A 72,089-nucleotide genomic window follows, 5' to 3' on the forward strand; every position below is an offset into this window, starting at 1 on the left:
CCCAGCCAGTGTCTCTGCTCTAGGACCCTGCAGCTAGGCCCTCCCCAGCCTAAGACTGTCTATGGAACCCTGTGAAGCCAGGGTTCCAAAATAGCTAAGGGATAATAGCAGCAATTTATGGCACCTTCTCTTGTGGGTTCAGCGTGAAGGAGAATCCAATGTCATCGCCCTCCAAACCCATGGAACTGGCCCATGCTAGGTTAACACCTGTGACAGAGGGTGCACTCCAGCTTATGCCCCTGCGTAGACAAAGGCCTACATATGCTACCTCTGTAGAAGCTGTTACTGTGCCTACAGACACTCGGAGTTGAAGTAAGATTGGGGTGGGAGCCTACAATTCAGCACCAATGCACTGAGCCAAGGTTGTCAAGCTCAATGTTTTTTAAATGGAATAAAATTGCTAGGAAGAGACATTTTCAAACTCCTAAAAAAAAAAGTACAGGACACAGTGGATATAGGAAAAGCAGCCGCTTTCAATATTTAATTCTACAGAGTAAAAACGTTTGTCACAAAATTAGGGCATGCATGAAGCAAACAAGTAGGGCCATGACAACGTACCACTTTTATTTACCTTCCACAGCTAATACATTCAACTTTGTAGAGGGAAAAAAATTGGTCTTCTGCACATGAGCTATCGGAGGCATGAGCTGTGTGAAACCATGCCATTTCTTTTTTTAAAAAAGCATTTGAGAATTTGCAAAGGCTCAAGATGTTTTGCATAAACCTTAGAGAATGCAAGTTACAAGGCCCAAGTGCACGTTTGTCATGCCACTTATATTACAGAAGTGCTTTCATAGGACAGCTATTTTCAAAGCACTCTTGTAGGTTTGCTAGCAAGGCTTTTAAATAAAGGTAGAGGGACTGCATCGATTCAGAGGCTCAGTGGTCCTTGAATTCGTTTTTGATCTCTGAAATGTATGGATGATCTTTCCCATGTGCTACTTCCATAATAGCAATTGCCTGTGAAAAGAAAAAATATTCTTAATTGATTCATAGTTAGCATTAGGCTAGAAGTTCTCCTCAGGAGTGTGGAACAGTGACACCTCTTGCTCTTATCCCTTTAAAGTCATCTATTCCATAGGAAACAGTATGAATTTCATTTGATAGAATAAGTTTTACATTCATACTGCACTTTTCATTCTGAAGGCTCTCAAAGCATTTTTCAAAACTATGTACATACAGCACCCCTGGAAATGCTGCCAACTCTAAGACAGAAAGCTGCAAGCTAGGGAATAGAGTAGGGCAGAGGTTCTTAAACTTCATTGCTCCGCCATCCCCTTCTGACAACAAAAACTACTACATGACCCCAGGTGGGGGTACTGTAGCCTGAGCCCTGCGACCCTGGATGGTGTGGGAGGGGGGCAAAGCCTGAGCCCCACCACCACAGGCAGAGGGGGCAGCCAAAGCCCAAGGGCTTCATCCCTGGGCAGGGGACCTATAACCTGAGCCCCACCATGCCAGCCCTGGAGCCCCCATTAAAACAAGGTTGTGACCCACTTTGAGAACCGCTGGAGTAGGGAATATTTTGACAGCTGTTCCAGAGCGATGAGCTCAACTCCTCTCCTATACCTGTAGTCTGACACCTGCAGCCAAGCTCTTCCAGTTTCAATCACATTTCATCTGCATAATGCAAGCCCATGCCATGAGTTAAATATTTTCTTAAATGGCCAATGCCTGCAGTGCAAACCAAACCCTGTTTACCTTAGCATGACACTGGATAGGTCATTGATGTACCACAACCACTTGAAGAAGACATCAGCCAAAGTTAGCCCTTGGAACAACTTGCTCAGAAAACTGGCCAGCTCAACCTGGGGTGTGAGCGCCCAGACGCTTAGAACATCAGCCCTTGTCCTCTGCTATTCAACAGTAGAGTACTGTGCTCTTGTCTGGTGTTGCTTGTTTCAGAAGGCTGCTTGATGTAAAACTTAAAAGCTATGCGCATTGTTACCGGGACTTTACATGCAACTCTGTTGCCATAGCTGCCAATACTTAGTAACATACCACCATCTCATATTCACTGTGGGGGGCTCCTGGCCAAGATCAGTGAGAACAGCAACTTGCCTCTGTACTCAGATCTCTCCAACCGCCTTCAACTCTTTGCACGTCTTATAGACGCCCTTTCTGGTCACTTATGCCACCACAGGACATGACTGTGGAATCTGCTTGGCATAACAAGTGGGCAGTGCTGACTGTCATTAATCACGCTCTTGTCACTGACCCAAGGCACCTGTGGTCATTCCTGAACTGGTTTTGCACAGGACTGGGTAATTGTGCGGCCAATTTCTTCAAATGGTGTTTCTGTAACGACCCGCGATGTGGTCAACTTCAGACTGTCGCGTATCCTTGACGAGTGCCTGCTGACTAACTTTGACTGTGGGCTCCCAGTTCTTCACCAGGCTGGTGACAATGCTATCAAATGGCTAGGTACACTGTGCATGGCCTGAGAGACCATGGAGTAAGAACTCACAACATCTTAGAACCCATTTTACCAAGGGAATATTTACTAGGATTATCCCCTACTGGTTTTGGCTTTAGAAGATTTAAACTTCCACCTGAATAGCACCAACGACCTGTGCTTTCCCATCTCACTCAAAGGATGAAATCTGAAGATCCTGTCTGAGCTATTTCCAAAGAGATGTGAAAAGATAATTGGTTTTTTTTCTAATAAGCCTCAAGATGCAGCACCATTATCTAGGATGCTTTTGCCAGTTTATTCAAGTGTTCCTGTAGGCTATTTTTGGAAATAAGTCTTTAGAAAAAGATATTTATGTTGGGAAACTGACTGCCAACAGATTTTCCTGCACTGTTTGTATTCTGACCAACATTAAATTGTTTAAAAAATACATTTAAAATATGTAATTTATGCAGGCTCTTGTAGGCTGGAGGTCTCCTTTAATACCGGCTCAAGTCTGTCTTACCTAAAAATAAACCTCTACAAAAATCAGGGAATTCCAGACCAAAGTAACAAAAACAAAAAGAGGCTAAGGAAACCAAAAAGGTATTTACTTGTATCAAAGAGAGAGTACTCAGCCAAAAACAACAGGGGGAAGAAAGGATCATGAAACACACTACAGATTAGTAATGGGAGGAGAGGAATCAAAGTAAAATGTCAGATTATAGCGTGCTGTGATAGCAAACCCCTATCATATGCATTAAAAATTCAACCCACCTAATGAAAATTAATCTGCCTGTGTCCTATTCCAGAATGAGTGAGAGCCAGAAACATGTTCAGTTTTTGAACAACTCAACAATATATGAACCACAGAAATAGTGTGTAATGCTTCAGAGGCCAGGACTGGTGGGTGGGTGGGAGGAAGATACATAGCTCATTCAACAAGGATGTAAGTGAAATGCAACTGCACCCACAGTTACTTCTCTAGCTGAAGTGGAACTCTGACTCAATGAAGGGAATAGGCAGGGAACATGACACACATACTGTACTATTTTGATTCTGCAGTATTAAAGTTAATTGTGAAAAGATCAGGAAAGACCTGCTTTGCATAACAGACAGTGAAATGATGTAACAGCAGTTGCATTGCATCTTTATAACAAAACACACAATGAATTAAGGAAAGGATGAAAATCAAGTAAATAAATACAAGCCATGATAAGTTTTCTAGCAAGTCATTCATCGGTTAAGAAATGGTAACACTTCAACAATCACATGCCTAGCTAAAATTGTTACAGTTACTGGGTAAGGGTGGAAATACCTTTTTTAGAGCGGTAACTGCAGCAGTTCTGTTTTCAAGTCCCATATAAAGCCTCCCTAACTTCAGCCACATGGAGGCAACGTTCAGAGAGTATAAAGGATAATGCTTACTGCAAAAGAAAAACTTGGCTTAATCAGATCCTGCAAAAAATGTCCACAATATTTCCCCACAACCCCTCTCCCTGGCTCTAGGTGTGAGAAGCTGGTTCCTTCTTCCTGCCCATTCAATCCTTGCACTCTCTGCTGTGGCTGCCATGAGTTAGTATCTATTGTTTGTGGGATGTGGACACAACTGAGAATTGGACTGAGACCACAACGTTCATTTCACGCACCCCAGGCCTCTGAACAGCAATCAGGTGGCAGTGACTTGCAGTCACTGGATTTAATCTGGCCAACAAAAAGGGTGAAAAAGCTCTGTATCATTACCAATTCCCAGAGCCACCCCCACTCCTAAGCACCAAGGATTCTTTGTATTCCAAAGGCACGCAGTCAGCATTGTGTGTACGTGGGTGACGGAGGGGGTGTACAGAACCCGTATTTGGAAGGCAGCTCTACAGTTGCAGCAAACTAAACTGCAGGAGCTGGGTTCAGCCACTGACCTGGAATGCCAGTCTCTGAGCCAGTGGAAGCTGGGCAAGTCACAAGGATGATAAATACTATTCAGCCCCCGGGGAGAAAGAGAGAGAGCCAGCACAATCAAAGCTCCCTGCCAGCTGATCTAGGACTTTACACTGGCATCCAAAGGGAAAGGTTCACTTGCACTCCCTCAGCTGGAGAGCAAATTACACCTTTCGATGAGAATTTCCTGGGGAGACCTGTGGCAGGGTCAGACCCATGCATAACGTACTATCTGTAACAAACTAGGGAAGCATGGCCCAGAAAAGAAATCAAACAAGGGAGATTCTTTGTTTTCCTCTCAAAGGTAACATCTGGGTGGCTCTAGTTGGCCTGGGCTGTGCTACCCTGTCCCGATGCAAGAGCCCGGAGTTTGCACATTCTCTCAGGCTCAGACGCCAAGGGAGAGGTAGCCAAGAACATCAAGGACTTGACAAGCTCAGTCTGGGAATCAGGAGAAGCAGAGTTCAAGCTCCCTCTGCTGCCCAGTCCATTCAATGGGAAAAGAGCCTTGTTGTAGCCATCACGGGGGGTGATGAATGAAATGCACCAACAGGACGACTGGAATCTCTTAACATGCAAGGGCCAGGATATTAGCTACAGTATTCAGACAGGGGTAAGATTAAAAAACTACTCTTAGGCAAACTATCAATACAATATTAGAGATGACCACATGTTTCATTAACTAGGCAAGATTAGTACAGGCACCAATATAAGGAAACACAGCTGGGAGTGTAAACAGGTCCTGCAATTCTGTGGCAGGAATTTGCAAAAAGCCAAGTATTGTTAATATCCTGGCCCTATTCTGATCAAGTAAACACTGACAATCTGGTCCTGCATCTCCTTCTAAACAGGCCATGAACATTCACTACTGTACAGTGCATCTCTATACAACGTGCAATCAGATTAGTGATGCCTGCCCATATGTTTCGTTTAAACATGTGTTCAACTTACTGCATTATATAATTAAAAATAAAAGCTCTTAAATTTACCTGTATGGTTTGATAATTTTTTCCCCATAGCGCAATGCACCATCCCAGTCTTGCATGTACAGACAGACTCCCATGGCCTGATACATCATATGCAGCATATAAACATTACTGTCTTCAAACACAGAGCCCATCTTGTCCAGACTGAGCTCACAAACCTCCAGTAATTCACTAGGGGGTATAGTGGAGTCAAGGAACACATTACATGAGTGGTTTCCAACTACATACCTGTGTTATACGGCTTGAGGATACCCACCTTATGGTTGTCCAGTAAAGAATGGTTTTGAGAAGCTTTTCTTTGAGTACAGCTCTTCTTTGAAAATGGGACTATTAAAAAATGGCATCAAGGGGTTCCTGGTCTCAGCAACTCCAGATCAAGTGTGCTCAGTTTGCATGCCCCCCCCCCCCCCCCCCGCACACCTCTTAATTGTCAGACCTGCAAACCCAGCTTTAAGTCCTGAGTGGTTTTCTTGCACCAGTGCCGGTGTACTTTGGGGGGCGGGGGGGCAGTGCAGTGCAGCATGGCCGCAGGGGCTAGTGAACAGTGGAATTTTCCACAACTGTTGAAGAATTCCCCATCTACTTACTATAAAATTGAGGGAAGACCAGAAATGACAGGTAAATACCATTGAATAGTGAGGTGGGGCATGAGGGGTGGTCTTGTATAACATTTGTAGATTATGGAATTTAAACTGTTTCCTTTAAAAATTACTCTTGGAATGCTCAGAAGGGTGTGTGCAATTCCAGAGCTCTTCAAAGTGCTCTGCAAACACTAATCCTCACAACGCCCCTGGGAAGGAGACAAGTACTGTCTTACTCCTTGGATGAACCGGAGCACAGAAAGGTGATGCAGCAAGAGCCAGGATTAGAACACTGGAGTTCCTGGGGCATGCTCAGTCCACTAGATCACACTGCCTCTCTACAGAATAGAGGCTTTCATGTCACACGTCAATGAAAAACCTGTGCAGTGCCAAAACAGTTCCCACCAACTATCGTTAAAAATAAGGTCTACGGATGAAATCCTGGCTCCACTAAAGTCAATGGGAGTTTTACTATTGACGTCAGTGTGGCCAAGGCTTCACTCTAGATGTCTGAAATCACAAGTGCTGGGTGGTTTAGGGACAGAGTAGCACTCAACCCCAAATCCTTGGTGTTCATCTAATCATGAAATTGAGACCATTGCTTCTTCAGTTGCTGTTATCCACTTCAACAGGAATACCTGTGTGTTTCCATGGAGAAGGGTCCAGAAGTAGCACAGGCTCTTTGTGAAATGGTGAGTCTTCTGGAGGCAGAAGAAGAAATAACTTCTGTCACTCACTGTAGAGCAGTGCCATGAAAAATCTTATGTAGAGGATGTGAAAACACTTATGGGAGAGATGTTGAAATAGGAGGTGTAACTATATGCCCCTGTGGCCAGATGCAGTTTGTAGTCCCCCATGCCATGTGTCCCAAACCTTTTCTCAGCCTTGATGCAGGGATGGGGAATTTGTACATGGGCAATTCTGCAACAGTTGTAGAAAATTCCACTCTTAGTGTACCATTAGATGATCTAGGGACCGAATGGCAAGGCAGCAGTCCTGCAGAAAGGGACCTAGAGGTTACAGTGGACGAGAAGCTGGATATGAGTCAACAGTGCCCTTGTTGCAAAGAAGGCTAACGGCATTTTGGGCTGTGTAAGTAGGGGCATTGCCAGCAGATAGAGGGGAATGATCACGTCCCTCTTCGACATTGGTGAGGCCACATCTGGAGTACTGTGTCCAGTTTTGGGCCCCACACTACAAGAAAGATCTGGACAAATTGGAAAGCATCTAGCGGAGGGCAACAAAAAGATTAGGGGACTGGTACACATGACTTATGAGGAGAGGCTGAGGGAACTGGGATTATTTAGTCTGCAGAAGAGAAGAATGAGAGGGGATTTGATAGTTGCTTTAACTACCTGAAAGGGGGTTCCAAAGAGGATGGATCTAGACTGTTCTCAGTGGTAGCAAATGACAGAACAAGGAGTAATGGTCTCAAATTGCAGCGGGGAAGGTTTAGGTTGGATATAAGGAAAAACGTTTTCACTAGGAGGGTGGTGAAACACTGGAATGCGTTACCTAGGGAGGTGGTGAAATCTCCTTCCTTTGAAGTTTTTAAGGTCAGGCTTGACAAAGCCCTGGCTGGGATGATTTAGTTGGGGTTGGTCCTGCTTTGAGCAGGGGGTTGGACTAGATGACTTCCTGAGGTCTCTTCCAACCCTGATGTTCTATGATCTTACGTTTGGGTCTGCTCTGTGCTCCTCTCTCACCCAGGATGTCAGGTGGATGGTTAAACTGCTCAAGCAAGCTTTTTGTTTTTAAGATTAAAAATACAAACAAACCCCATCTAGTTTTAAAAGCCTTTTGAAGGGTTTTCCTCCATGGCTCTATTCCATGCTTATTTTGCATGAGCAAACGCAGACCCCAGTCACGACCAGGGAGTGGTTCTGTGCAACACATATGAAGACACAATCCCTGCCCTGAAGAGTTTACAATGTAATCATCAGTGGAAACAGTTTTCTGTGGGCCACACCTATCGCCTCTGCTGCAAAACCAGGCTCAGCATGCAGGGTGGGACGCCCAGCTCAGTTTTATTTTTACAGGTGCTTGCAGCTGCTGCTCTGCAGAGGTGCTGCAACCCTCGGTGTTGCACAAGAACAGAGAGACCCCCTGATTTAAGCCTCGTAGCCACTCCTTCCAACGTTTAAAATCAAGACTATTCTATCATTTAATCTTCATGGCCCTTGACATCGCTGAGTTCAGCTAGGGAGACCCTTTAACATCAACCACCGGCCCCTACTACCTCCCCATCCACTGATTCTGGTGTCAAGTCCCCAGATATTCTCAAGGGCTAAATTGTCACATGTCAAATCAGGGCAGATGCAGCCAGAGGGCCAAATCCAGATCTAGTATAAAGGGGTGAAAGTCTATGAGTGCACTCTGGGCTGAGGCTAGGTCAGATGTAACACTTTAAAAAAGCAACCAACATAGACTTGGCCTGGATGCCAACAGAAGGAAACTTCTGGCGGTGAGCAATTAGCCTGTATGGCTTGGCTAAGGGCCACAGCCACTGAGGTCCACTGGACTGGTCCTTCACTTCAGGACAGTAAGTCCAGACTCTCTGTAAATAGTATCACTAACCTTCCTAACTGCGTTGACATTTTAAAGGTTTTTAAATCATCCTGTTGTTGGCTCAGTTCTTTATTTTTCTACCCATTATGTCTTCAAAAGTATGGGCTTCTGCACAAACACAGATTGGCCAAAAAGCCATCTAGCTCTGGGAAGTGGTGGATCTACTTGAATATTTTCTACCTGTTAAAACGTACCTGACTCACGACAGGAAACATTTTCAGTTTAAAGGGAAACAAACACATTCTTCAGCATAACACCACATTTCGTAAAGAGAAGGCAGCAACACAATGTTCTGACATTCCCTCTCATACACGCATGCATCCACTTCAGAGAAAACTCTCTCTTCACAAACAAAGAGGAGAACAACACTGTCTAGTTTCTAACTGCCTTCAGAAGTGCATTGTGGGAGGTAGGGGGAGTTTAAAAGGAGTGAGCCTCAGGATATCAAAAAGATTTAAAACTTGCAAAACAAGCCATCAGGGGCAAGAGAAAGGCAAGGCAAAGGATATATTTGTAGTGTTTGGCTCTCCTGAATTCCTCAATCACATTTCGGGCATATTTGATCATGTCTTGGACAGTTTCTGCTGATGGAGGTTCACTCAGTTTGCGGATTTCCAATTTATCTTTGTCCTGAGGAAGCACATGAGAATTACAAATGCAATCCCAAACCTCACAGGTAAAGGAACATCCACACAGTTTAAAAGCTACATAACATTAATAAAATAAAAGGCATGGTTGGAATGTTAGGCTCCCACAAAGAAACCACTGAAATCTGTAGGGGAGAAAACAGACAAAGTAAACTATTCCTCTAATTTTTCTCTAAACCTTCGGCTGGAATGCTCTGAGCTTGCAAACTCCTGGACGATGACTGCATCCACAACGCAAGAGCTATCCCAAGGTGTTTTATAAATGTCACTTTTATCAGCTGGTTGCAACAACTGCGATAAGGTCTTCAACTCAGATCCATCTGCAATAGTTTCTCCACAGTGTTGGTGGGAAGCTACAAGTGGTGCAAAGTGCACCGATTCAGCAGCGCCTCTGACTCCATCTCACAAGCCCCTGCCTCAGGACTCAAACCCCCTGCTCTCTCTTGAATAGTTTGCTGGGCACCGTACGATAGGTGCCTCAGAAGTACCAGACTACACTGGTACAAGCCAGGATATAGTTGCTGTGGGGGATGATGTGGCAAAATGGCTTTCTCAGACACAGTGCTGGTTTGTGGGGTCAACTACAAACCAGAAAGCTATTGCTTGCTCTCGTTATCTCTGCAATGGCTTCCTCACCTAGTACGAGCGCTCCCTGAAGATTAATTGCCCCTCTGCCTCGCCAAGAAGGCTAAGAACATGTCCCCAGTTAGACGCTATGATGCTCTCCAAGAATTTCTAAAGCTCGGAACTGCTGCCTTATGACATTGGGTTTTTAAAAGCATCTAGTGTGAACCCCAGTTCAATCTAAAGTGCGACCTCCTGGTGTCAGAAGCCTCTCGGTCTTTGCTATGTGATCTTTGAGAGGTGGGGGAAGACTGCCAGTTGTGAGTAGGTGATCGTTAATGTGCACACTAACGAAGTGCAGATTAGCAAGGTTCTATTGTCCATGCAGTGCATCTTGCAGGACTAGAACTAATCAAACTTCTCTAAATTCACCTTTCCAAATCATTTAAAATTAAAGATATACACAGCCAAATTCTGCATTCAGTCACAGTACAGATTTCACAGATCTTAAGGCCAGACCGACCATTATAATCTAGTCTCACTTGCATAACACAAGACACAGAATTTCAACCAGTCTGGCCCCATTGCATAGGTATAACAGCAGATTTTGTCCACTGTTCTGCATTTGCTTGATCCGCCCATCTGACATCACCCTCCTTTGTCAATACACCAAAAGAGTTTTCCAGTATTGATTTTACACAGATTTGTGAAGTGCAGTAACTGGACATACCATCAGTTACTAAACCACTTCAAAATAAGAAGTTTCACTGCTTATTTGACACAAGTTTTCGGAATTCCCATAATAAAAACCCAGACACTTTAGGCTCACCAAGAAACTTAATTCAATGGAAAATGAATCCTATTCCATACTTCCCTTTCATGTCCTTTTGACTGTAGATATTTCCATAAGAGGTAGAGTGACAGGTTGTTTTGTGAGTGGTACATTGTTAAATGTTATGGGTGAAATCGCCGCTCCACTGATGCCAGTGGCAAAAACTCCCATTGACCTCAACAGGGGCAGGATTTCACCCTATATTTATATTTTAAGAAAACTGAGTGTGATGGTCATGGAGTTCCTATATAATAATTTAAGAATAACTAGGTAGCATATCAGTAATGAGAAACCAATATATACTGGGGGTTGTGGAATATTTATTATATGTCTGAAATGCTTAAAATCAGTGGGAACTACAGCGAGAACAAGCAGGAAAGCAACACAATGGTCCCAGATAAGAATATCCAGGCACACCTTTGAAAGACAACACAGGAAGCGGTTAGTTTCAAGGATCCTACATCCTGTCTCCAAGGAAGAAGCAAGTTTTATTTTGCCAGGCTGGGAACCTGGAGATCAAAAGGACTAAGCAGCTTTGAAAAGACATTCTCTCTCAGGGAAGTGTGGGGGTGCAGGAGGAGGACGGTTTGTGAATTATGGGAACAGACTTCACTAATGAGACTCTCAGGAGGGGTGTCAGCAGCGGCTGACACCACCTTGTACAAAGACCCAGCTCAAGCAGCCTAGGTCAGTCCTGGACCAGGCAACAGTGGCATAAATCCAATCAGCAAGAAAAAGAGGCCAAGTCCATAAACATCACAGAAAGGAGTAAAAAAACCTTTGGTCCTTAAGGCTCCCATATCCAGCTACCTCCCTTGTACTTCCAGGAGGGAAGTAGTCTCTCAGAGGCAGGCAGGCACTAGCTCCTCTAACAGAGAGTTATTACTCCCTTGAAGTCTTGAGCTCTTCTACCTGGTCTCTTCCTCCCTCTTTATACTTGGGTTTGCCCTCATTAGCTACACTAGCTGGGGCCTTCTCTCTCCCTAATTGAGATTTCTCACAGCTGTGGTAGGGTGGGACTGTGTCTGCAGGCAGGCAAGCTTCTCACCCCCTGCCTGCCTTTCTTTTGTGTAGGATTGTAGACCCCACCTCACAAGGGGTCCATAAGAATCTTAGACCTACAGGATCCCTATGTTGAAAATAGTTAGATACCTGGTAAACTAGACATGAGTATTGTTTGTTTTACTGTTTTAAGTCCTGTTTTTTCTTAATGCTTTTGTCATATTAAATACGTTGCTTTAAGGAGACGCCGGTCACTGCTTACCACTGTTTTTGGCTTAGAGAGAACAGAGCTGCAGGTGCTGGGCACAAGTCAGTCCTGCTGAATAATCATGGTTGATCACAGGGGCCTGCAGCCCAGTATCTGATCTGAGTGGGAGAACCGTGTAATTTCACCCTCAGAAAGCGGAGAGTTACAGGCGAGACCTGAAAGAGGGTGTACTCAAAGAAATCAAGAGGGGTCAGAGGGGCAGTCAGCCTGGTAATTGTGACATATTTCCTGCTAAAATAAAGCCATCTATATATAGGTCTTTGGTTAATTTGTACAGTTAACTGTAAGCTACAGTATGTAACAAATCAATTATTTTTTCTGCCTAACAAGACAAAGATCAATTTCTTTTTAATAAAGAGCTTTCATTGAAACCTTGTTCCTACAGCTACCATCACAATGCCTTTTTTCCTCAGACTACATATAACAAGGGTAACACACAAGGTCATGGAAATGATACAAAAGTTAGCCCATCTGATAGTTAGTGCCATACATGTATTGTCACATTAAAGCTGATCTGCTGCGCAAGAACAAGAACTCAGTTAAGCAGAGATTTGTTTGCTGAAAATCCCCAATTATCAGGCTGTGGGAGCCATTCAGCACAGAATTAGGTTTTAATTAACTCTTTTAACTGCACTCTTTGAAGTCAGTGGCAAGCCAGGATTGACACCGATGGGTTCATGATCAAGCCCTAAGTTCCCCCTGTGAAATCCTTGCGGTACTTCTTGGTTCACAGAAGAAAGACCAGAATTAATCAATCATTCAGTACATCACTGGTACCATGAACTGCAGCGAGACTTCTGATATTTGTAAAGCTGCATCCTGGGATACCTTCAGAAAGCCAGGAAGAACCAAGAGAATTTCACAATATGCGGGGGAGGAAGGAAAGAATACCAAAGTCAGAAAAAAAAAAAACTGATTTCTGTGCCAAATGCCCCGTACATCCCGTTTGTGGAGACACTCAGTACAAAAACCCGGGTCTAACAGTTTTCATATTACCTTTAAGCAAGTACCTAGTAGGATATTCCATGATACTTTATGGTTACAGTGGAGAGAAAGGGAATGAGAGACTGTCTCAGACAGAAAGCACTCCCTACATTCCAAATCTGATTAGTCAGATAGAAAACAGCATGAAAGCCTCTGGTATGTGGGTAGGTCATCAGGAACATACTTCTATACCCTGGTTATATTACCTTTTCTTTAGTAATGCATTCCCTACAGTCACAGGTGAAGAAATAGGAGTCTCTTAACCGATCATTTCTATCTTCTGTAGGGTACAACAGATCGATATAACTGGTAAAAATCTAGAGGAAAAACATATCAAATCAATAAAAAAAGTATGTAACAAAGTAAGTGCACCCACATTTTATAATAAACACCACATACACACAATCCATATATTTCAAATTTCTAATATAATCAGATCACCATATACCTGTACAACAGAGGTGGGCAAACTACGGCCCGCAGGCCACATCCCTCCCCCGCTGTCCCCCTTACCCCGCAGCCTCAGCACGCCGCGCCACACTCTGGGTAGCTGGGCAGCGCAGTTGCAGAGCCGTGGCCTGACCCGGTGCTCCAGCACCTGCCACCGGTGCTCCAGGCAGCGCAGTAAGGGGGCAGGGAGCAGGGGGAGTTGGATAGAGGGCAGGGGAGTTAGGGGTGGTGATCAGGGGCTAGAAGTGTGGATAGGGGTCGCGGCGGTCAGGGGACAGGGGGTGGTGGATGGGACAGGAGTCCTGGGGGAGCCGTCGGGGGGTGAGAAGTGGGGGGGGTAGGGGTCGGATAGGAGGTGGGGGCTGGGCCACGCCTGGCTGTTTGAGGAGACACAGCCTCCCCTAACCAGCCCTCCATACAATTTTGGAAACCCGATGTGGCCCTCAGGCCAAAAAGTTTGCCCGCCCCTGCTGTACAACATATCACATCCCTACAATCACATCACCTATCCACTAATCCCACCTCCCAGGGACTAATTCTTACATTCAAAACTTCTCAGCAGCTCCAATCAGTCGCTATTTCATTAATTCAATCTGCCAGAGAAATGCGTCCTCCTTCTAAGGGTGGAATTTCCCCTCTGACTGAGGCTCAGGACCCGCAAGATTCTGGACGGGGCAAGAGAGCTTTTCTGTACCTAAATATGTCATGGCTTTAAGTGTGCCATCTTGGGCTCCTGCCAGGCTAGAAACTGGGGCCTAAGTGTTTAGTGATTTGGGGTGTCCAACTTGAGAAACCTTCAAGGGGCCTGACTGTCAGAGGCTGGGTGCTCTGCTCTTTCTGAAAATCAGGTCCCTTTACGGTGTCTCCAGTTGGGCACCCAGAATCACTAGCAGCTTTGGAAAATTTAGGACAGAGCTTTAATTTATTGGGGAGATTTCCACTTTCCAAAAGGGAGCCAGTGCTTCAGTTCTGAAAGGGTATTTAAAAAAAAAAATCAGAATGTAAAGCAGTGATATTTTTAAGTACAAAAAAATTATTATAGGTCATTTTACAGGCATTTCTCATTCATTAGTTTTAGTTTTAATCACCCTCTCCCTCTGAGCCCTGCACAATGGAACTTTTGGCAACTAACTAAACTGTTTTGTGTTTTAAAATGGTATCCTCCTAAGAAACATCCTAAATACACAGCACAGTTGACCATGTTATCAGTGAAGAGCAAAAAAATAAGCGAGAAATAAGGAAGTTGAACCAAGTCTTAAAATGCTGTGCTAATCTGATCTAGTCTTTTCTGGTCTGTTGCCCTCTTAACAGCAATCAATTTCACTCAGTAGTTATACTTGTTTTTATTCTATGCCGGCACTCAATTTATTTCCCCAGGCACAAAACACAAAGCACAGATGCAGGAGCTGTATGTGGAAACGGACCGTTTTCTGATGCAATGGCTACACTGAACCAGAAGATGGAGACACAGGCCACATGCCTGTAGTAACAAGCAAAGTGATTAATTCCAACACACTTTGTCCACACACTGCACATTTTTTAAATGTTAAAAGATCAATTATGGGATACAAGATTCCGGTTTTGGGAATTTTCTACGAAAGGGCCAGCAATTGTCTTGTAAATAACAGTCCAGCTTTAAAAGTCAAGGTGTCAAGAGATGTGTTAGCAAAAAGAAAAGGAGTACTTGTGGCACCTTAGAGACTAATCAATTTATTTGAGCATGAGCTTTCGTGAGCTACAGCTCACTTCATCGGATGTGACGTGTTATAGTTCTCATTTTAACCCCACAAACAGTAAGTCCATTATAAAAAGATACTATGTCCAGGATGTCACAATAAATAGCCACTTTGTAATTATCTCACGTGCATTAATTAAACTTTGTTTGCAATGTGTGCTGCTGTTACTGTGACCAACTCCCCTACTCAGAATGAGGAGTCATCATACACCTGGGTTGTCCCATTACTCAGGCGAGTAACTCTTTACCCATCGCCAGTAAGGAGTGTTCACAGTCTGACCCCAAACAGCTTTCCTCCTCTTAGTGACTTCAGTCACATTATTTTCATTACACTTAAACAAATAAAAAGCCAAAACAAATAAATAAATAAATAAATAAAATAGACAGACAGACAGACAATTGCTACCAAAATTAACCTCAAACTTATTTTAACATGATTAACCTTTATCATTCATATGCCATTATCGAAGGTCTAACAGTGAAATCCTACACAAACTCCATCATTATTTAGCAAATGCACCATTGCACTCACTCAAGCACCTCCCCCCACCCTGCCCAAGATAAATTTAACAGATATAGGTGGTCTTTGCTGATGAAGACACATTGTTAAAGATCAGTGACGGACCCAGATGGGCTGGACGCAACCTAAAAAGCCTAGTTCTAGTCAGGGGAAATTCAATCCAGCCTTCATTAACAGTCTTGCCCCCCCGGAGTCACAGAGGTCAAAATAACGTCATTCTTTCACAGCATGGTCCTGTTTTATCCAGTCTGGTATGGATGAGTTCCATGTTATGTGATTGCTCTGTCCAGACAGAAATAGGATAGCAGAGAAATGATCAGTCCCCCTTTTACTTGGTCTTGTTCTGTCTATCTCCACATCTTCCTTACAATACTATTATATTGGTAATGATAATTATTACAGTAATAATAATAATAGTTTACATTCATTTGACCCTTTTCATATGGGGATCTCAAAGCATCAGCTAAACATCAATAACTCAAGCCTCAAGGCTAGCTACTTACACCCATTTTACAGATAGAGAAAGTGAGGCACAGAGGGGTCAGGTTCCTCCGTTGAACTGGTGGCAGAGATCCAATGCCCTGCCTCCCATTCCCCTGCTCTAACAACCAAAAAGACACTGTCTCCCCTTGCCCCACCCCTGATTTTTTTTTTTTTTAAGTGAGTTTTCAGAACTGATTGAAAGACAAGAGACATGAGGAAGAGGCTTCCATTTTAACTGGAGCAATGCTTGACAAGCCAAGTCCACTCCCACTTTACCACGTGCATACTCACACACCACTGCATTTACACTCTCATGATATGCATTTACCTCATCTCCAGGTTCAATCTCTTGAACAGCTCGGACTTCAGCTAAGGTCCCTTTGTAGGTTACAATCACATTTGGGCAACAACTATGGTTCATCAGTGCAACACTGTAAAAGCAAAAGAGCAATTTTTGTGTCTGAAAGCAAAAAGCATCACTTCAGCATCTAATAGCTCAAGTCACCTTGCTCTGCAAGATGTGTCTCAGCTAAGAACATAAGTAACCTTAGAAAAGGCTATAGTATGGTTATTATAAAATTACAACCGTCTTGCTAATGAATAGGGAAGGATCAGACAAATTGTCCTTCCATCCCTTGTTGTGCAGCTTGCCAAATGCTAGTGTGTAGCTGCTGTCCAAAGGTGACTATATTACAGTGGTATGTATAATGGGAGCAGGCCTTGTAAAGTCAATGGCAAGTCTCAGTGGGACCAGAGCCAGGCTCATAGCTTGAGAAGTGCCTGGGGAATCCCTTGGGGAAGAGGAACACGAGTATTATTATACTTGAAAGCAATGCAGACAGAAACTTAGTACACAAAAAGCCACTTGTTTGCACTGGAGTCCGAGACCAATAGTAAAACTTTTATCAACTTCACAGAGAGCAAAAGCAGGCCCCAAGTCTAAAAAAAATTATTTTTCAGTTATGCACACAAAAAGTGTGTAAAAAAATCTTAACTGCTGGGGAAAAGTATGTCCCCCAGCACTCTGGGCTCTGAGAAAATTCAGTTTGTCTGTTTTATTAGACACAGTAGCTAAAATACCTTCTTTAACCCCACCCCCAAAATAATAATTGCTTCTTTGGTCAGAGATCAAGGAGAAATCTTAGCTCAACGGTATAATTGTTAAATTCGAAAGGCCTAATTCACAGAGTTGCTGAGCACCTTCAGACAGAAAGGATGGTCTTACGGTTAAGGCACTGGACTGGCACTCAAAAGCTCTAGGTTCAATTCCCTGTTCTGCCATAGATTGCCTCTGTGACCTTGGGTAAGTCACTTAATCTCTCTGTACCACAGTTCCCCATCTGTAATAGGACAACAGCATCACTGCCTGTCTCTCACTCTTTGCCTTGTCTTTTTAGAGACTGTAAGCTCTTTGGAGGAAGGACTGTTTTATTCTGTTTATGTACAACATAAACTGCACTTAGCACAATGGCACCCGGACCTCAGTCGGGGACTCTAAATGTTACGGTAATACAACCAACCACCACCCTGTGGCTCCCACTGATGTCGATGGACGCATGTGCCCAGAAAACTCAGATTAAGCAATGCCTTCAATATGGGCTTATAGTCATCTCCTTAGCTATATTGTGAGCAGCAAGAGGGGAATTTGCATACCAACTCCCTTGAAGGAGCACCTTTCTTCCTCTTGAGCACTAGAAAGGCTCCTATTCCACGAACAGCACTTTAATAACATCTGTGATTCATTTCTAGAGCTGACAGAGTTTGTACATAATTTTTCACTGTCATGGCAACATAACATCACACTGTTAAACATCGGAGGAGGAGGTTGGAGGGATGTATGAAGGAGATATGCTACTTAAAAAGGAACAAAGCTAGGGAGATGGCACTGAACAAAGTCTAATCACTTGGTCAGAGAGCACCAGGTTAAGGATTCCACCAAACTAAAAACAAAATGGGAAGGTTTTATGGGGGAAGTCATCTATGCAACTATTTTCAATTTCTTTTGATCACTAGAAGCCCACTGGTTCATATCAATCTAGGTGTGGTTCACACCCTGAGTTTCATGGCTTCAAAACAAACTGAAAGAGTAACTCTGCTGAAATTATGAAGTTTTTAAATCAAAAATGTCTAAAATCATAAACTGGTTCACAGCCACTTGAAACTTTACCCGTATCAAAAGGTAGGTGGACCCTCTTGAACTCTTTGGCAAAGATGGCCTGGCTTTTGGGTTTCCAACAAAAGCAGGGGAAACTTCATTATAAAAAGTTTGCACAACTCCATTGCACAGTACTATACATGTCCCTCTATGTACACTAGACAGTTCTTTGAAGCCACTGTGCTACAACTCCAGTACCTTGGAGTATTTCATTAGAGACAGAATCATAACCATGGATTAATTCAATTTACCACGTCTGTAACATGTATCAGGGCTTTTTAAAAAAAAAAAATTTTATTGTTTAAAAAATAAAATTCAACCTACTCAGGAAATATTGCTGATCCCAAGTGAGACAGTTCTTCATCTTCAATTGTGAAGCCATTACAATTAACCTAAGGAAAAGAGAGAGTGATTAGCTTAGATCTCTGGTAATCACAATCTTCTGGTTTAATATTCCATGTTTACATACTATATTCCTCTGGCTATAAGAGACCACAGTGAGCGGTAAATTGAAGTAATCTGGTAGCAATTCTGTTTATTCTTAGTCGGTATTTATTACAGAGCTACTGGTGTTCAGAGTCCTCATGTTGAGAAGTTTACAGTCTTTTAGGCAGACTAAATGTAAAGGATAAAGACTCATGCACCAGAGTAGGATCAGACCACAACACAGAGGACATCAGCGTTTGGATAGCCAAGGACAGGACATGAGGCTTAAGAAGAGTTTGGAAGAAGGAGGGACAAGTTGCCTGTATAGAGCGAGACAATTCCAAACAGAGAGGACACTGTGAAACAAGGCACAAAGTTGAGAAGTGGCAGAGTAGAGAAAAGGCCAATCCTGCTTCAAATGGAAATTTAACTACAGATGTCAGTGGGACCAGGATCTGGCCCAGAGGAATGCTAACAACAGAGGACTGGACAGAGCTATGTGCACAAAGAAAAGGGAGGGTGAACAAAACCAGACAGACAGTGAAGGGCCTGTGCAGTGCCTTGAATATGACACACAGGGCCTGGCACAGTGGGGCTGCAACCTGGTCAAGGCCTCAAATTGCACCTGCAGTACAAATACTTATTTATTAGTAATGGACGAAGAACTTGAATTTTGTGGAAAATATAGAGCAGAAGCGAACGCTGGGAATACATGACAGTGGAGACATAGTGGGAGGGGCAGAAGCAGACCGGTTTAATTAAACTACACGGACACAGGACAAGGCCAGATATTTGTCAATACACTTGAAAGAGAGGAGTCAAGCAGGCCATAAAGCCATGTCCTGAAATCCCTACTCATGTTTTTTCCTCTCATTGCTTCAATGGGAGCTTAGGGCTAGTCTACCCTACCGCACGCATCAGTACAGCTGTGCCTCTGTAGCACGTCTGGTGCAGACCCACTGCGCCGACGGAAGAGCACTCTCCCATCAGCATAATTACTCCACCTCCGCGAGAGGTGGAAGCTACAGTGGCGGGAGATGCTCTTCCGCTGACATTGTGTGGTGTGGACAGCACTTTAAGTTGATGTAACTTGCACTGCTCAGGGGGTGGCTTTTTCACACCCCGAGTGATGTAACTTACACTGACTTAAGCGATAGCGTAGACAAGCCCTTGGTCTAAGTAAGAACTTAAGGATTTGGCCTACGACAGTCTGAGTGCCAATGCATGTGCACTAAACAACAACATTTAAAGCTGCACTTCCCGTATATGTTCACGGTCACTAAAATCCATGTCAACCCCAATCAAATAGTTTAGTCCCCATTTTGATGACAGCTGCATTTATGCCAACAGAAAGTTAACCCCCTATATGTCTCCCTGCCAGTATCGATAAGCTCTCCTTTCCATTCCAATGGAATGAACACAACTGTTGTCTCACAAGTGACAAATGAAGACACAACAGACCCAGGTGCAGCCAATCAAGTATAAACTAGTAGGATTGTCAACTGCACAGGAAGCCCCCTGAAAGAATCCCTCGTCTTTCCTCTTTACTGAAACTACCGGGAACATACGCCTATGCTCCACCAGCCAAACTACAGTTAGGAATGTACTCTACAAGCAGTGTGAAACCCCACCCCCAACCCACCTCGACCATCCTTCAGATAAAGGCCAATGAACTACATAAGCAGAATTCATGGTTCTAAATAAAGAGTCCTCACCAACACCACCTTCAGAATGGTAAAATAACTTCTAATGATGATTACTTGTAGTGTGGTAGTATCCAAAGGTCCCAGTCAGGATGGGGGCCTCATCATGCTAGGTGCTGTACAAACATCCTGCCCCAAAAGCCGACAATCAAATTTAAAACAAGACACAAAACAGGTGAGCGTAAAACAACAGGTGGGAAGGAGGATGGGGTTAACAGCAATAAGAACATAGGGTTACATAGGCTGGTGACAGACACAAAATGTGATGGTTCCAATTGATTTGTAAGTGTTTTTTAAAGTGTGTATATAGAGAGAGAGAGAGAGAGAGAGAGAGAGTCAGGCACCTCCAACTACCCTCAACCTATAGTCCTCAGTGGGTGGCTCTTTCTTGTAAGCATCATAGCAGAAATGGGTCAGGAGAAGGGATTTGAAGGATAAGAGGTTAGTCGGTTAGAGTTTAATTCAGGGAGAGTGTTCCATGTGTAAAGGGAAGTTTGTGAAACTTGAATGGCGTTCAAGGCTGGCATCAGTGATACAACAGAGGATAAGAGACTAGAGCAGGGAAGAAAGGTGGGGGCAGAGTAATGCAGACTCTAGAAGGAGGGGACAAGTCCCTTGAGCATGATGTCATCAAGAAGGGGTGTCAGGGGATGGACCTGGAGGAATGTGTAGAGCGTAACATGGACACAGTGACAGGCTAGGATGCTGATCTCATTAGTTGGGTTTTGTATGGACAGAAGGGAGCAATGCGGATGTTAGGGATGCTGGGGAAGAGGGGTCTGCAGTACCCAAGAGAAGGAAATGAGGAGTCAGTAGCATGCAGAAAGTAGCTGAAGCAGTGGGAGTTGACAAGATTGCCCAAGAACAGAGTAGCATGGGAGAAGCTACTGTTTTAGTAAAAATCAATTAATCTTTGTGGGCTCTGGCTGCTTTCCAGCAAAATATTCAAAATCACAATAAGAATCTGGACAGGTCAGATTCCTTAAATCGAAGCAGAGGTTTGGATGCATCTCTTTCTAGATCACTTGGCAAACTGAAAACGCTTACAAAAAAAAAAGAAAGAAAACTTTTCAATCACCAAAGAAAATCAAACAAAAACAAAAAGTGAATCATGGGAAACCAGATGGCTTAGAGGATAAGTAATGGAATATGGTACTGGAACTTTCACCTGAAGTACAGCAGTTTAACCGCTAATTAAGGTAAGAATAGCAATGATGACCTCTTACTGGTAGGCACTGGCCTATACAAAAGGAATGGGCAGTCTCAGTCCAATAGGAGGCTGTTGTCCACATCTCAAAAACCTACCACCACAGATGGCACGGCACCCTTTGTTGGAGGCTTAAACAGGGAGTCCAGACAGAAAGACAGAGTGATGCTTGGCAATTCTGGATTTAAACGTGCATTCACTTTTTTTTTTCCTTTTTTTTTTTTGGGGGGGGGGGGAAATGAGGGGATGCAGGCATGAAGGCGAAATGTCACTCTTAGAGCATCACAACTATTACTGTGTCCAAAAGATACATGCAGTCTAGATATATGTGAAATTCAAGGTAAGAGAGAGAGGTGAAATTAAACATTTTAAGATTTCAAAATGTTATCCAAAATGTATTCTGCCTCCTTGCCACCCGTCCAGAGCAGTGATAAATGAATTACCGGATCACATGTAGAAACCGGTGCCTGGGAGAGAACACCATAGCAATGTTTTACCACTACCACCTCTGTTTGGATCCAAGGAAGGCTGTTCTCATTGCTGTCTTTTGCTTCTTTCATGAAGACTAGATTCTCACAATACCACCTACCTAAACGGATTTTATTCTAGCCAACTTACTTGTGCAAAGAGGACTACAAGGGCAGCGTTGTCAGGGTACGCTATGTGCTTTGAATAAAAGTGATGAAGCGCAGCAATGTCATTCTGAATCAGTTCTCTCTTTTCATTGTCTAGTTTATCAAGGTCTGTGGATAAAGAAGACATCCTGTTTCAATACAAAGAACTCTCTCCTGGTTAACTGCAGCCATATCTAAGTCAGAACAGGTCATAACTTGGATGGGAGACCCCCCAAGGAACAGCTGTATGGAGGTACTGCAAGAAGTGGTTGTGATTGCTTCTCCTTCCAAGGCCACGTGTATACACTGGGAAAATGCATGAGATTAGAAAATGTTGGATGATGCTTTTTTTATTAACAAGAGATTAAACACAATACCCCTTACTGAGAACAAGAACAGTAGTGTTTAAAACTTGTTAGCTGATGGTTAACTTAGCCCTAGGGTTAACCATGGCTGTGAATATGTTCTTATACACTACTTGGCCCCATCTACAAAAGGTGCTAAGCCACATTTAATATCTTGCTAGTGAAACATTTCCCAACATGACAGACCTTCCCCATGTAGACGTGTCCTAGTCAGTACTGAAAGTGTCCCAGTATAACACTGGAAGAGACTGTTCTGCCCCTCATCCAAAAGACAGGATCTCTAATAGCAGAGGTCCTAAACACTTGCAGTCAATGAAGGTCTCTACCATTTGCGAGGCCTGAGGCATCAGCAGTGGTGTCCTGGCATACTTGTCTGGTCCTGTCTTGGTATTTTATATCCAGTCCCACTCATGGTTCCAGCCAAAACCCTGGGCAGCTAAGCCATCTGACATTTCGAGGGGGCTGTGGACTGAGCATTTTCCCAGTCCCTTCTCTGCCTGAGACACTCTTTGCTCTCACTCCAACAGAAGCAGAATGGAGTGCCTAGCTATTACCACTGTCCTCCTCCCTACTCTACACAGCAGCAGGAGTACCAAGCCACACCTGCAAAGCAAAGTAATGCTGCAATTCCCCTTTACATCCCCCAAAATATAAACAGCAGTGAAGAGAGAGACTACAGGAAAAAGAGCTGAAAATGAGGGGCACAAATGAGAGACACACATAAGAGTGGGGACAAATGAGGGGAGACACAGAATAGTGGAGACACTGAAATGGGACAATTTTGGGATGAGAACTAGGGGGAGCTCAGGTGCAAGAAAGAAAGATGAAGCCTTCCCAATGGGAATCCTATGCCATTTCTTCACTCACCCATCCCTGGGAAGAGAGTGAGGGCAGGGGGCAACTGCTGAAGATGCCAAAGGGGGGTGGGTAACAGGCAGCAAAGGGGGCTTCTCACCAAGACAGCCAGAAATAGAAAGGAAGCCTGCTGGGGGAGAAGGGCAGAATTGTGGTGGCAGAGCATTTCAGTGCTTTAGGAGGGCCCTGCCACAGTTTGGATAAGCATCCACTGACCCAAACCCCAACCCTTTTGAGCTTCCAAATGAGTAAGGTATTTATATTAACGCAGGCTAAAATTCAGCAGAATACACAGAAAACCCTCCTTGAACACCCACCCCCCCAGTTCCCACCACTAGATTGTCTGACAACTTGTCCTCTAAATTCCTCTCAGATGTAGGCTGCTCTAGCTTGGACAAATGCCAACACTTTACCATTCCATTCCTCCAAGCAGTTCCAGTTGAGGCGGTAATCTCATTCACCTCCTGTACTAAAGCTGTTCGGCAGTCTTGCTGGGCTTGGTTAAATAACCGCCACTTCTCACTCCATCAATGACAGCATTTGTCTAGCATTTTGTCAAAGGGTTGGGAATCCTTCAGGATGAAAGGCATGTAAGCCTACAGTACTATCGCCCCATCATCTCAGACGTGTGCACATCAGCTTCTTCTTATTACTATCAATACCAAGAAAGGGAGCAACACTACAGCACCATGCAGACTATTCCAGGCTGGTTAGTTTTAACAGTTGCTCAATTTCTAACTGCCTCAAGGGCGTGGGGGTGGAAATGGTAACCTTCCAGATAAAAGCAAGCCACTGCCTTCTCTCCTTCCTCAGATCACTTTGGAGCATTCAGGACATGGAATTTCAACACAATCACAGAGAACATGTCAAATTTGATTGGCAGTGACAGACACGAAGTGCAGTCCAGAGGATTCTGCAATTAGCCCCATAGTCATTGTCACCATCAAACAACTGTGTTGTCTCTGATTTTATGCCTCCTGGTAACAACACCAGCTATTTTAATTTTGCAACATTACAATTCAGAAATGTCACCAGGTGCCAGGAAAGCCATCTGATGAACACTACATAATTAATCTGTCTAAATTTTCACCCTCACTTCCCCAATCTACCAACAGAAAAAGAAATTAAAGCATTACAAAAATGTTTGGAAATGCGGTTCTTTTTTCACTCCCTCTTCCTATAACAGAGATGCTTGGAGAAGGTTTTCACGAAGGGTAATGAAGCAATTTCTAAATGCAATATGGAAAAGAGCTCTTGTTACCTGCAAGTCTTCTCTACTTACGTGATTCAAACTCTCTTACTGCAAGCAATTTTTCTGACTGTGTTCTTTCAGGGTGGGTTTTCTAGGAACAGAAAAAGATTGCAATGACAAGAAAAAAAATGTAGAACGATCACATATTTTGTCTATCAATGCTTACATTGAAAGTTTTTACCCACAAAACAAAAACATAAAACCCTCACTGTACTCAGGCTTTATAAAGGCCAATGAACAGTGATCTGGTCAAACTGACTAAACTTACAAGGCAGAAAAAAAGTATTGCTGTGCCAAACAAAGCAGGCGTAAACTAACTCCAATCAAATGTACATACAGAACCAGTGGAGTATTTTAAAATATGTAATTTGCTTTGTTATAGACACCCAGAAAGCGACTAACAGCAGCAAAGCAGGCAAGAAACAGGCTTCGCTTTGAGGAAAGTGAATAAAGTCACTGTTGACAGAGTTCAAAAGCAGTGCTCTATTGTTGGCCTAAGGCCACTTCTTTGTAATCTTGGCCATTATATATGGCTTTGCAGGTGGCCCAGCAGCTGAGATTCAGGGACTATGGTTTGCATATTTAGCATTTATATGGCATGTAGGTTCCCCCCTCCCTCAAGCACAAATTTATTCCAATGACTTTTAATCATTAAACATCTAATTTTGTTTGTGGACCACCACTAGACTGTGCTTTAATTAAAAAAACCAAACCCCCACACACAGGTACAGAGGGAGTATGCAGGCTACCTTCCCAGCAGGCCATCAAAATCCTCTCTATATACAGTATCCGGGTTGCCCTTGTCATATACGCAGACCTCGATCGTACAAATGTGCTTCAAAGAGGATTTGTTTTTGCAGAGAGAATTTAGAGCTTTGTAAAAATACACAGTGTAATAACCTTGAAACTTACATGCCCCATATCTTCCATGCAAACACTTCTGCTATGCCCTTCCCACCATCACAAATTCTGCATTCCAAGGAATATTGCAGGTGGAGTTAATACTACAATGTCAGAGCAAGCACACTAGCATAGTACCCTCCTATAAATAAACCTCTTTCCAAAGACCAAGGGACTGATTTTCCTTCCTCGAACACTGGTTTTACATCAGGATCACTCCATTCATTCTAACTGGATCACTCAATTACCTGTTCTGTTCATTCCCTCTGAAGCAGCTGGCATTGGCCACTGTCAGAGACAGGAGACTGGGCTAGATGGACCATTGGTCTGACCCAGTGTGGCCGTTCTTATGTAACTATTTGCATCTGTCTGAATGAGAAGAGAATCAGGACTTATGGGGTGCTTACAGAGTGAACAGTGCTATAACTATACAATGCTATACAGTAAAATCTGAAGGAAGTTCTGTTTCACACAAGTCTAACAAATGTGGCTGCCATTAAAAAGCCAGTGTTTGCCAACAGATACCACATGTGGTATCCATCAATTTCACCATAAACAATGAGTCCGATCCCCCTTTCACTTATGCTACTTTTGCCTTGATGCTATGCCACTGACTTCAGTGCTCAGAGTCACATTGGTATACATGAGCAAAGAATCAGGCCCACTGTACTTAGTGAACCTATTAGTAAAATTCTCCAATTTTTGGTCTTTAGCCCACACTGCACTGGTTCTACTAAGACATCAGCTTAACACCTCTCAAAGCCCCCAACTGGATGTTATGCTGCTGTAGCCATTTCAGACATCAGTTTTTTCAGCTGCTCACACTCAGCACTCCAGCCAATCTGTACACAGGAAACTAACATGAAGCATGCTTTGCTGGGACAGTTACTGTCGGTCAAATTTTCATTTTTTCCTGCTCTTCCGGCTCCTCGCTTCCACCCCCCTTTGAAAACACATACGTACCTCTCAAAGTCTTGCATTCTGCTCACCTGTTTGGCAAGAATCCTCGCAGTCAGTCTCACGGTCTCTGAGGGATTCCAGTTCTGCCCAAAAACACACATGGCAGAACATTCCAGCTTGTGCATAGGCCAATCTGCTTTCTGGAAGGTTGAAAAAAAAAAAAGAAGTGCAGTAGATAAAGAGATGAGAAAAGAGGATGCAGCGAGTCCCACCACAACCTGGAGGTCAAGTGACATGTGTTTCCTTTAGAAAAATAAAATGACACTTGCTAAATCGGAACAAAAGCTTGAGTAATTTTTAAGGGACAGTTTTCTATTTAAACATGCTCGCCAAGGATGAGTCAAGGTCATACTATCTTCATTTACTTGGTAGAAATAAAATATAAACGCAAAAGAAACAAACATGAAACACTGTTTCTAAATCATCAATCCTTATTGTTCAGAACAAGTGTGGGAGGGGAGACTAGGTTCTCTCTTAATGGTTAGACCGGGTTCAATTTCCATTGAATAAATACATTGGCCCCAATTCGGACATGACCCTGGTGTAAATCAGGAGTAAGTCCTCTGAAATCTATGAGTTTGCATCAATAAAAAGACAGTGTATGTAAGATCAGAATCAGACCTATTGAACAGATTCTTCAGATTTATTTTGTTAGTTAGCAAAGTGTAATAGAATAAGCCTGGTGCTCTCCAATGCAGTAGAGTAGTGGCTGAAAGAGGACAGACACCCTTTAGTTAAAATTTAATGTTACATACTTCCCTTAAATGTAATATACAGTAAAACATTTCATGCAACCATGTAATTAATCTTTTGCCATCAAGCAAAGTTATGAACAGCTGTTCTCAGGTGTCTGAGACTTTCCTGAACACTCTTTGGATGAAATGGATGCAGGCCATTAAAGCCTGCACAAAGAGATCCACATTAACAGATTTAAGTGGTACATAGGGTGTGGTTCAGGCCTCTCCTGGACTGGAGTGTATTTCAACTTATTTATATATTTAGAACGTAAATCAATGTTCAATTTTATATCACACATTTCTAACATTCACGCCCACAGGACATATAAAGTGGTAAAACACACACAATGGGTTACATTTATACATTTGTCCCTTAATACTTAAGAGGCAATCAATCCCTATCCTCAATTAAAACACCTGAGCCAGGGGAAGGTGTGGGGTGGAGAGGAGAGAAGAGGAGAAGACAGGGGAGCATACCATAACAAGCCCCACAAATTTATGACTGAACTCAAGTCAGAACATGAAAGTCTTTCGCTGCCCCTAGAGGGATACTAATGTTGCACTCTGACACATACTCCAAAGTCACAGGACTTCAGAGAATCAGCCCTGCACTTCACTCTTGCAAAATTCCAGCATGGAGCCCATCATCACCACCCTGAAGTGCCATGATAGGATTTGGAGCAACTCAATGTCCCTCAGGTAGATTGACCCATGGTTATTTAAGGCTTTATATACCAAAATAAAAGTCAGACCCACTGTCTTATCTTGATGTCTCAGGAGTTTCCATTGGAAATGACCATTTGTAATTGCCCCATACACTGAGATAAATTTTAGAGACTTGCCATAGGAGGGAACAAAGGCCCTCAACAGGGTGCAGAAGGTGCTCAGCATCTTGCTAAGTTAGGCCCATTGCCCTTAGTGTCTTTTTTTCAAATCCAAAATTGAGATTTTATGTAAAGCAAACCCAAGGTCTGACAGTTCTAAAAGGTGACAACAATTTTACATTTTAGTTGTATCATTTAAAAAAAAAAAAATCTTGGATGCTCCCATTAATGCAGCAGTCACATTTTTCAAAATTTGTCCTTGGAAATACCAAATTCCTATGCACTGTGAGAGCTGGTTGGAAAATTTCTATGGGCCCTTAGTCCTTAGCCTGTGTGCAAAAATTACACAATGAGGACCCAATCCTTTATTCTTTGCACATCCAAAACTCCCACTGACTTCAACTTGAGGAGTTTGGGATGTGCAAGAAGTGTAAGATCAGACCCTAAATTTTTTTTATACAGACTTACGTTCACATACACTGTTTAATTAATAAGAATACTTGAAAAACAAAGCCAAGATACAAAATTATATGCCTGTCTCAAAATAATGTTTTCAAAATGCATTTGTTTCCTTTATTCTCTAAGCATTGTTAATTAAAATCTTTCCTCAGGCAGAATCATACTGAGCTATGTGAACTAGTAGGGAGGTTAAAGGGACAAGATATGGCTGAATTGTGCAAAGCAAGATAAAAGCCTGAAACATTGCAGGAATAGAGAATAGTGATGACTGAGTAATACTGGTTATGAAAACACTCAGAGAGCCCTTCTCTGCAGTCACAGCAGGATTGCATTTAGCATTCTTTTCCACATTTTCTCTGAGTGGTTTGCATTACAGCAGGTATCATTGTTCTAGCTGAATCCCCAGTGTTGTATTAATGTTATTTTTTTCCTATTTTCATTACATCTACTGTATTTTTCCCCTCATTTAAGGCAGAGTGACAACACTTTTGGAAAGGAAGTTTGCTAAGCCTTGTGTTTTCCACATCAAAGAGTGGAAAAGTAACCTCCTCCACCAAGTTCTTCAAAAGGATTGCATCAGCTAGGACTACTGGATTATGGCCTGAAGACTAGACTAGTGCAGCATACTACAAAACCAACAACCAGGACTCAATGCAAGCCCAAAGGGAGACATTTGGGGTGCCAAACATGATCTTAAATTTTCAGTCCCATATAAAATTACTATCATTTGTTAAATGGCAGTGATGTGCTTTGTTGGTACAGCAGAAGACAAATAAAAACAGTCTCTGTCCAGTGGAGCTTAGAGAGTCTAGAAGACAGATACACAGATAAGACAAAAAGGGTCCTGGGAAAGCCTTTGGAAGGGTTAACAGAGCCCAGTCATGCAAACACTTAGAGCCTGATTCTACCACTGATACTTGTGTTGGGCAGTGCTCCTGCCCCCACAAAGAATACCACAGATTTCAAAGAATTTCAAAGAATACCACTACTTGTGATGTATGGTATTGTTGAGCGTGAGTAAAGGTATTGCAATATGGCCCTGAAGTGCTACACCCAGTGACAAGTGATTGAGGTTCAAGCCCTTGTGTCTTCTTTCCCTCTCGTCCCCATTTACATAATGTTGGGCTGGAGAGGATACAAGATTGACAAGGGTTAACATTTGAAGGACTCCCAGAAGAAGCAAGTCTTTTTAGGCAGGATTTCAGTTAGGAAAGGGTGAGGGAGTGGCCCACTAGGAGCGAAGATCATTCCAGGCACAGGAAGCAACATGGAAGGAGACATGAGCATGAGAGTGGGACTGAGAAATGAAGGGGTCAGTGAGGCTGGTAGGGAAAAGGGGACAATGGGGCAACATTAGCAGAAATAAGATAAGAGATAAAGGTGGAGCTAGTCACAACTTAAATTAAAAGATTCCTGAGCTGACAGGGACAAGAGACTGAGAAGCAAACACTTCCATATACTAACACTTATAACAGTTTTACCAGTAAGTTAGCTTCTCTAGGCAAGGAATGAGATTTGATTACCATGAGTGCAGCCTTAGCTTGCCACACAAAATACTTTGACTTAATAACGTGGATAAATATGGACCCAACGCTGGTTATTCACATGTGGGAGACAGGGAATCTCAGGAGTAGATACAGCTTGTTTGAGCATTCCATCAGAGTGGCGCTTAATCTAAAAACCTGCAGATCTCAGGAGACCTGTCCAGAGCCCCAGGATATCTACCTGGATGCCTCACGCCTCCATGACCACACAGATGCTACAGTGGAACCCCTCTCCCTACACCTCCCCCAACTCCAGTGTTTTTTTCTACCCTCCCCTCTTGGAAGCAGAGCGGAACATTTGGTCTTTTATCAACAATGGGCCAAATCCTGCCGTTTTTACTCAGTCAAAACTCTCATTAAAACCAATGTGAACATTTCTCAAGTAAGGACTCCAGGAACTTCCCAACTAAATGTGCACAAATCACCTAATCCTTTTAAAAAGTATTTTCAAAATGATCTCCTGAGAGTGTGAAGACGACACATGGACTTTACAATGTATATAAATTACGGTAGCATTTCCCTTTATTTATTTTAGGCCTACTGCCCTTAAACTTCCATCAAGTGTCCCCTTGTTCTCATATTAAAGGGAAGGGTAAGATAGGAGCTCCTGATCAGCTCTCACTGTACCCTTAGTAATTTTGATAACATAAGGATTGTAAGTCTCCTCTCACTCTTCTTTCCCAGCCCAGAGGCATGTTCACTTAAATGAAATTTTAACATAACAGAAACATTCCACGTTATATTTGACTTAAATCCACCTGTATGAAAATGTGCAGACTTTTTGCAAGACAAGATTCTTACTGAAACTAGCAAGCAGGGATTTAGTTGCATAAGAAACAAAGGCCCTATCCTTTTCTGCACTCCAGTGGCATAAAGCAGTTGGTAAACTGGCTTAATCAACCTCCTCAGGATTCCCCTTACTAATGGGAATGTCCAGGTGGCACAAGGCGGGTGCAGTGGGCCCTTGCAACTTGGCCCCTGGAGTGGAGGCATGGACAGAAAACAGGGAATAGACAGGTCACTGTGCTCTGGTGATACCTGGCTGTCAAAATAGCCCCTTGGAGCTCTGGGCAGCTGGGTATTGTTTAGAGGAGCCATGAGGTTACCCTAAATTGCAGTAGAGGGACCTAGATGGGCTGGGATCAGGAAAGGGAAGAGATAAAGACCGGTTAAAATCATCTTTGGTCCCCACTTTCTGAGGCTGTGTGGCTGTGTTGTCCAAAATTGTACCTCAAGGGTTAAAGCTTTTCCCTACTGAAGTCAACTGGAGTTTTGCCACTGACTTGAGTGAGAAATGAGCAGGCTCCAAATACATGGTTTCCCTTGCTACAGAAATACAGATTCCATACAGTGCAATACAACAAATAAAATCTTCAAGCCTTCCGTCTGCAGAGCACATTTCAAATGCTGAAGGAAGAGACAAGTACAGAACAAGCTGCATGATGATTAGCTGACCTCAGCTCTCTGTAAGGGATAAACAATAGGTGTATTTAAATAGTTGAAAGAGGAAGCACTAGTAACTGGTTTATAGTTCACCAGTTCTGCATTTGTAATGATGTAACCCTCCTAAAACATTTCTCTTCAGAGCGGTTGAACAGTTAATTTCGGGGGAGGGGATGACAAAAAATGAACACAGGTCTGATGCTGTTCGACTAAAACCATACTTTAAAAGTCAAGACCTGAACAATTGCACGTGGAGCTTGAATTCCATTAGTGTAATTGCAGGTCGATACCGTGCGATGCTGGTAGTGAAAAGCAGAGCAATACGAATCAACTGACACTCACAAACCTTAGCAGAAAAAAAGTCAGATAGCAGACAGCAGAAGAAAGGGGGACCCAGCGCTGAATCCTGAGCTACAGCCAAGGAGCACACAGTCCACCTCAAAAGGGCCTGGGGTTGCAAAGATGGTACATAAAGCTCACCTCTGTGATACCTTTGTCCTAGGCTGGCTTTGTGATTATGTAATTGCTCAGTTCAAGAGGAGCAACCTGAAGGCTACTCTAAGTTATTCTAGCTGCCAACAGGCCAAAACAGTAACTGGAGATCAGCAAACATTAAGTTAGCCCCAGCCACATCCCCCATGCCAGTCCCAGAATGTTAGCGTGAGGGAGCTGCTATGCCAACTCTATGCCACTGGTGGATTCCTCCCATCCCCACCCAATGGGCTAATCCTCCTTCCGCTACTTGTGCCAGCTTTAAAGCTGCCTCATATGGTCAGTGAAGTGCAAAGGGATCTTCACGCTGCAACACAGTATTTGCGCCCCTGGGTCAAAGACTTGTGGCCAGGAGACAGGAGCTGTGCTCATTTTTCCAGATCTGCCACTTTTTTCCAGACCTACCTCAAGCTTCTGGAGTGACCTTGGGCAAGTCTATACATCTCTTTATGCCTCCATAGCCACCATTTGCAAAAAAAGACAAAATATCTTCCTGAAAAGGCATGTTGTGAGGCTTAATTCACTGAAGTGTGTAAAGCCCTTTAAGACCCTCCAGTAGGAGATGCTACATAACTGCACACAGCGGACAACCCTTGGAACATACACGGGCTGCAAAGTTGTATCTGAGCACAGAATATAGCCCATTAAACACAAAGTGTTAATTACAAAACAATTTCTACAGTTACTCAATCCATAATTCTGAAAAACTTATCCAAAACCTTTTGTTTGCTATTTTAAACTTATTTTTAAAAAAGTTATACTTGGAAGAATTACTTTCAAATCAGTTGAAATATTGCAATGGCACTATATGTGGGAAGGGGGGGACATAAACTCAAATATAGTAAAAATATTAAATGATTCAAATTGTACCATAGAGCCTATCTAGATAGAAATTCCATGCTTGAATAATAAGAGTATAATATTAGGAATATACTACTGACGACCTGACCAGGATGGTGATGCGGACTGTGAAATGCTCAGAGAGATTATAGAAGCTACAAAAACAGAAAACCCAGTAACAATGGGGGATTTCAACTATCCCCATATTGCCTGGGTACATGTCACCTCAGGATGGGATGCAGAGATAAAGTTTAATGACTGCTTTTTGGAGAAGCTAGTCCTGGAACCCACAGGGGAAGAGGCAGTTCTTGATTTAGTCCTAAATGGCATATAGGATCCAGTCTAAGAGGTGAATATAGCTGAACCTCTCAGTAACAGCGACCATAATGCCATTAAATTTAAGAGTCTTGTAGGGGAGGGGGGAAAATACAGTACCACAAAAGCCCACCACAGTAGCATTTAATTTCAAAAAGGGGAACTTCACAAAAATGAGTATGCTAATTAAACAGAAATTACAAGGAACAGTCACAAGAATGAAACACCTGCAAGCTGCCTAGAAACTTTTTAAAAATACCATAATAGAGGCTCAAATTAAATATACACCTCAAACACAAAAAACACCAGTACAAGGACCAAAAAATTGCCACCATGGCGAAACAGAGTAAAAGAAGCAATTAGAGGGGAAAAAGCATCCTTTAAAAAGCATCCTTTAAAAAGTGGAAATCAAATCCTACTGAGGAAAATAGAAAAGAGCATAAGCTCTGGCAAGTCAAGGTAAAAGTACAAGTAAGCAGGCCAAAAAAGAATTTGAAGAACTACCACCCAATGATACAAAAACTTTAAGTACATCAAATCAGGAAGCCTTCCAAACAATCAGTGGGGCCATAGGACAACAGAGGTGCTAAAAGAGCACTCAAGGAAGACACGACCATTTCTGAGAAGTTACAAAAAGAAAAGGAGTACTTGTGGCACCTTAGAGACTAACCAATTTATTTGAGCATAAGCTTTCATGGGCTACAGCCCACTACATCGGATGCATTCCGATGAAGTGAGCTGTAGCTCACGAAAGCTTATGCTCAAATAAATTGGTTAGTCTCTAAGGTGCCACAAGTACTCCTTTTCTTTTTGCGAATACAGACTAACACGGCTGCTACTCTGAAACCTGAGAAGTTACATGAATTCTTTGCATTGGTTTTCACTGCAGAGGATGTGAGGGAGATTCCCACACCTGAGACATTCTTTTTAGGTGACAAATCTGAGGAACTGTTCCAGATTGAGGTGTCAGTAGAGGAGGTTTTGGAATGAACTGATAAACTAACCAATAAACTAAGCAGTAATAAGACACCAGGACCACATGGTAATTACCCAAGAGTTCTGAAGGAACTCAAATATGAAATTGCAGAACTACTCTGTAACCTATGTATGTAACCTATCACTTAAATTAGCTATTCTCCAATCATAGGTAAAGAGCATAATGTGACACCAATTTTTTAAAAAGGCTCCAGAGGCAATCCTGGCAATTACAGGCTGATAAGCCTGACTTCAATACCAGGCAAATTCAGTGAAATTATAGTAAAGAACAGAATTATCAGACACATAGATGAACACAATTCGTTGGGGAAAAGTCAACTCTGCTTTTGCAAGGGGAAATCATGCCTCACGAATCGACTAGAATTCTTTGAGGGGGGTCAACAAGGATGTGGACAAGGGTGATCCAGTGAATACAGTTAGGGCCCTTCATTTTGTTTTTTATTTTGTTTAATTTTTCCCAGGAATTTATCAGCGTTTATTACTACACCAACAAAAACAAGTGAAAAATCAGTGCAAAAAATTAATATTTCAGGGTAAATATCAGGGTTTATTTTGGTGGATGGAAGGACAGGGGGAAAAGTATTCAGTAGATTAATGCTTTGATGAAGAGAATTCAACGTGGTTTGCTGCAGAACTAAAATGGAACTCAAAACACAATGTCACCTCTGAGTTTAAGAAAACAATATCTCTAATACCCAAATAAAACTTCATTTGAATAAACAGTTTACTCTTCTAGACTTATAACTAATAGCCTATAAATATTTACGCCACACCATTTGCAGCGCATACAGTCAACTTCATCCTTTTCTCCTTTTTTTTTTAAACTTTCAATTTTAATTTTCTTCCCATCTTAGTGTGTCAAAACTTTAAACTGTTATCTGCTAATGGCTTGAAATGTGTACGTGGTGGGTGTGAGATTCATCAGTACATTCAGATGCGCACGCACTTATAGAGTTTGTATGCATGCCTGCTTATTGTGTATATCTTCTAGACTAATACATAGCCTTACTTCAACAGGCAGCTTTGCATATACATACAGACGAATGTATTATCGTAATTCCTACATCTCATGCAATGTATTGTATTTTCCTAATAAAACAAGTTATTTTTTATATATTTAAATGATACAAAAGTAGGGCAAAAATCGGGGGGAAAATAATATTTTTTGTAAAACCCAGGATTTTTTCGGTAAGAATTGGTTTAAACTGAAAATGAAGGGGCTTAGATATAGTGTATGTGGACTTTCAGAAAGCCAATGAGAAGTCCCTCACCAAAGGCTCTTAAGGAAATTACTTAGCCATGGGATAAGAGGGAAGGTCCTCTCATGAATCAGTAACTGGTTAAAAGACAGGAAACAAAGGGTAGGAATAAATGGTCCATTTTCAGAATAGAGAGATATAAATAAGCAAGGTCTCCCAAGGAGCCGTACTGGGACCAATGCTGTTCACCCTATTAATAAATTATGTGGAAAAAGGAGTAAACAGTGAGGTGGCAAAGTTTGCAGACTATACAAAATTACTCAAGATAGTCAAGCGCAAAGCTGACTGCGAAAGATTACAAAGGGATCTCACAAAATTGGGTGACTGGGCAACAAAATGGCAGATGAAATTCAATGCACTAAGTGCAATGTAATGCGTACTGGAAAGCATAATCCCACCTCTACATACAAAATTAGCTGTTACCAGTCAAGAAAGATCTTGGAGTCATTTCAGATAGTTTTCTGAAAACTTCCGCTCAGTGTCCAACAGCAGTCAAAAAGCTAACAGAATGTTTGGAAACATTAGGAAAGGGACAGATAATAAGACAGTAAATACCAAAATGCCTTTATATAAATCCATGGTACACCCACACCTTGAATATTGCATGCCGTTCTGGTCATCCCATCTCAAAAAATGATATATTAGAACTGGAAAAAGTCCAGAGAAGGATAACAAGATGATTGGGGTTATGGAACAATTTTCATAGGAGGAGAGATTAAAAAGACTGGGACTTTTTCCTCTTGGAAAAAGGGACGATTGGTATGGAGGGGAGGTATGGTAGAGGTTTATAAAATCACGAATGGTGTTGAGAAAAAGTGTTATTTACCCCTTCACGTAACACAAGAAACAAGAGTCTCCAATAAAATTCATAGGCAGCAGGTTTAAATCAAACATAAAGGAAGTACTTCTTCATACAACACACAGTCAACCTGGGGAACTTGTCACCGGGGGATGATGTATGAGGGCCAAAAGTATAACTGCATTCAAAAAAGTACTAGAGAAATTCATGGAGGATAGGTCCACTAGCCAAGATGGTCAGGGATGCAACCCCACACTCTGGGTGTCTTTAGGCCTCTGATTGCCAGATGCTGGGACTGGACAACAGGGGATGGATCACTCCATAATTGCCCTGTTCTGTTCACTCCCTCAGAAACAGCTGGCATTGGCAACCGTCAGAGGACGGGAACTAGGCTAGACAGACCATTGGTCTGACCCAGTATGGCTGTTCTTATGTTTTAAACTGTTCTAGAAAGGGGAGTGTGAACTGAAATGAAATTGATTTCATGTCCCCCACACTACACTGAATATGTGACAAACAGCTGTCAGACTGAGTGATATTCAGATTATTTTTATAGCATTGTATCTATACCAGGTTCTTGTTGGCAAGGGCAATTTTTAGCTGAATTGGGCAAATGAATGTGGATTCACAGAGTACTAAAAATATCAAATGAACAATGCTATAAGAAAGCTTTTAAGTGCAGCTCCAGACTTTCATCAGTTTGGTATGAAGAAAACGAAAGCATGAAGTCCCACATCCATGGAAGCTGAAAGGGAAACATTTACTGTACATCCCACTGTTACAAGTTCAATATCAAGGCACAGATGTCCTACTCAACTTTGACAGAGAATTGTTGAATTGGTGAAAAGTGCCTTTGAACAAGACAAGGATGAAGATGTGATGTAGGTTGTCTGTGCAGCATATACAGTCATTGGGGACCGGTTTCTAAAGAATGTTGTGCTTGAAGATAACATTGAAAGAATGTCAGAAGAACTGAATCCCAGCAACGTTCCTAAATTTCACCTGAATGATTCAGAAGGATCTACAACACTGAAGATAGATTTATGCTAACGAGAGAGCAAAAAGCTCTAAGCATTTCACGTAGAGTGATGAAGAGCGAGCCAATGCTGGGGCACATCACACTACAGTCAAGACACCAAAACACTACTGAATGATTTTATATACAAAGCATTATGTATACATATTTAGGAAGGGTTTTAATTATCATTAACTTAGCACACAATCAGTTCTTCTGCTAAATGTTGTGTCCTGAAGCTTTCAGGATGTTCCGACTTCCTGAGTGGATGGCAAGAAGACTTTTCCTCTTGGAAGGACATTTCATCAAAATAAAGGGTGTTCTGGCCCCTGAAAAACTTTAGAGATAGCTAAATACAAATACTGCCTCACTCTGTAAAAAATAATGAGTGATCTACAGTACCAGAATACCTGTTCTTGGGGGGTCAATGCATACGGGAAGAGAGGAACTAGCTCCTATTATATAAGCCTCCTCAAGTCTAGAGTGCAGATTCCAGAATACTGGGAGGCAGAGGATGGACTTGTGGCTAACACAAGTAACTCAACATCAGGAGTTACTACTACTGCCTCCAACGTGCACTTGCTATTTGAGCTGGACCAAGCTGTTTAACTTCTCTCTACCTTAATTAATCCATCTGTAAAATGGCAACAATAGCCATTATCTACTTCATAGGAGTACTGTGAAGCTTATTTCCTTGTTTGTGAAGAAACGGATTCTCAGATGGAAGATGTTATACAGCACAAAGCAATTTTATTGCAAATATTATTGGATTCTCTCACATGAATTGTACAGGGCTGGTATGAAACAATGTCACCCGGCATGCACTTTTTACATCTAAGTGCAAGTGCTTCTCATGATGAGATTATGGGTTGTCAGAGGATTTAGCTAGGCTTCCTGTGAAGCTTTTCCAGGACTTTTCCCTGGGTCCTTAAAGATGCTCACTTCATGAAGCTTTCACTTTCTGCTATATGCAACTACTGTCCTGACAACCTCTTATGTAAGCCAATATCAATATTCAAATTTTTAAAGCTGCCTTTGCTTAAAGCTTTCCAAACCAGCTTGTGACTCAAAAGTAGGAGGCCATTTGATGATTTTCAGTCCCGCACACTAAAATATAGGGGGGAAGCCTGACCTGAAGAGGTATAGATTATATACCTAAACTAAAAGGTTATCTCCCCCCAGCTGTCGTCATGAACAAGTTTGGCCATCTTACCGCCTCTCAGAGATCTTTCCATCACATATAAATAACGGAAATGAAGAAAGCAAAAGAGGAAAAAAAAATATAAAGCTAATAGGCAAATATACCCTTGTCCCACTGTCCTTTGCAGATGAAAGAAAATCAAAGGAGGCCAGATCCTGCTGTTCATTACGCATATTGACTAGAACCTAATTCTGGACCAGCTTCTGATACTCTTACTCACATTGGGTAGCACCTTATTCCACAAACAGTCCTACTGACGTGAGTAAGGTATCAGAAACTGGCCCTCGGGGGGTGGGAGGACGATGACTACTAAGTGTGGTAGAATCTGGCCCTACGTTCTTAGTGTTTTTATAGGAATGTCAGAATTACAGACAAAATCAGCATAAAAGCTAGAACTTTGGGGTGGGGGAATGCATAAAAGATACTACAGATATGCAATATCATTCAGAGAAACGAGATGGCTTGTTAAAATGAAAGCTCTTTCTGAAGCTGCAGCAGCAATCCCAAATATTGTGCTTAGGACCAGGACAGCACAATACAATATTTCATCCCAACTAAGGGGAATGTAGAATATTCTGCATTTCATCCCAGCTAATGGGAATGTAGAATATTCTGCATACAAACAACAACAAGATGACAATCAGCACATTATCATCTAAGATAAGGCTTGTGATGGATGATTTACTAGCTGAAAATCTGCTTTCACACCAAAGACCTCAGCTCTTATCTAACCTCCCAATGAAGTGAATTTGGTCACCTTAGTCCTTCATGAACAACGTTCCATACCACAACCCTTGCCCTAGAGGATTCTATAAGTTAAGATGTGTCTCATTATTTAGCACTTAGATGGCGTATATTTTTCTCACAGATAAGGAGCATGGTTACTTTAGGTCAAGCTGACAGCATGCAAAGGCAGCATACTGGAATTGGCTAGATTCAGTGAATTAGATAAGAACAAGCTCTCCCTCCAAAACAAAGAAAAATAGAATTAGAATTGCACTGGGGTGTTTTTCAGTGAACCAGTCCTTCATTCTATTCTACTTTAAAGCATATTAAAAGCTCCATAACAGGAATATCAGAGAATGGCCACTCTGGTTATCTCTGCCCCGTAATAGAAGTCTGAGAACAGAAGAACACAAGAGTGGCCGAACTGGGTCATACCAAAGGTCCATCTAGCCCAGTATCCTGTCTTCCGCAGTGGCCAATGCCAGGTGCCCCAGAGGGAATGAACAGAACAGGTGATCATTAAGTGATCCATTCCCTGTCGCCCATTCTCAGCCTCTGGCAAATGGAGGCTAAGGACACCATCCCTGCCCATCCTGGCTAATAGCTATTGATGGCCCTATCCTCCATGAACCTATCTCATTCTTTTTTGAAGACTAAGAGAGGAAGCACAGTAGGTTTCTAAACTAATATGCACTATAATTATCAACAGCAGCAACACTTGCAATAGATTTTGAAAAAGTTAAATCAGAGATATTTATTTTTGATTTTTCAGCTGGACAAGGACTTCTTCACCAGCTTACGGGACTAACGTTAAATCTGAGTATATTTAAAATAGGCTGAAGTTACTGAAGTAATTAGTGGGCTGGTAGGCTGTACTAATCAAATGTCTCAGTAATACCATGTCCCAGCATAGCTGATCTTGAATGACTTAATATGAACATGTCTAAATCCTGTAATTGTCCAAGGCACAACTCCACTCTCAGCATCTCTGGGATGCTGAAACTGACCAGCTTGCTGTTCTTAACACTAGATGTGATTACAGCCTGTCAGTGCTGTACTAAACTAATGATAAGTGCAGCTTACTGCTTTAGTGAACCCCTTTCCCTCCTCACAAGAAGTTGTAACACATACCTGACATTCCACATTGCAGTAAAATGCCTGTTTACATCTTCCACACTTGGACAATCCTTCTTTCCTTAAAAAAATAAAACAGAAGTTATATACATCTTCTAATAGTGAATTTAATAGGGAGGCTATACCCTATAGCTTTGACATACAACCACAGCTTAGTGAATGTGACAGGAATGCACTTTTTTAAAAAATAGTTTTGCACAATACACTGTATTTTCCTAATCAAATGACTTTCTGTCCAGAATATTCTGGTTACAGCTTGAACCTAGTCTATTTATTTTTGTTTTATTTATTAAGAGTTTCAAATGCAAGTTTTCCTAATAGCTGTTATTACGTAAAAGACTTTACTATCCTAATCAAGCCATGGTTTCAGAAACATGTTATTCTATGCGGCTAGATTTTACATTATCCTTTGAAATTACATTCCACACACTGATATATTGCTTTTCCCTCTTCTCTAAGTATTGGTTGCTTGGTTGATTTAATCACGGATATAAATCTTTTGTGTCCTAATTTTTTAGTTCTATTGCTAGTCTATCTAACAGTTTTTGTGTAGTTGAAAATGTTCTTAATCAACAAGCCCTCTGAAATCTAAACACACAACATTTTAAACACTTTCAAGTGACTTAATTCGGGGTATAGCATCTGCTCTGTGATTAATGTATTATAAAAGTTTCCCTCAACACCCTATAGTCCCTTTTCATTCGTATAAAGCCATAACACAGCAAATACCATAGGGAATTTGCTGCAAGGTGCACTGTACTCCCTCCATGCCCCCCCTTAAAAAGCTGTTGAGGTTTAAAGATCGCCACCCTGAGTAAAAAAATTTCCATCTGAAAACTGTATGCCTACTATTGAGTAACCCCTAAGAGTATTATATTTAAAAGTAATTAGAATTTCCTCTATATATTTCAGTTCATTATCTTTGCGTATCTGATAGCACTTTGCATATCAGTTTTATGGTTTCCCTCATGTTTAATCAGTTTCCACCTCTTTGAGTGTTTGGCTTTTGGGTGCTGGGCCTTTCCCACAGTTAGAGGAGAGAAACATTTAAAAATAAACAGGAACTCCTGCCTATGTTTTAAAAAAATATGCCAGGGGACTTAGGTCTAGGTCAACTTCACCAAAAATATTTTAGTACTTGTGGCACTTTAGAGACTAACCAATTTATTTGAGCATAAGCTTTCGTGAGCTACAGCTCACTTCATCGGAGTGAGCTGTAGCTCACGAAAGCTTATGCTCAAATAAATTGGTTAGTCTCTAAGGTGCCACAAGTACTCCTTTTCTTTTTGCGAATACAGACTAACACGGCTGTTACTCTGAAAAATATTTTAGTTAATTTTGCTGAAATTGACAGTTTCAACTTAACAGTGTCCTTTCAAATATGGTTCAGGAAGCATGGAGATTGAAAGGCATCGGCCAGAGAACAGAGAAGACCCATGAAAGGTACAAGTTTAACTACATCTTACTGAACAGATGAAGTTTGGTGAACATTTGTTTGAGCAACATTTGGTTGGATACATTCTATAGGCTCTGATCTGTAAACATTTCGGCACGCATGTAACTTTAGTCACACTGAATGCAATAAGAAAAGGAGTACTTGTGGCAGTTTAGAGACTAAAAAATTCCACTGAATGCATCCAATGAAGTGAGCTGTAGCTCACAAAAGCTTATGCTCAAATAAATGTTAGTCTCTAAGGTGCCACAAGTACTCCTTTTCTTTTTGCGAATACAGACTAACACGGCCGCTACTCTGAAAACTGAATGCAATGTAATTATTCACATGAATAAAGTTATTCCTCGGCCTAAGTTTTCAGAATCATGCCACAGAGTATGAGAATATTCTCAAGAGGAAATGGAACGCTTTTCTGGGACACTTGAAGGAACAAACAGGGAAGATGTTAGTCATTTAGTTAATGCACTTCTGGAAGGCGCTCAGATACTATGGGGATGAGAGCGATATAACAACCTGCACATAGGCACCGATTCTGTGGGTGCTCCGGGGCTGGAGCACCCACGGGAAAAAATTGGTGCGTGCTCTGCACCCACCAGCAGCTCCCCGCCCCAGCTCACCTCCGCCTCCTCCCCTGAGCGTGCTGCATCCCTTCTTCTCCCCCTAGCTCCCAGCGCTTGCCGCCATGAAACAGCTGGGAGCTGGGGGGGCAGAAGGGGGAACACAGCGCTCTTGGGGAAGAGGCGGGGCTGGGATTTGGGGAAGGAGTCCAATAGGGGCAGGGAGGGGGCAGAGTTGGGGAAGGGACTTTGGGGAAGCGGTTGGAATAGGGGCAGTGCAGGGGTGGAGTCGGGGCAGCAGGGTGTGTTGAGCACGCCGGGAAAAGTTGGTGCCTATGAACCTACACAGAACTGAATATAAAACCGAAAGAAAAACAGTTTTAAGGAAGACGTTTAGGATCAGTGCTGTACCCAAAGACCTATATAAAGTTTATACAAAGAAAGAAACAATTCTGTAAAAAGGAAAGTTTTTTCAAAGGAGGATCCTTGAGTCCACAGGAAGTGGTAACCCATATATGAGATTATTTTATGAATGTGCTTACATGCTTGTGGTGCTCACCTCCACTATTACTTAATAAAAAGAAGGGAGTAAAATCAGCACAGGAAGATCAAGTTACAGCATAATAATGACAAACTTGGATGTCAGTGGATCTTCAGATGAGTAATAGACTTGAGGGAGAAAACATCTGAGAGAATTAAAGGATGGGGGAGGTGTCTCAGCAATGTAAAAGCCCTTGGCAGTGCCAAATCATGGATGCAGCAGTATTCACCGATGCTTCTGCTATCTAAGATATATAGCCCCCCTTACCCTAACATATGAGTGCTTCAGCCTTTAACATATTTATAGGGTTGCCAGCTTTGGCTTGATGAATTCCTGGAGGTTTCATCACATGACATTATCTTTAATTAAAGATTAATCTTTAATTCCCAGAGACTCCAGGACAATGCTGGAGGATTGGCAACCCGAATTCATCAGTGTGGAATTGGAAAATACTACTCCCATTTTACAGATGGGAAAAGGAAGCAGAGAGAGAGAGAATAAGTGAGTTGTTCATGGTGACACAGGAAGCCCATGGCAAAGCACAGGATTGAAACCAAATCACCCCCAGAAGCCTAATCTAAGGCAGTGGTTGTCAATCTGCAGTCCACAGATCCTGGTGGGTTTGAAGTCTACGTCAAAGGAGTCTGTGAAAGATTGTCACTACCATTATTGAACAGTGATTTTCAACTTGGGGTCCACTGACCCCTGGGGGTCCACTGACCCCTGGGGCCCCCCAGGCCATGTCTAAGATTTCCAAAGGAGTCAGCACCTCCATTTGAATTTTTTAGGGATCCACAAATGAAAAAAAAAAAAGGTTGAAAACCCGTAGTGCAGGCCAACACCCCGACAGCTGGACTCCACCCAACATCTCCTACCACCAGGACCCCACGTGTCCAGGAGATCTCACCTCCCCTGCCCCGCCCAGGCTCAGTTTGTCCACCCCTCACTTCTAACCTGCCTCCCCAGCATATCCTGGCGACAGCCCCACGCCCCACCGACCCCTGTGGGCTGGGGACACCCGGGCCCACGTGCGCCGGGCACGCCCGGGGCCCCGCAGGAGGCGGGCGGTGCTAGGACCCGCGGGCAGCCGCTGCTCGGCGCGGGAGCCGGGCCGGCAGGTACCTGGCGAAGCAGCACTCGCAGTGGTTGCCCCGCTCGCTGACGGTCAGCACGCAGGTGTAGGCCGGGCAGCTAAAGAGCAGCTCCCCCGGGGCGAAGCGCTGCCGGGCCCGCAGCCCCCGGCCCTTGCCCGGGCTGGTGAACCGCTCCTGCCCCTCCCCGTGCGGGGCCCCCTCCGCCCGCATCCTTCCCGGCCAGGCGCGCGGCCCTCCCGCTCCCGCTCCGGCAGGGGGCTCCCCGCCAGTCCGCTACTAATGGAGCCGAGCCACCCGCGCGCCACCACGTACACCGGCAGCCGACTCCCCGCCAAACCGCCGCAGGAGCCCGCCGGGTCCTAGAGCCCGCCCGGCTCCGGAGCGCCACCGGCTGCCCCCCCCCAGCCCTGAAGGGCTGGCCAAGCCTGCCGGGCGTGACGGGGCGGCTGCTCCCCGCCGCCCCACCTCTGAGGCGGAAAAAAGGGGCCGAGGGCAGCGCCAAAACCTGGGGCCTCCCTGGAGGGGACTTTTCTCTCTGATCCTCCCCTCTTCTAGTCAGCACGGCCATCAGCACTGCGGTGACCAGGTAGTAAGGGGCGGGACATCAGGACACTTTTTGTGGGTGGGCTAAGGGTTGCCTGGATAAAACAAATCCCCTGATATTGGGCGGTCTGGTCTCCGGAATCAGCGCTGCAAGTCTTCTCAACTTGCTGGCTCAGCCTTAAGAGCGGTGGAAATCCCTCGGGCTGGTCTGCACTCCAAAAATTATAGCAATAACTGTGTTGGTTGAGGGGGTGAATTTTACAAATATAATTATAACGCTTTGTGCAACAGCCATCTAGTTATACTGGTATAAAGGACAAGGTGCCTTATACCAGTGTAGCTTATTCTTCCTGAACCATAATAAGTTGTACATCCACAGGAGGCAGGTTTTGCTGCTTTAACTATTCCCGTCTAGCTAAAGCAGCAAAACTAATAAACCCTTATGTCTCAACCATAAACCTGATCTTGGGCGGGTATAATGGACAATGAATCTCAGAGGACCAGTACTGGCTCACATCAACCTCAGGTTCTCTATCAAGAAGAGCAGCTAAGCATGTAAAGAAAGATGCAGAAGACCTGGTCGTGCTGAGGATTTTTGCTCTGTAGGTCACACACAGCCTCTGAATTTGTTGCTTGCCTTATAAACAGGGCTAGTGGGCAAGCTCATGTGGGTCCCCTACAATCATCAAAACTACAGCCCTTGGGTAACTTATTGCTAGCTCACTCACAAACACGCTGAGCTATTGGAAAGGGTTCCAATGTGATAAAACTTCCTAATCTAGCAAAACCCAGCAAAATGGTGCTTAACAATGTCACTCTACGTGCACCACCATGTAGTTGTGAACCCCACTGAATCTATGAAGGAACTTTAGGAATTGAATTGCAGGGACGGCAGATGCTTTGGTAAGCCCTGCTTATAAAAAGTATACCTCTATTTTACATCCATGTAACCCCACTGATTTCAGCAGAGTTATTCCTTATTTACACCAGTGAAAATGAGAATTGGAGGGCCATGGGGACATTATTCTAGAATATTGCAATATTTGAGAGCTTGGAAGGAAATATGTGGAATTAATGGGGGCAATTATTTGTTACCTACAACTAGTTAGCCTCAAAGGTGAGGCTCTCCCATTTATAAACAAGATAATTAGCAACAAAACAAATGACAAAAAGTCCCAGTGCGACAGCAGAAATCATGTCATAAATGTGGCTAAAAGCCATCAGAGCAAGGAAATGTTAAATTTACTCAAAACAGGAATAAATGTTGCCTTTGATTACTTTAGAAATAATAAATGCAATAAATCTATACTAAAGTTATACTCAAGGTAAGGCTCAACCCCACAAAGCTCAAGAAAGTTAGTTAAGGTTATTATAGTGCTCTTAACTCACACGTTTGTGCCTAAGCATTTCAATACATGAGGTTTTGTGTTAGTTATACAGCAGTTGGACATACCACTGGAAGATGATTCATTTCAGAAATACGAGTTAAGCATGCAGATGGATATAAATATTTTCTGCATCACTTGTAGTATGTGAGTACTCTAGATTAATATAGTCCTCCAAGGTATGTTATCTGTGCTATAAATAGGTGATCATTTAGTTTTACATGAAATAATTTGTACAATAAATCACCTGGAAACAGTTTGTCTAGATGTGCAGATTGGAATATAAAACATGAAAAAGTTCACAAGGAAAAGTAAATGAATAAACTAGAAACCAAAGAGGGTGCAAAACAAGAATAAAAAAAATTAATGTTGAGAAAGAATTTCTTGAACTAAAAGAGTAAACTCGTTACCATTCGTTGATTTTAGTGCCAGTAAAACTGAAGGCCAGGTGTTAATCTCATTTATACCCTGTAAAGTTAGAGTACCTTCCTTGGTCTTAGTCTAGTGTAAATGAGATCAGAACCTGTCCCTAAATTAGAACTACAGGAGTGGGCCATAGAGTTTTAACATTAACCAAAATGTTCCAATCCAGTTCTTGCACCAGAAGATCTTAATCAAATAGCAGCAGAGAAATATGAAATTATTACCAGTAGGTAAATGTAAAATGCAAAACATGCTCTCACCAATGCACTTTTTGAAGGAAGGGCATTCTGTGCCGGCAGAGCCTTGCTGTGGGGGGCTCAAAAGGGAGAAGGACTGAAGAAAGCAAATGTAAGGGAGTCTAACTAAATGTAGATAGATTCCAAACGGATGTAATCCATGTGCCAAAAGAAGACACACTCCTAAAACTCCCATTAGGTTTACTTAGACAAATTTTGATTTACCTCTGAATTTGGCCCAAGCTGGTATATTAAGAGTGTATGGTTACACAGAAAAAGGAAGTAATTGAAAGGTTCACTTTATTAATTATTATTATTTTATTTTATTATTTTTATTTTATCATTATTATATCTTTCTTCGGGGTGCTGGAACAATTTGTGTAATGGGGGTGCTGAGAGCCATTGAACTAAACTGTAAACCCTGTATATAATGGAAACCACTTCAAGCCAGGGGGTGTGGAAGCACCCCAGCACCCCTAGTTCCAGCACCTATATCTTTCTTGCACCAATATTGGTGCATAGGGCAGAAACCAGTCTCTTCCACCCCTCTCTGTAGTTAGCTGCCACTTCCATCTGCTCTATGGTGTTGAGATCAACTGTTCTGCCCTCCCTGCCAAGGGTTCTTCTCTTGGGTATTCTCGTTTCATCACACCAGTTAGTTTCCAGTTGACAGCTTCATGTGGGAGTCTCTGTGTTGGCGTCCAGAGTACATGCCTCAAATACATGCAACACTTCATTCTAATTCTAGTGAAGACAAGCTGCTGGCTGGTAATTTCTCAGATCTCTTCACTGGTAATACAGTCTCAATGCTTAGAATCTTTCTAAGCAGTTAGTTTCAAAGGTATATAGTTTTCTAACTAACATTTTAATAGATCTCCAGCACTTGCAGCCATAAATTAGCATTGAGATTATGTTTGAGTTGAAAATTCTGTTTTATTTTGGTGCTATATATCTTTGATTTCCACACATTGTTGAGTTTAGTGAATGCTGTGGATGCTATTTCCTATCCTCGATGTTACTTCTTTTTTGAGGTCTCCACTGGCTAGTTTAGTGCTATCCAGGTAAATGAACTGTTCTGCTTCCTTGATGTTTTTGCCTTCTAGTATGATGCAATGACTTGACAGCTGGGTTTCAATGATATTTATTTTGATGTAACTGATTTAGCTGCTTATAAAATGAAATGAAGATAAATTAACTTCCAAATTGCCATGATAGAAAAGTCTTGCTGTATAAGCTATTAAATATAAACTTCAAACATTTTTATGTCAGCATCCATCCAGTTATGGCTCTTGTTTTTCAATCTTCTCTCTCATATTAACACATTGAAATAACTGGAGCATTACAAAAATAATGCAGCCCTCTGGATCTAAGCTATTTTAATTATGTCCAACTGCTACATCTTTTTAAGGGGAAAGGGTCAGTAACCAAAATGGAAAAAATATGGCTCAGTAATTAAAAATGTAATACCACTCCCTGCTCCTAAATGTTAATCATGCACCACCGTAGATTTATGGGTACTGAGTATGGAATTATAGTCAGTTAGAACTCCAAAAGTAGATTCTAAATAAATAAAATCTAAAATATTTGGGATAATGATTATTATTTAAATATTATTTAAAAAATGGGGCCAGGATTTCACATCATGTCCTTACTTGTAGCAATGCGCTTAACTGGCTTAGGTCCCACAGAATGCTCAACATCTTGCAACACTGAGCCCTTGAACACATTAGAAATATAGCATAAGTGGAAGAAGCATATTCATCGGATCATGCTGAGGATAAAGAGGCAGAATCTAAAATTCTAAAAAAAATATATTTACTAAATTGGCTTTTATTCAGTACACCCTAGATAACTTAGCTTATAGTACAAACTTTCTAAGAGTTAATATATGAATCTATTTACGTAGGGTGAAACTCACCATAAGCCCTGAGCTCCATTTCAGTCATTAGGGAGAAATTCACCCAGTTGCCTGGATAGCTTTTAACAAATTTTGGATGTTTTTAGTAACTAAAACTGGTTTGATAGTTTATTAATAAAAATAATTTTGTGACTATCTTGTCTATATATTTCCTTTCCTCTTTCCCCCTATTATAAAATTACATATTTAAACTAATAAAACATAGTGTTCTGATCTGTCTAATCTATCTAAGTTTTCATGCCATGCTCATCCTTATTGTATGTGAGTTTCTATGAATGGATTTTTGGGAATCAGTCGGAATGGCAGAATGAATAATTACCTGGAAAGTGATATTCTAACCAACACTAGCTTCCAAATATTGTATTTGTATTAATCAGTTTGTGCTGATTCTCAATAAGTTAATCATATAAATATTTGTACAGTTGCTGTTCAGATAGCATTCCTGTGAAGTGTTAGGTACCCATGAGAGCCGCTGTGGCCCAGGTCTGGCATTTAGGCACCTAACTTCCATGGGAGCTGGGCCTGAGTGCTCTCAATTCCCAAAGCCTACAAGGGGAGTTGAGGACACTCAACACCATGCAGGACTGGTGGGTGATAAAATCTCTAAATGATGCCTTGTGTCCCAGGACATTTCTACTTCTCTATCTTTTTTTTAAAACTCTGAAGTTTTTGTGTTTTAGAACTGAAAGACGAAAGCTCATGGAAGGATCTGAAGTGTGGTATAGGTTTAAGAAAGTCAAAGAACAAAGTGTGGTGTCTGTTCTTTGAATTTCTTAAAATGAAGAAGTGCTTAGAACCAAAGCCATTCACCTTCATGCACAACCTTGGAACTGCTCTGTGGAAAACTGTGAGCATTGTACTGGATGATATAAAGATTTTTAGTTTAGTTAGTGAAGCAATAGTTATTTTAACATGATCTGAATTCCTGAGAAACTTTTGAGCAGCCTACATTGAAAGCTGTATTTTTCTATTATGTACCAGGACGAACAGACCTTGCCAAGCAAGGTTTTCACTTGGAATTTACAGGGAGTCAGTCACTAAGACCTAAAGCCTCAAGTGAACTGTGAGTCAAGAGTAAAAGTCAGCTATGGGTATGTGTAAGAAATGATCATAGCTAGGGCCCTACCATATTCACGGTCCATTTTGGTCAATTTCATGGTCATAGGATTTTAAAAATCATAATTTAAATGATTTCAGCTATTTACATGTGAAATTTCACAGTGTTGTAATTATAGGGATTCTGACCCAAAAAGGAGTTGTGGGGGGGTTGCAAGGTTATTATAAGGGTGGTTGCGGTACTGCTACCCTTACGTCTGCACTGGTGCTGGTGGCGGCGCTGCCTTCAGAGCTGGGCAGCTGGAGAACAGGGGTTGTAATGATGACGTGGTCTGGTATTGCCACCCTTACTTCTGCGCTGCAACCTGCAGAGCTGGTTCTTCATTCAGCAGCCACCACTCTCTGGCCGCCCAGCTCTGAAGGCAGCAGAGCAGAAGTAAGGGTGGCATGGTATCGTATTTCCACCCTTGCTTCTGCCCATCTGCTGGTGGTGGGGCGCTGCCTTCAGAGCTGGGTGCCAACAGCCACCGTTCTCCGGCCACCCAGCTCTGAAGGCAGCACAGAAGTAAGGGAGGCAATACTGTGCCCCCTCCCCACACTAAAATAATCTTGTGACTCCCCCTGCAACTCCCTTTTGGCTCAGGACCCCCAATTTGAGAAATGCTGGTCTCTCCGGTGAAATCTGTATAGTATAGGGTAAAACACACAAAAGACCAGATTTCACGGGGGGGCACACCAGATTTCATGGTCCGTGACGTGATTTTCATGGCTATGAATTTTGTATGGCCCTAATCATCGGCCATCAGCCTGTGAGCAGAGAAAGGACAAGAAAAAACTTCTATATCAGGAGCTGTTACTTCCAGAGGTTTGGGAGCCTTGTCTCTTCTTTGAAATGCAGTATAAGAGTGGTAGGTACTATTATGAACTGGAAATATTCTAAATCCTGAGGGCCCCCCCACCCCCTCAGATTTTACTCGTTCCTTACTCAGCCAAACTCCCAACTAGCTTTTAAATAATAATAAGTAGGGTGGCCAGGAAACAGTGAGCTAAAGAAAAAGATAGGGAGCAAGAGAGATTAGTAACTGTCCACTGTTAATCACTTTTTAGCTTTCAGACTCAACCTAGCTTTGAAGATAGAAATAATTAAGGCCATCTTGCTCCCCATAACTTCTTTATGCACAAGGAGTCTGAGCCTGTGAATCACAGGATATGTCTGCATTGCAATCAGAGGTGTGATTGCAGCTCAGGTAGACATACCCACACTAGCTGTAATCTAGCTGGCACAGTTAAAAATAGCAGTGAAGCTGCTGTGTCACAGACTTCAGCACAGGTTGTAAAACCGCCTGCCTGGTTTCCTTGGCACGTACTCACATTCCTAGTCTGCGCTGAAACCCGTGCCACCGTGCCTTCCCTGCTGTTTTTAGCCATGCTAGCTAGATTAAAGCTAGGAAGGGATGTCTGCATGAGCTGCAAAGACACCTTCAATTGCAGTGTAGACATACTCACAGCTGAGATAATGGTGAAAAGGGGGAGTGCTACCTCTGTGACGTACTCCTTCCTTCCCTTCAACACAGGTACCTAGCTTCTAATGGGGCAAGATAGGTTGGGGGAGCAGCTAAACTATATTAGATTCTCCTCCCTCCCAAACTCAAGGGCTAACACAGATTAAGGCTATGTCTACACTGGCACTTTAGTTACTAAAATGTGAAAAAACACCCCCCTGAACGACAAATGTTTTAACGACAGAAAGCACCAGTGTGGACAGCGCTTCGTCGGTGGGAGTCGTGCTCCCAGCAGCGAAGCTGCCACCCCTCATTGGAGGTGGTTTTATTTTGTTGCCAGGAGAGCTCTCTCACGTCGACAAAGAGTGGCCATGCAGCTCATTTACAATGGTGCAGCTGCAGCACTCAACCCCATTGTAAGCTGCGCTGTGTAGACATAGCCTAGTTACTACACCATGAAGGAAGAAAACTCCTTTCCCCACTGCCCCATGGGAGAACTCCCATAGAACTCCACAAATTTCAACTCTCAGAGTTTAGATCCCCAATGCAGGTTATTACTGCATATGGGAGAATGAGGCCCTGGCCTGAAAGTTGCAAAGATGTGAGTTTTTGCCTGTTGTATGGAACTAGTTTGCCAATAGATGAATGTATTTTAACCCACTAAGTGAAGTTTGCAAGCATTTTTGATATGTTAATATAAAAAGCCCTCACACAAATTACCAAAGAGAAAAAGTAACAGCAGCACAAATGCAGTTTCAGGACCTTATCATGCTGACAGAACTGGATAACTACAGGGAACAGGCAAGGGCAGCTGCTAGGTGTGAAAGTGACACTCAAAAAGAACAGAAGTACTTGTGGCACTTTAGAAACTAACAAATTTATTTGACATGGGGAAATAGATTCAATTTGTGTAATGACCCAGCCACTCCCCATCTCTATTGATGCCCCTCTGCTATGTACATTGGCCAAACCGGACCATCTCTATGCAAAAGAATAAATGGACAAAAATCTGACATCAGGAATCATAACATTCAAAAACCGGTAGGAGAACACTTCAACCTCTCTGGTCACTCAGTAACAGACTTAAAGGTGGCAATTTTGCAACAGAAAAGCTTCAAAAACAGATTCCAATGAGAAACTGCTGAACTGGAATTAGTTTGCAAACTTGGGTTTGAATAGAGACTGGGAGTGGCTGGGTCATTACACAGATTGAATCTATTTCCCCATGTTAAGTATCCTCACACCTTCTTGTCAACTGTCTGAAGTGGGCCATCTTAATTATCACTACAAAAGTTTTTTTTCTCCTGCTGATAATAGCTCATCTTAATTAATTAGCCTCTTAGAGTTGGTCTGGCAACTTCCACCTTTTCATGTTCTCTGTATGTATATATATCTTCTTACTATATGTTCCATTCTATGCATCTGGTGAAGTGGGCTATAGCCCATGAAAGCTTATGCTCAAATAAATGTGTTAGTCTCTAAGGTGCCACATGTACTCCTGTTCTTTTTGCAGATACAGACTAACATGGCTGCTACTCTGAAACTCAACACTCAGATGTTTGCAACAAAATCAGCAACCTCACAACTGTCATTCTGTGTTAACTCCAGCTTGCCCCTGCCAGATCTGCATTACCCTCTGCTTAAAGAGCCACGGCAGGACTCAAGCAAATAAAAAAACAATCATCAACCATGGGTCAGATATTCAACCGATGTAAATCAGCATAGCTCTGTGGACTTCAAAGAAGATACACCTATTCACAACAGATAAGGATCTGGTCCAAGGTTACCACAACCTCATGAAGTTGCCACATACTTTCCCTTTTGCTGCTTATCTGCAACTTTTGTTGTGCTGTGGACTTGAGTAAGATCTTTGACCCATTGAGCACTTCCTGGGACCAAATCTATCCCACAGATTCCTGGCCAGGATAGTGAATGAGATACCCAGGGTCATCATATCTGCCCTATTACTTGTAAAGGCATTGTAGACAAGGCAATGTCTGCAAGTCCCCAGGGACACAGGTGAATGACACTAAATGAACCCCACCATCTGTAGTAAACCCTTACTGACATGTGGGTATATCCCAAGCAGTATCTCTCTTTCTAGTTGCGTGGACATAGTACCCTCCTGGGTGACCTAGGCCCCAAGACTAAGCAAGGCCACATATTTCCCCAGTCACTCTATTGAGAAGAATCATGTCTTTATATGCCTACTTTCCCAATAAAAAAGTTCACAGAGGGGGTGGGGGAGGGCTGGTGGCTCTCCCTTATATTCTGGGTGAGTGTCCTGTTTGGTTCCCATTTTAGCATGCCCCTCAAAACCCTCAACTATAGATTCCTAGAGTTTAAGGCCACAAGGCCATTAGATCATCTAATCTGTTCTCTTGTATCGCACAGACTTTTAAAAATCACCCACTTACCTTTCTGGTGTGTCTAATAATTTGTACTTGACTAAAGCATAACTTCCTAAAAGGCATCCAGTCTTAATCTGAAGATATCAAAAGATAGAAAATCTACCACTTCCTTTGGTAGTTTGTTCCAATGGTTAATTATCCTCACTGTTAGAAATTTGTGCCTAATTTCCAGGGTCTGGCTTCAGCTTCCAACTGCTGGTTTTTGTTATGCCTTTCTCCACTGGTTAAAGTGTTTTTTAGTAACCAGTATTTTCTACCTATGTAAGTACTTAAACACTGTAATCAAGTCACCTCTCAATCTTCAAGTTTGTATTGCAAGGCATTTTCTCCAGCTGTTTTTTGTAGCTCTTTACTGCATCCTCTCCAATTTTTCAACATCGTTCTAAAAATATAGACACCAGAACTGGATGCATTATTCCAGTATTGGTCTCACCAATGCTGTTGACAAAAGTAAAATCTCCTCCCTACTTACTACTTCTCTGTTTATACATCCAACGATTACTTTACTCCTTGTTGTGCTAGCATGGTGCTAGGAGCTCATATTAAGTTGCTTGTCCACTTGCTTGTCCAGCTTTAAATTCTTTTGAGAGTCACTGCTTCTCAGGAGGCAGTCCCTCAATCTGCTGGTGCGTCCTGCATTTCTTGTTCCTAGACATATAACTTTGCATTTGGCTATACCAAAACATATTTTGTTCGAATGAGCCCAGCTTGCTAAGCAATCCATATCAGTCTGTATGACTGCCCTGTCCTCATAGTTATTTACCACTCTGGCAATTTTTGTGTCATCCAAAACATTTATAAACATTGATTTTATACTTCCATCTCATTGATGATAATGTTGAATAGCATCTGACCTAGTACTGATCCCTGCAATACCCCACTAGAAACTCTATCATTTGATGATTATTCCCCACTGAGATCTGTTAGTCAGTCAGTTCTTAATCCATTTAACATGTGTTTTATTAACATTGTCCTTATGCCTCTTGTCAGCTACTGCATCAATGGTTGCAGTACAGGATGGGAAGCAGGCTCTGCAGAGCTGCTATGTCGTCCCCATCAGTGGTGCAAGTAGAAATAATTTCTTGCCATATTGCACTCATGGGAGGGATAGAAGAGGGGGCATGTGATCTCCCCACGTTTCCCTCCATGTGACTCCTCCCCGCCCTGCCCCCAGCCTGGGTTCCCCATGCTCTCCCTGTCCACTCCGACGCCTCCTGATGTATATACAAACATCAACATGCTTAACTACTCACTTCTCCCTCCACATATGTAGTATTCAGTCTGTTTATATGGAATATGGGAGTTGGGTGAGGAGCCATTACAGCATAGTATGACTTATTAAAAGACAAATTTTAAGTAGAACTGAATCCTAAACTGCTTTATGGTATTGTGCCCAAACATTGCATTTCAATGGGGGATTCAACTTCCTTTATAGGAATAGCCTCCTGAAACTCTTACCAGTCCACAAAAGTGGTCCATAGTCATGCAAATAGTCCCATTGCCTTCAATGGGATTGATCAGATGATTGTGTTTACAGTTTATTGTGTTTATTGTAAATTGTTCTGTGTGAAACTGACAATTCCTGAGCTGTTAGATCAGAAGGAGCTTCTTTCAAATAAAGGTGGGCAGATGTGTGATAAGTCTTAGCTCCGTTGCTAAGATGAGGAACATATTTTCAGCAAAGTTCTTGGCAGATTCCTGAGGCAGCTGGTTTAAGGCCATCAGTGTCTGGCATTATAATCTTCACTTATAGTTCTCTCACCCACAAAGCTGGAAAATGAGGCATTTGTTTTCTTTGTTTTGCTGCTCCAGTTCCAGGTAACAAAATGCATGTTAGACTAGTTTGGCTGCAAGGAAGCATTCTGTGTACACTGGGGACAACACCTGATTCTTGTAAGGCTGCAGAACTGAGCTGACATCAGAATCCAAACATCCTCTGGTCAGTGCAAGCAGAGGCATTCCTCTAATGATTTGGACTTGATGTGATGCAGTATGGATGTCATAGATAATTCAAACCAATGGGGGAAGAAAGAATCAAAAACACGGTTTAAACACCATCCGTCCCCCGCACCGCTCCCCTCTTGAGGACTCCTGACCAACATAACAGGACAATACATATGCTAACAAACTTAAACAAAGCCTTTGTGTAAGTTTGTTAGCTTATGTATTGTGCTGTTAAAGCCATTTAAAAAATGAATGCCCTCCTTAGCCACGTTCTGCCCCTTTAAGGAGCAGAGTGCAGCCTCACCCCACACCTCTCCTGGGCTGGGGGGACTAGCCCCAAGTCTTTCTGGTACCCCATACCTCCTAAAAATCTCTTGCCGGTACTGTGTACTGGCGGGTATCGCCCTACTTGCACTCCTGCTCCCCATGGAGATGGTCAAGAGAGGGAGGGTAGTAGACTGAACCTTGTCTCTGCCTCTCCCTTTCACTGCCCTGAGTACTGTAGCTATCCCAGTGCATCATGCAGTGTAAGTCCCAGGGGTTGGCACCACCATGTTGCACGACGGACACTTCACAAAATTACCGTACTTGGTGATGGACATGGGGGGGGGAGGGGGTTATGTCATTCAGTCATTCAACGATTCTTGAAAAATTACCATGGACCTCAACATATTTACCATGGACACTTGTGTCCATGTAAGGACACGTTGCTGACCCCTGTAAGTCTCATAGCTTTCCAGATTTAAATAAATGATTGGTTTTAGTTGATTTATTTTTCCTGCTGTCACTTCCTGCCATTGCAGTGATATTTTAAGCTGATTTTGTTAAATCATAGAGTAACTGATAACACCAGTACATCTTTCCTTTTAGCAGCATGGTGGCACAGCCGTGTCAGTAAAAGGTGCATAGTGTAGACAAAGCCTAAGCTCGATCCCCTTATTTAAGACCTGATAAAATGGATCCAGATAAGATGGTTGCTTAGGACTAGTTAATAAGATGGTAATAAGTAAGGTATAGTTAATATGTCATTCAGGATGCTATTTTGTCCCTATCAGAGATAGCCTTATTAGCAAAATAAGCAGTTGGTGATTCAAAGCTACCACATGGATGTTGTTCAACACTTCACTGAGTCAGTCCTCTCAAAGACAGTTGCTGTAATTTGTATCTTATATTTTGTTAATCTCTGAATCATTGTGAGTTATTTTCACTTCAGCAAACCCTTATGGGCCATGTGATGGATGTGTTCAAGCCACAATAGCTGGCTTCTTTTTGTGCAAAACATCAGGGGTTAGAAGGAATTGCATTTAGTTAACATGACAAATCCTGCCATCTTCTACATCCAGGAATCTGATGCTTCTGTCCACTCCCTGTTCTTAGATAATAATGGTTACCCCTGCGACAAGGCCATAGAAGAAGAAAAAGACAATAGATCATAAAACCTTCATTGAAACTTAGCTTTAGCTTCCATTGTTCTCCATATCTCCCTTGTCATAGCCAATGCTTTGACTGAATGGGTCTCAAGTTGCTTATTTCATTTACTACTTCTGTAAATGCAGATGTCTGAGTAATTGACCGTTTTAACCTATGCAGTATTTCTTCAATCACTTAGTTGTGCAGTACACCAGAATTCATCATAAGCTCATATGGAATTTGTTGCATTCAGCTTACATTAAGAGCCAAACTTCCAGACACTTTAATTTTTGTCATCTCTCGGAAGTCAAACAATAGGTTGGTGAATCCAGTGACACTATAACACAGTTTATCAGTGACAGTTAGAAGCGAAAGTTCTATTTAATTTAACCTTTTTCTCCAGTGTGATTGTAGGATTTTTTTGGTCTGATAGTTACCGAGGACAATAATTAGAATTACACTGTATGTTTGTTCACAATGTGGTACCACATTTTTTTTTTTAAATAAATGTGTAGAATCTTGGTATCCTTATCTCATTAGGACCTGGTCTTTTGTGTTGGAATAATGGGATGGTAATAAGAATAACATGAAATAATATCAAGTTACTAACTTCATCAAAGAAAGGTAGAGCAACTTCTGACCTTTTTTCAGTTCTTTGGAAAACACCCAGGAGGAGCAGGCATGTAGTGATGGCAGAGCAGAGGTGGAGATAGAAGATGAGTGGACCCAGTACTGGCCCTCGGTTATCTGTCCAACTTTCACCCCATACACTCAGCTTCCCTCAACCCTCAGCTGCCATCGTTCCTTACCTCCTACAAAGTACCTCTACAGTTATCATCCTCTAGTGGCCACTTGCCTCTGGACAATCCCACAAACACAACTTTCCCCAGCTTCTCCTTCACAAGCTAACTAGCTATCCCCTGAACACCTCCAGAAAGCCACCCAACCAGCTATCAGAAAATAGCTTTCTTATGAAAAAGTGCTGTGTAACTTAATTGTCATGAAACCCAGAGGGGTCTATAAAAATGTAACAGGGTTCTACAGAAATGACTCTAAAACCTATAGAGAATTATATCCTTTATTGAACCATTGTAATGAATTCTATTGCAGGGATATCTCTGCAATAGGATGATTCACAAAACCTGTAGAAAGCTTACCATTTTGTATTAAATGCTGTAGGAGTGTTCCAAAAGAGTTGGGCAGTTTCTGAGGTATATGCCTGTGTGGTTTTTGTGACTCCTGTGGCTAGTTGAACTTTGGTTTTGGACTGCAGCACAATCTGAACATGTGAGCCACCTTTTGTGGGTAAAAAAAAAGATACTTCTCTGCGCCATTAATCTACAGATTCATGGGCAAGTTTGTGCTGCCTTAAACTTCACCAGCATGTCACCATACAGCTGTAGGGCCATTGTGTTTGATTTCTAAATGGAATGTTCAATAGGCACTGTGTCTTCTGGAGTAAATACAGTATACACAGAAAATCACATGCCATTTACACAAGTACCTGTGATTTTATATTATTTCAGTGATCTGAGGTTTTTTTTTCAATGCATCAGGGAGATAAGAAGGTACCTGCCAATAAATTTTGATAGTGTCCTTTCCTTGACCTGGTAGAAATGAACATAGATGGCATTGACAAGAAATGGAACTATTTAAATTAGGCAGGTAAGTTTATGTTTGAGCCAAGCACAATGATTTAACCTTAGATTGGAAATGTTCATTTCAAGAAAACCATTGCAGCTCAGACATTGAAAGCTATCAGTCACACAGTTAAACACATAAATTGGGAAGATTCATGCTGAAGACAATGACAGCAGAGATTAGAAACGACAGCAGGGGGAAAGTCCTGCCTAAGTTAGGAAAGAGGAAAAATGTCAAAACAGTAATAAACTACAGCAAGGCCAACAGGTCAACCCACATGAGAAAACCAACAGGTAACAGAAGGGCCTCTGAAACTTCTGAAGAATAGAAGATCAGTAGGAAAGCATTTTTATGAGAAATAAAATGCGCCTTCCTGTCAGGGAGGAAGGGAGTTGCAGAGTGCTTGAGAAATGGAAAAAAATGCAATTAAAACCAGATATGAATAAAGATCAGGTGAGAGAGGATGTCACCTTATGTCCTTTGGAACCGTATTTCTGCTGCCTCCTGAAATTATGTTTTCCTGAAACAAAGGAACAATGTTATGGAAAAGTGGGTGCCAGGTACTTTAGGAAAATGAGACACAGCGAAGCGGATAAAAGAGACAAAGACAATAGCAATCATATGCAATAAACCAAAGGCAGCTGAGGTCTGAGACAAAGGTGAAAATTCTGAGCCAGCAAGATGAGTGAAGCAAGGGAAGGAAGGAGGGAAAGATGATTCACAATAACGTTTGAAAGACATTGGCTTGAATATTCATCAATGTCACAGCAAACTTAGCTTGGCGGCCTTGGTGACTGACTTTGTTCAGTTAGCAATTTCCCATTTTTAAGATGATAAACAGGAAAGTGGCTTGATATATGGCTTTTTAATGTTAGCTGAATGCAACAAACTAAGCTCGGGCTTTCATGCCAATTGGATAGACATTGGCATACAATTTTATTGTTTTTGTATAGGCATAATTGAAATATTTGTGTTGGTACCCACTCCAAAATTAGACAATGTAGACTCCTGTATACAAATATACCTTTTGACATGCAGGCAGCATGGGTACACCACACAGTGGAACAAGTGGAGTAAGCGGTGCAGTCACTTGGAGTACCTCACTCGCCATTAATTCATTCAAATGAAAACCTAGTTACCATGCCCTGGTCAATGACTTTGTTATTTCTTTTACTTTAGAAATCGCTATAAGGATTGTGAAGTGATTAATGCAGCTTGACATGATGAAGAATCTGAAGGTACTTATGGTCAAATATTTTAGCTGATAGTGGTACAGACTATTTTGTGCTGCTTTTGTGAGTGCTATTTCAATATATTATACAACAGTGTTCTGAAGTGATGGTTTGCTGAAGATTAAGCTGCCTGTACTATTATATGTGTTAGGGAGGGGCCCAAGCTGCAAAGTTCAGACCCGAAATCAGATCGGAATCCAAACTTTCCCAAAGCTTGGGATGGGAGTTGGATCTGAGATTATAGTTCAGTCTCATCTCTTATACCTACATACAGATATAATATGTAAGACATATTTATAAAGATACAAGGGCCAAATTCTGTTCTTGGTTACACCTGTATAAATATTATTCCAGATGTCACAGTGTTGTAGCTGAGAGCAGAAATTGGCTGCTCATTTGAAGTTGGTGCCAAATGCTATCAATAAATGCCTGCCAAAAATAACCAACGGAGATGTAGTAATTTAAACAGAAAATTCAGAAAGTTGCACACTGAGGGCATGTCTACACTAGAAATGTATGTCAAATTATATTAGCTTGACTTACAGCCACCACAGTAATTACTGCAGTGGTGCACGTCCACACTACCCTCCTTGGGTTGGTGGTGAGCGTCCTCACCAGGAGCTCTTCCTCCGACCTAAGGGGGCAGTGTGGAGAGCTGAAAGCCTGATCTCTCAGCTCTGCTGGCAGCTTCCTGCCAGGAGCTAGGCTGCCCCACAGGCTCTGGACTCCTGGAGGGCTTCCCCCCTTCCCACCGGAAGTGGGGGAAGCCGCCTGGGGCTTCTACCCTCCCCGTTCCCCGCGGGGAGCCCTCCCAGGGCTTCTCACTCCTCCCCTCCTCCCCTTCCTGCTCTCCAATGGGAGTGGGGCAACCTTGTCATTTGCTGTGAAACTGACAAGACATCCAACAGCTGACGTAAAGGATGCAGAATCTGTATAGAAACTGCACCACCCTAACTACACGGACATAAGCCTTATGCATCTCCTGGAGGTGGTGTTATTATGTTGGTGTAGTAGGGAACTTACACCAGCGGGAGGAAGGCTGTAGCTGTAGTGTAGACACTGACATAATTAGGTTGACATAAGCTGCCTCATGTCAACCTAACTGTAGTGTAGACCAGCCCACAGTTGCAACATGGGCCCACTGGATGCTGATGCAGAGACTGATAATGGCATTAGTACTTGCCAAAAAATACCTGAAAAGCACTACTTCTGTGTGACAGCCAATAAAGCTGCTGCACACACCCCTATGTTTTTCAGCAATTAAATATCTGTAAATGGAAGCTCTCCCTTTTCCCTACCCCATGTCTGAAGTGGCCAAGATATAGAAGTTTTTCAGTGTGGTCCCTCTGCACAGCAGCTGTTTCACAGTTTGATAGCAGAGTCTACAGCCAGCTGCTTCAGTTTGCTCCTGTCACTGCCATAGGTTAATAGGAACAGAGGCAGGAGAAGGACCTAGGCCAGCATAAAGCAGAAATAACAGGATTTTCTGCCAAAAGGGCGTGTGAGATAAGAACTTTAATGGACCAACAAACAAAGAATGAGTCCGAAGCCTAAGGCACTGAGTGTGTTAGCAACAGAGAAGCAGTCCTGGAACAAGTACAGCCCAGAGTCTCAGTTTGAAATGATTGCATGGACCACATGCCAAAAAAGTTTGGCTCTGTGTGTAATATGTGTGTATGTGTATCTATAGCCCCACACCAAATATGCAGTTGTGCTAATCATAGAATAAATTACAGAGCCATCTGATAAACTGCATGCACCTTTGACCACCTCACCTGCACTCTGCTAACTAATCCACCTCCACTTGGATTTATTCTAGCATTCCAAACCAAGGCTGCAATCCTGTAAACACTTATGTACATACAAAGAATCCCATTTAAGTCAAGTTTGGCTGTGTATAGTTCCAGAACTGAGTGTAAGTGAGATCATGGTTTTGCCTCTTCCATTTATTATTAGCAGTGAACTTCTCCAGACTGTGATTTATTTCATGCAGTATAACAACTGCTCCAGTACTGGTGTTGATTACCAGTTTACTGTAATTGTCAGTCTTGTAACATGGGTCGTTTGGGGTATATGATTTGTTTGGTTTAAAGGAACCATCCTTTAATGTTCAGTCGAGGAGAAATACCTTAGACCAGGGGTGGGCCAACTTTTTGGCCTGAGGGCCACATCGGGGTGCGAAACTGTATGGCGGGCCAGGAAGGCTGTGCCTCCCCAAACAGCCTGACCCCTACCCCCTATCCACCCCCTGACTGCCCTCCTCAGAACCCTCTACCCATCCAACCCCCCCTACTCCTTGTCCCCTGACCACCCCCTCCTGGGACCCCCACCCCTAACCGCTCCCCGCAGAACCTCCGCCCTATCCAACCACCCTCCGCAGAACCTCCGCCCCATCCAACCGCCCCCTGCTCCCTATTACCTGACTGCCCCCTGGGGTCCCCTGCCCCTTATCCAACCCCCTGGCCCTGGCCCCCTTACCATGTCGCTCAGAGCAGCATGTCTGGCCACCATGCCGCCCAGCCGGAGCCTGCCACGCTGCCTTGCATGAGCGCACAGCCCTGCCCCCCAGAGTGCTGCTCGCGCGGTGGCATGGCTGCTGGGGAGGGGAGACAGCAGAGGAGGGCCGGGGGCTAGCCTCCTGGGCCAGGAGCTCAGGGGCCAGGCAGGACCGTCCCATGGGCCAGATGTGGCCCGCGGGCTGTAGTTTGCCCACCTCTTAGAATCTAGTCTGATCCTCTTACCAGTGTACAACAAAATGTCAATTTTGCAGTTTCATGGAATTATCTGTGGCAGATTAGGGACATGCAAGAGAAAGTGGTTTAACAAACAACATTATAATATAAATTAGTATATACAGCATTAGAATATAAATATAGTGGTATTGTTGCAAAATACCAGTCAAAGATAAATATATCAATAATTCTTTGGCCAGATTCTCATTGGTGTAAATCTGCTCCATTGACTTCAGTTTGCCCGAGCTGAAGATCAGGCCTGTTATTTCTGGAAGTTCATAACTATCATTGACTTGTTTTGCAGAAACCTACAGAGATATCTTACAAATATAGAATGATGGTGGGCTGTGTAATAGACTTCAAATTTTCATGAGTTGGGAATGATTGATGATAGTGTTGCCCCATCCCGTGACTCCTTAACTCATGAAAATACCAGTGTTTTTATAGTAGCTACTGTCACTTACTTCTCATTGCTCACTCCAACTTGCCGCTACAAATTCTCTCACTCTCCCCTTACATATACTGTACAGAGAGAACAAAATGAAAAGAGGGAGAAAGAGAGGAATATAATTGTATAATGGAAAATAACATCCATAAGTCACGCAAACACTAAACCCTACGTATAATGAATCTGTCCTTTAGGGACAATCTTTTCCATGTCATTGTCTGGTACTTATGTTGTTGTTCATCTAGCTAATTACCTCTTTGAAAGGTATAGTCCTGCTGTCATGCCTAGATTAGCAGCAAGTGTTTGGCCAGCTACTTTCTTGTCACAGTTGATAATTATTTAATGAGTTCTGCTCTTCCCTAGGAAAGCAAGATTGGGATAGAATTGGACCTATTTTATCACAGTAGCATTGCTGTGCCTGTTGGCAGGTTTGGCAGCAGCAGTGCTGGATTCCAGTAAAACAGGAGAAGAAGAATTTCAATAAGTAGTTCCTGAAGCATTTGGGAGCAGGGGGGAAATTAATAGTGATTAGCAAATCTCAATGGAAACAGGCTCATTACTATGTTTGCTGCCAGTTTTTTCCTAGAGCAGTAACCTTGCTGGGGAAATGGGTGATGCTGGAAGGTCCTTCTTAGCTAAAAGAAAAGCCAACATAAGAAAGCACTGTGTGTTGCGAAGCTGGGAGGCCTGACATCTAATCTCCAGACTTATCTTTGTCATACTGGGGGTCCCTGAAGTAGCACTGTTAGTTTTTGATGGTCAGAGTAAGTCAGTGCAGCCTCTATTGGAAGATACAAGAATGGCATCAACAGGAACTTATGGGTGCCCCTTTATGGAAGAGTGTCAGTTCTTCTGTAACTGAACAGGTGCACCCTGGCTAGGCCTAGTTAGGGGCGGGGGTATAACCTGGGGTCAGGAGAGCCCAGATCCTTAAGGGTATTTAGGTTCCTAACATCCATTGATTTCAATGGATGGGAGAGGTAGGATCCATGAAGGGACTCAGGTGATGCAACACTCAGCATGACGGTGCCTAATTTTTAGGCCCTTAGATAATCACAGAAACAACATTGTAATCCAAAAAGCTTGAGTTAGGTGCCTAAACTCCCTATACACTGAATGGGGAGAGACGGGCACCTAAGAATGGGATCCACAAAAGCCAGCATATTAGCCTCCCAATTCAGTTAGCCAGTGGGAGATGCTAAGCCCCACCCCTCTCTGAGGTAGGCACTTATGTCAACTTAGCAATCCACCAAGGGGAACCTACCACCTGTAGTCAGATGGCTTAGGCACCTAAGATACTCTTTGAGGGAATGAGCAAGGTGCCTGCCTGCTCCACACAAGATGACCAGAAGGGTGGGGGGTGTGGCTTATGATTTTTAGCCCAGTGGTTAGAGCACTCCCTTGCAACATGGGAGATACAGGTTCATTTCCCCCTTCTTTGCCACAAGGGGATAGATGATTTGAACAAGGGCCTTCCCCCTTGCTAGAGGCTGATGTAACTGCTGAGCTCTAAGGTATTCTGATACGGGACTCCCTCAGTCTCTTTGATTGAAGCTGTTGTGCTCTGGATAGCTAGTGAAAGAGTTGCTGGAAAAGGGGGACAGGATTCAGGGTCTTTCACCTCCCCAGTGGATGCCCAATAGTTAGAACACTCTCTGGAGAGGTGGCAAATCCAGTCTTCCCCATTAGCAGAGAGAGGATAATTCAACCTGGGTCTCCCATATCAGAGGTGAGGGCCTGAATTGCTTGGCTAAAAATTACAACCTGGTCACCTCTTTCTTCAGCTGGTTTTAGAATGGGATCTGATGCATGGCCTCTGAGCACACCTACTGATGTAGGCAAGCTATTTAGGTGGCCGAACACCTGTCTTCCCCTGGTTTGTGAAGTGCTTTGAGGCTTAGGCATCCAGATGCCTCGAGTGAGGCAGCCAGAGGCAGGAACATAGACTCATAGGGAACTTTTATTCTGAAAAAGGCACCTACAAGGTTTGGTGGGAGTTTTGTGGCTCACATTGAAGCCAAAACTGGGATTTAGACACCTAAACCTGAGATTAGGCACCTAAATCTGTGGTTTAGGCACCTAAGTACCATCATGGATCCCACCCTAGGAGCCCAAATACCTTTGAGGATCTGCGTCAAGATAATTAGGCTTGGGAGCCGGGGGTGGTGGTGGAAAGGGGTGGGCTAATCGGCCCAACCTGAGACACGTGGAGCAAGAGGTAGTTGTCCAGGGAGGGGCTTAAAAGAAGAGCCATGCTCAGTGCTGGGAGGCTGAAAAGGCCTGAAGGCTAGGAGAGCAGTGGAGGAGCTAGCCTGCTGATGTTTCTGAACTGGAGAGCCAGTGTTGGGAGGCTGAAAGGGCTGAGTCATTGAACTGTGTTTGGGATTTTTATGAACTATGTGCACTGTGTGTGTGGGATAAACAGACCGTATTTGGGGCTTTCAAGGGCCACTTTGCACTGTGTGGGACAATAAACTGGCCTCAGGGAGGGATAATATTGGAAACAAGAGAATGCATGGTGGAATTTTTAAGGAGTTTGAGAGGGACGCTGAGGAAGTAATCCCAACATTACCAAGCCCACCCACAAGGGGTTGCTTGAAGGTGAGGGGGAATTATGACACGGTGCTTCCTCTAGATCAGTGGGTCCCAAACTTGTTCCGCCGCTTGTGCAGGGAAATCCCCTGCCGGGCCGGGCTGGTTTGTTTTCCTGCTGCGTCCGCAGGTTCGGCCAATTGCAGCTCCCAGTGGCCGCGGTTCACTGCTCCAGGCCAATGGGAGCTGCTGGAAGTGGCGGCCAGTACGTCCCTTGGCTGTTTCCCAGAGCTAGCTGGAAATTTTCTGCTGGAATGTCTTTCTGACAGAAAACTGCAGTTCATCAAAAGTGAAATGTTTCATGGAAAAGTGTCAGTTTCAGTAAAATTTTGTTTTGGAAAAGAACGTTTTCATAAGGTTGAAATGTTCCGTTTCAATATTTTGGGAATGGAAAGTTTTGGCAGGTTTTGTGATGAAATTTTTTACATTTTATATTATTTTTTTCAATTTAAAAGAGTCAGTATCTAAACAAAATGTTTTGATTTTATTGAAACAAAATGTTTTGGTCAAGCCATAATATTTTTTTCCAGAATTTTATTTTGCAGGAAATTTCAGAATTTTTTGGTTTTGCTCCTCCTTGGAAAGGAAAATGTATGAAACTCACAGAATTTTTCACAAAACAGAAAATCTGTTTTCTGCCCAGCTTTACTATTTCCCTAATTTCCAGCTTTTCTTTTTTTCTCGTACAGTCTCCTAACTTTTCTTCCTGAAGTTTTTAAATCCTTCTAATCCTAATATTGAACTCTAGGTTATTAATCTTTCTCTCAAGGCACTAAAGCCTTTTCCTGAGGCTCTGTTTCTCCTGTAGTCCCAGAGTCCCACTGTGGCCCATACAATGATGATGCTAAGGGATAGACAGACACTGACACATGCAGTTCATTCTGTTTTCCATAGGTATCTCTAAATACTTGACCTACTTCTGTATATAGCAGGTACACAGCTAGGTTTGTCTGCCACTCCGAGGCCTTGTCTACACTGAGAGATTCCCATTGACTCTGCTGGGTTTTAGCTCATGCTCTTAAGTATTCAATAGAATTATTTGTTACTGCATGTGGATCTTATTATCAGTTCTGTAAAAATGTAACTTGACATGATAAAAGTATTTCAGCTTTAAAATGAAGAATGTAAGATTTCATAAACTCACAAACTGAAAGGGAATTAAAACAAATGTTCAAGTAATCCTCTAGGGAAATTAGTCATGGATTAAATGATGTTCCTGCCAGGAGACATAGAATTCTTACTAAGAATTGAGTGACAATTCTCTGTGAGGTACTGTACTAAACACAGTCCCTAGAAAATATAAATGAAAAAATTTATATAATATAACATTCATTATTTTGGCTAGATTAACATAGGAAAACATTCACTGAAGTGCTGAAACCCGTAAAGTCAAAGTACAAATCTATTTCTTTCAATATGGACGTCAGGGTCTATTTTATTTTTAAAGTGTAGAGGAATAACACGAGTATTTCCTACTTATGTTAGTGGACGTGACTAAATTCTCCAAGCACCCAACAGTCTGGGAGCATAAGGTAGTAAAAACTTATTCCATTGGCAAGTTAGTGAGAGAAAGATAAGAGAGGTGTCATTTTGATTCAGAAAAATCTACAGAATCATAATTTCTATGGTGTCAGCCTCTGCAGCGTAGCAGGGGGGACTTGCTGCCCCAGCCTCCCAGTTCCAGGTCCTCTAGTTGGTGGAAATTTTAATAATACAAAGTCATCAGAAGTGGGTCAAGCTGGGTATCATTCAAAAGCCCTTTCTCCCCTGAACACGATGGTACCAAACATGATAAACCTAGAACAATGATGTAGATATACATTCCAAAAAAATATTTAAAAATCAAGCTTTTTAAAAATATTCTTTAACACAGGATGCATTGCTTATATAAAAAAGACATTGATCTCTGGCAATCCTATAAGGAAGTTAGCCTTGACATGTAGGACTGAAAACATTTTATTTATCAGTCATCATCGGTGTCATCTCCATCTAGAGTGCCACTGCTAGCCACATTATCACACTGATCCTTGTCCATGCCGCACTCACACAGCTCCGTACAAGACAGGCTGCCCGCCAAACATTTGCAAGGTGGTAAGCATCTGGTCTTTGCACGTGAGCATTTGATTAGCTGAAGGATTGATTCAGGAGTGCATGGTATTTCACACATAACTGGTGTGATCAGTCTATCCTCCAAGCCCGATAGGGAGGATAGTTTTGCATGTGCTTGATCATCTCAGAGCCATTCCATTGCTTGATAATTTGCCCTCTTGATAGCAGGTATAAATGCACCCATTGGTGGTGGCAATTTTTCTCTGTCCGCTTCTTGGAAAACATCCGCCAACATAGCTCTGAAAGTGTCCTAATGTTGGTCTTCAAATGGTAAACATTGCTTATGAATGCCTCCAGTGCGTTTATGAGCTCATCAGTGACTGTCTCAGCCATTTCAAGCACCTTCAGAGTGATGAGGGAGTCTTTGGAGGTCAAATCAAATGCCTTTCAGTAACATAATTTGGTCTTTCCAGCCAACTTGCCAGTAGCATCACATCCTGAAAAGGCATGGAAACCTGGCAGAGTAGCAACTTTTAATGGTTCGAGTGATAGTAATAACCAAATTTCCTTTTCAAAATTCCTCCCATATGTCAGGGAGGTACCAGGCAATCACTGCAGAATAGCTGGTTAAATCTAAAGCAAAACAGTATTTCACAAAGTCTTCCAGTGCTGCAAGGTGCAAATTCGAATTACCAGTCTAACAAATCAAATAACGAACAGCAAAGACTCAAACATCTTCATGTATTGCTACATCATCCTGAAAGTTGGCTTTGTTGCCGATTCAGCCTCATTGAATTGCATGATGTGTCGTGTGAAATTGCAGCTCTCTATCATGAGCAGTAGGTCATTGAGAGAGACTATACACTAGAGGTGTGGAACTGGTCTCGCAAGTTACTAAATTGTTTTTAGTCAGGGTGTATATATATCAATTTCTGTGTATCTTTTTCCTATGCTAACTAACCTGACTGATTATACCCTGTATAGATTTATTTAAGGGATTTTATTCGAAACCATGTTTAAAATGTTCCCTTTGGTTGGTGACTCTGCCTTAGCAATATAATGCGCTAGGATTTTTCTCATACACGGGTATTGGGACAGACCCCTGGCTTTGCTATGGATGTTCTGTGCCACTCCAGTAGAGAACAGCTATAATGCTTGTGTAATTGGCATGTGGCCACAGTGTAGAGGAATCCCTAGCTTGAGTTCTATGCCACACCTCCTGCCGCCCTGGGCCCTGGAATAGGGAGCATGTCTGGACAGAAGGGAGCATGACTAGGTGATATCTACAACCCTATGGTGAGGCCAGAGGCAGCCAAGCATATGTTGAATCAGCCCTGAGGCAGATTATCTCTGGCTGGCTCCAGGATCAGTAAGTGGGGGAGGGCATAAAGGTAGTGTAAAGTCTCCTTTGGCCTCCCCCATTACCCACTTGAGCTGTACTGATTGCAGCAAGGATAAAACACAGGAGAAGGGCCATTCATTCAAGAAATGGTCATGAAACAAAACCCTAAATCCAAATATCCTCTGACTTTGGGCAGTTCAAATCTGGATTTGGAGCTGATATTTGAAATTTCAAATGCATATACATCTCCATGATAATATGCTACTAGTGAGGGTCTCTCCACCCTCCTACCATGTGTGTATGTACACAGTCCTCTACTAGAGGAGTGTCGTATATGGGCAGACAGTATGTGGGCAACAATTATCTGTGTGCTAACTATATTGCATTATAAATATTTCTGTCCATTATAATTGGTTTGCCTATGTTAGAGATGGGTGTGAACAAAAACCCCAGATCCAAACATCCATAAACTTTGGGGTGTTTGAAATCCAGATACACATTTGCATTTGGACTTTGGAACCGGTCCCATCTCTAGCACTTTACAGAATATGGCCTAAGATTAGGATGTAGTTCATCAGTGCACACTGTAGGTCTCATAGCTGCAGGGTACAGCTCTACTGCATATTCTGCCACTGTCCATGGATGTGATAGATGGGGTTCACAAGCTGTCAGAATGAGTGTCTTATCTACCCCCGTCAATGCAAGACGTTCAGGATAGTATGTTTCCTGGCAATTTAATTTCAGTGGAAGTTCTGCACAGAGAACAAGTGCAGGAAAATAATGAGCAATAGGCAATTGTTTCGTGGATAAAATAATCCATCGTGCAAACACAGGGTAATTTCATACTTGCAGTCGAGATGTTCCTGAACTTAACTAAACAAACGTTGGTAAGGTTTTAAAGCAGTGAACATTTAGTCACTTGACAGGGTGACACAGAAATCAACATCTTGTGATCAACAGGAAAAGAAAAGAAATCACTATTCTGATGTCACCTCCCATTGTAATTGTTGTTTATGGTAGCAAGACCATAAATCTCAGTGCTCAGCATTGTCTCATTCTGAGATCAAGGTCCTTGTTGCTGATTGATTCATGCATTTTTCATTTGCCTGTATAATATGCTTTAAATGGAACAGACACTTAGGCATGGAAACTGGAGCTATTCTCCTCCCATCCCCCAGGAAGATTTAGCATATAAATTGTGCAATTTTTTAGACTCTAGAAAATATCATAAAGATGAATTTTATTCATCTCAAAGTGCTAAAATTAATTTTCCTCTCAATGAGCCCAGTCCTGAAAGGCGTTGAGTACACTCAACTCTTATGGCTTGAAAGTGATATCCTGCCTCACTAACTTACTCCTTGAGTTATCCCATTGAAATCAGTGGGACCACTCGAGAAGTAAGGTACCATTCAACCTAGGTGAGAGTATTGCACTCTAGCTTTTAGTAAAGTCTTTAGGAGCTGAAGGTGCTTCTTACCAGAATTGGTCAATCATCCATATTTTTCTTCTTTTACAAATACATCTTACTCATTTTATATTCTTTAGCCGATCATACAGTACATGGAAGTGTACCAAATACTGGGGTCCTGATTTGCTATATCATATGAAGTTATTTACACCATAAGCTAGTTACATGACACTAGATTAGAGCTGGTTGAAAATTTCAAACGAAATTTTTTTTGTAGAAAATTTACCTTTTTTTCCAAAATTGAACATTTAATTTCTCACTAAAGTGTGCCCTGTGATGGGGTAAACTAGGCCTGGAGGCTTCAGGGTCCTACCCACCCCATCCCAGAGAGAAGCAGAAGAGACGTCCTCCAAGCGGCCTAGAGTGGTTGTGGGGAAGCAGCCAATGAGGGAGGCTACAGGGAGCAGGCAATCAGGGCACCGCAGATTCACATAAAAGGAGTTGCAGGGCCAGAGTCAGCCAGTTGCTGCCTGGAGCTGGAGGAGAAAACACTGTGTTCCTGGCTGGCTGAAAGAGCAGCCGCACCATGGACAGCTCTGTTCTGACAGGGGCTGGGGTAGCAAGAGAGAGCTCCTGGTTGGCTGCTAGGACTGAGTAAGGACTGACCCCAGGGAGGGGCCGCAGGAAGACAGTGTCTCCAGGGAGGAAGCCCTGGGGGCACAGCAATATAGCAGGTCTGGGACAAGTTAAAGACTGTTACCCAGGAAAGAATTTTCTGTAGTATCTGGCTAGTGAATCTTGCCCATATGCTCAGGGTTTAGCTGATCGCCATATTTGGGGTCGGGAAGGAATTTTCCTCCAGGGCAGATTGGAAGAGGCCCTGGAGGTTTTTCGCCTTCCTCTGTAGCATGGGGCATGGGTCACTTGCTGGAGGATTCTCCGCTCCTTGAAGTCTTTAAACCATGATTTGAGGACTTCAATAGCTCAGACATAGGTGAGAGGTTTTTCGCAGGAGTGGGTGGGTGAAATTCTGTGGCCTGCGTTGTGCAGGAGGTCAGACTAGATGATCATAATGGTCCCTTCTGACCTAAATAAATTTCTACGACTGTAAACCTTGGAAGGAGTTTGTTCTGTTTCACATACAGACTGTTTATGAGACTTGGTCCGAGGGCTGAGTCACTGAGAAACCACTGAGAAGGGTCTCCCCAAACTGAGAGAGTGCAAGCACACATACTCGACCCGGGGCGCTTGTGAGAGGTGAATGCCACCCCGTTACAGTGCCTTTTGATATTTTTATTTGTTAACCAAAAACATTGTCAAAACTCCCGTTTATCAAACCCCCTGTAAAATAGCAGTACCTTAACTGAGATGATGTTAGGCACTGTACAGAAACAGAGTAAGAGACAAAGAACTTACCATCTGCAGAAAAGACTTTTTATAGCTCAGGTGCAGAGAGATTAAGCGACTTGCCCGGTATCCCACAGGAAGTTGTGGCAGAGTTGAGAGCTGAGTCCGAATCTAATGCTTTATCCACACTAGGAATTTGACTAATGACTGATTGAGGGGTCAGGATTTGGCCCTACAGAAGCATATAATCTATTAGAAAAATGCACACTGTATTTTGGAGTAAATTACTGGTCATTCAATCAGATGAATTTTGCAACAATGCTTGATTTTTGAGTGTCCTGTGGTGCAATTCAAAATAATTCTAGATCAAAGAAAAAGCTGTAACTCCTTCTGGTTGATCAGAAGAAACTTCCATTTATATTCTCGGATTTGCTCGTTTTACCATGGTGTGCTTCCCCTGCAAAAATAGGCAGGCATAAACAAACCGTTCTATAAATAGTTCATAAATTACAGCACCGAGTGCTGCATGGTCAGTACTGGGAAAATCAATGACATCGTGCTGATTGGTCTCTGGGTTGCCTTCAGCTGCTGAATAATGTTTCTTGCTGATGGAAGATTTCATCATTCAACTTTTTGCAGCAACAACTGCCGTTTCTC

The 72,089-nt window shown here is 42.6% G+C and overlaps 1 protein-coding gene across 1 annotated transcript; it reads right to left on the reverse strand.

Annotated features, from left to right (window-relative positions):
* Positions 1–472: 472 nt before the first annotated feature.
* Positions 473–44,023, reverse strand: SMYD2 (SET and MYND domain containing 2). The gene is made up of 12 exons (XM_077811950.1): positions 43,842–44,023; positions 40,166–40,229; positions 26,414–26,524; positions 24,555–24,615; positions 22,057–22,181; positions 18,427–18,494; positions 16,276–16,378; positions 12,966–13,076; positions 8,972–9,092; positions 5,317–5,491; positions 3,711–3,819; positions 473–960 (listed from the first exon to the last, which is right to left on the reverse strand). Exons 1-12 carry the CDS (start codon positions 44,021–44,023, stop codon positions 880–882), a joined length of 1,311 nt encoding a protein of 436 aa, XP_077668076.1. The 3' UTR covers positions 473–879.
* Between the last annotated feature and the right edge of the window lie 28,066 nt (positions 44,024–72,089).

This window comes from Eretmochelys imbricata, chromosome 3 (genome assembly GCF_965152235.1).
Source record: "Eretmochelys imbricata isolate rEreImb1 chromosome 3, rEreImb1.hap1, whole genome shotgun sequence".
NCBI classification, from domain to species: Eukaryota; Metazoa; Chordata; order Testudines; family Cheloniidae; genus Eretmochelys; species Eretmochelys imbricata.

Coding starts and splice junctions, on each gene's coding strand:
- SMYD2 (XM_077811950.1), bottom strand. CDS start 44,023: ATGCGGGCGGAGGGGGCCCCGCACGGGGAGGGGCAGGAGCGGTTCACC. Junction 26,525..40,165: donor ACTGCAATGTGGAATGTCAG/GTATGTGTTACA, acceptor TCAACCTTCCAG/AAAGCAGATTGGCCTATGCA. Junction 22,182..24,554: donor AGTAAGAGAGTTTGAATCAC/GTAAGTAGAGAA, acceptor CTTTATCCACAG/ACCTTGATAAACTAGACAAT.